We start from the raw sequence: 72,089 nt of genomic DNA, 5'->3' as shown, positions 1-72,089 counted from the left end.
GTCGTGGTTAGATCAGTAAACTATAACTCAACATTTTAAGTGTTTTTTTAGTTAACTGACATTTTAACAAATTTCTTTGTTAGTTGATCTTTATTAAGCTTTTAACTGGTAAAGAAAGACATTCTTTTAGGCATTTCCTTTGTCCAGTGTATCACATTAGTATTCTAATATTAATACGTTGAGGGAAGCAAGCTAGCAACCCTGTTGTCTAATTCCTTGGCAAAACACACAAGATGATGGACGGAATGTTGCACATTGGCAAAACATTCACCCCCAGTCACAGATCTGGGTTTAATCCATCCTTATTTTGCTCTCGCCACCCCAGTCCGGACAAGGCCATCTGCAAATCAGTCTTGACCCTGTGCCTCATAGGAACAGTCCAGCCCGAATTGCCAAGCCATGTCTTCCCTGGACCGGAATCAAGCATCCTAGGACCGGTTTATGGCTATCAGCCGTCATCAGCCGGGATACCTTGACTCCAGTGGCATAGTGAGCACGGGACCCACGTCTGGGCATATCCTTCTCACATAGGGCGAACAGCAAAACACACAAGATGATGGAAGGGATGTTGAACAATGGCAAAACATTCACCCCCAGTCACAGATCTGGGTTTAATCCATCGTTATTTTGCTCACCGGGTCTTCTCCACTGAAACTGGCCTACAGAGCAAACTGTATAGAAAACTTATGGCACGGAATTCTCTACTAATCTATAGTAGTCACGATCCCAAATCACTTCGTGATAACCTGCCATACGGTCAATTTCTGCATGTCAGACGGAATTGTTCCACCAAAGAAAAGTTCACTGAACATTCAGAATTACTATCTGGACAGCTAAGGGAACGGAAATATCCCAAAAAATGTGTATGTCAGTCTTTGAAACGTGTCTCCAATAATAATCGGGAGGCACTCTTGGAAATTTGAACACCCAAGCCCTGTCAGATTACAAGCACTCTTACCTGTAGGATGCTTGTAGGTTGATTTCGCAGAGACGTTATGGACCAACTTCCCTGAGTTCTAGGCAACACCCCTGTGATTTTATATTACACAAAAGGTAATTAAATAGAATTTAGGGAGGAGGGCTGGATCGGGGACGCTACTTGTTCCTTGGTTGTCGACCTGCGAAGCAACAAGAAAACTTCTGTAATTGCAACTCTTTTAAAGTCCTGTTAACTATCTAAGCCTACAGTAATTCTCTCTTGTGGATATCGAAGAGAGCCTACCTGCGACTTTAGAAGCTATGCGTCGCGTCCGTGTTGTTGTTGTGAAGAGTCTTGTATTTGGCGTTGGTTGTTTTCAAGAAGTTAGAGTGCCTTCTGTAGTAATTGTGCTCCTAAGTAAATAATTAAATGAAAGAATATAAGTTACTGATTTTTTCCTATGTCAAGTTGCACCACGTGAAACAGCCAATCAGATCTTTTGTATCTCTTACTCTGTATTCCTTCTTGATTCTTTGGGTTCTTCACAACCTGTGTAAAATATGTTTAACAAGAAATACAAGAAACTAAAAATAACATCAAAATGTACATTTCCCAAGATTTTCTTTGATAAAGTCTCAAAGTCTTTTTGTTTTTCTTTTAGGAAAATTAAATGTCACCAAATGTCTTTGCCTGGATTCTACAAATGTGCCTTCGAAAATTGTCAGGTAAGTCCTTGTTTTCTCTGTAAATTGCTGCTTGCTTGCGTTGGGCGTCTTTTGACAAAAGGAAAAAATAAAGGTTCACTTAACTGTGGGATTTCTTTTCTTCCTTTGCAGCACGAAAAATCCGGATGCTTCAGAGGCGTTGCCAGATCGTCGGATTCTCTGGAGGTTGAGCAGGTGAGTCTTCTTCACGGGCGGAGGAAGGCAAAGCGTCTGGAAGCGTCGGGTGTGGCTATTTATACTCGAGCCACACCCGAACGGCAGATGACGCACCGCGCACCTTTTCTGTGCGTGCGTGTTTGTTTCTCGAATGTTCCTCTCAGCCGGTCTGCCTGCAATAGAGCTTTACCACTGTACCGATCCTCAATTCAAAGACCAAGTCGCAAACTTACATTATCCCACAGATTCTCATACTGAAATACAGTGATAAATAGTTCTTTCATCGATACGAACAACAGAAAGGTTACACAAATATTACTTATGAAAAAGCCACATAAATCATCTTACATTTATACAATGGCGTGCTGGGTGCACGGGACAGGGGTGGGTTTCTTGATGGGCCTAATCTCCTCTTTTCAGTGGGATTGGTGTCATTTTCAGGGGGATTGGTGTCACGGAGTTATGACAGTACTCCCCTCTTAAAAGCCCTCCCAATACTTGAGGAACTGGTTTTGGTTTCTCTGGATACTGTAGATGAAACTGCCTTACCAATCGCGGAGCATTCTGTACGTTAGCAAGAGGTTCCCAGGATTGCTCTTCTGGGCCATAACCCTTCCAATGAATCAGATAAAACAATTTCCCATGGATTCTTTTTGAATCCACAATTTTCTGAACTTCAAATTCTGGAACTCCATCAATTTGTGTAGCTGCGGGAGGTTTCCTAATTCTGGTCATAGGATTAAATGGTTTAACCAATGACACATGAAATACTGGGTGGAATCGATATTTGAGCGGTAAAGTTAACTTTACGCTGACAGGATTTATTACTTTTTCTATTTCATATGGCCCGATAAATCGAGGACAGAATTCTTTACAAGTCTTTATCTTTAAATTCTTTGTGGATAACCACACCATGTCTCCAATGGAGTATTTGGGTTGTGGTCTTCTGTGTGCATCCGAGATACTTTTTTGTCTTTCCTTTGCTTGAGCCAAATGATACTGGGCCTGATTTTGAATGTGAACTAGTTGTTTAATGTGTTCATCTAAAGATGGGATTATAAAAGGAAACCTTACTGAACCTGGGATATTTTTAGGATGAAAACCATAGGTACTAAAGAACGGAGATAAGTTAATAGAGGAATTGTCCAAGTTATTGTAAGCAAATTCCAATATCCATAGTATATCCGACCATTCTTGTTCTTCCTCTACTAATGCACATTGTAAAAATTGTTCTATGGTCTGATTGGTTCGTTCAGTAAGGCCATCAGTTTGAGGATGATAACCAGAAGATGTGCGGACATCCATGTCTAAAGTTTTTCCTAAGTTTTGCCAAAAGTGAGAAATAAATTGAGGGCCTCTGTCTGAAATTATTACTGAGGGAATGCCATGTAAACGAATTATTTCTTTAGAGAATATTTGTGTTAACTCCCTAGCTGATGGGATCTTTTTTAATGGGATGAAGTTGGCCATCCGAGAAAAATGATCTACCACGGTTAAAATGGTGTTAAAACCACTCTTAGTTTTTGGAAGATCGACTATATAATCAAGGGATACAGTATGCCAGGGTTGAGGTGGTATTGGAAGTGGAAGGAGAAGACCACTAGGTGCTTGATGTTGTGTTTTATTTTGAGTGCATACAACACAGGTTTCAATATAACTCTGAACGTCCGCTAACATAGAGGGCCACCAAAATCTTCTTTTAATTAAATGACTAGTCTTTGTTACTCCTGGATGTGCAGACATCAAAGTATCATGATGTAATTGTATCACTTTATTTTGAAGTTTTTGAGTGGGTACTAAAATTTGTTCATTCATGTACAATAAATCATCTTTTATTTGTAATAAAGGATACTAGTCTTGCCACTCTTGCGTAGTTTTTCCTTGTATTTCTTTTTTGATTTCCTCTACTACATCAAAATACGTAACTCCAATCTTAAAACAATTATCTGACAATACTGGTTGGATTTTATCAGGTAAACAATCTTTTTCTTCTGGGATTCCAATACGAGATAAAGCATCAGCTTTTTGATTCTCCTTTCCTGGATGAAAAGTGATTATAAAATTGTAATCATTAAAGAATAGGGTCCAACGTAACTGCCTTGCGGTGAGAGCTTTTACAGAACGCAAGCTTTGCAAATTTCTATGATCAGTATAGATTGTTACTGGATGTCTAGCACCTAACAAATAATGGCGCCATTCTTCAAAAACTGCTTTGATGGCTAACAATTCTTTGTCAGCAATAGCATAGTTTTGTTCAGTAGGGGTGAGTTTTCTTGAATAATATGCTATGGGATGCATCTGACCAGTCTCCTTATGCCTTTGAGATAGAATGCCCCAATGGCAAATTGTGAAGCATCTGCTTCGACTATGAAGGGATTAGATGGATCTGGATGCATTAAAATAGGCTCAGAAGTAAACTGTTGTTAGATTTTGAAAAGCTTTTTCTGCATCACTCGTCCATTCAAATTTTACATGTTTTCGTAATAACCTAGTTATTGGGGTTATTATTTGAGAAAAATTACAAATGAATCGCCTGTAAAAGTTTGCGAATCCTAGAAAACTCTGAATTTGTTTTACTGTGGAAGGGCTGGTCCAATCAAGAACTGCCTGAATTTTCTTTGGATCCATCTCAATTCCTTTTGGACTTAAAACATACCCAAGGAATTCTACTCTTGTAGTATGAAAAGTACTTTTTTCTAATTTTATGAATAAAGAATTGTCAAGGAGTTTTTGAAGAATAGCTCTTACTTGTTTTACATGTTCTCTGGTGTTCTTAGAATAGATAAGAATATCATCAATGTAAACTATGCAACAAATATCCCAAAAATCTCTGAGAACTTCATTTATAAAAAATTGAAAAGCTGCTGGAGCTTTACAGAGTCCGAATGGCATGACTTGGTACTCATATAAGCCAAATTTGGTACGGAATGTGGTCTTCCATTCGTCTCCACTTCGGACTCTCACCAAATGGTAGGCTCCTCGCAAGTCCAATTTAGTATAAATTGTAGCATCCTTCAACTGATCTAATAAAGTTGGAATTAGTGGAAGTGGATATCTATTCTTAATTGTCACATTATTGAGGGCGCGGTAGTCGATACACGGACGCAATTCACCTCCTTTTTTAGGGATAAAAAATAGAGGTGAAGAAACTGGTGACTTAGAATGTCGAATGAAACCGTTGGCAAGGTATTCATCTAGATATTCTCTCAGGTGTTCATTTTCTTTTTCTGTGAGAGAATATATCCGACTACATGGCAAGGTAGCCCCAGGCATTAAATCAATCCGACAATCAAAATCCCTATGTGGTGGTAGAGTATTGGCCTTCTTTTTATCTAATACATCGTGAAGATCCGAGTATTCTTTTGGAACTCCTTTCAAAAGCAATACACTTTTTGAGTCCATGGGAAAATCATAACCTTGTACTAATAGTTCTGAAATATGGGGTTGAAAACAAGAAGAATGACAGAATTCTGAACTAAATAATACAGTCTTCTTCACCCAATCAATTTTGGGGTTATGTTTCACTAGCCATGGAATTCCTAAAATTAAGCGAAATTGAGGGGCATCTATGATGTCAAAGGTAATGTTTTCTTTATGCATGGATAAACACGTCATTTGAAGGGTTTCAGTGTGATACTGTATGAGTCCAGACGATAATTCCTTACCGTCGACTGCTCTAACTACTTCTGGGTGAATTTTAGATTCTGATTTAAGTTCTAATTCCTTCAAAAAGTGTGTATCAATAAAATTGCCTGTCGCGCCTGAGTCAATTTAGGCGTCAACAGACCAAACTTTTTCTTTTCTTGAATGAGACTGTAAAGAGATTTTGATACTGAGGTGTTGAAAAGTTATATCTGGAGTCGTGGAGGCCAAGCTAGATAATGTACTTGACAAACTTACCTCTTGTTTTGTCGAGCATGTTAGTGTTCCGACTGCTGAACTAAACCTGCATCTGTGTTTTTTCCTTTAGGCTTATTTGGGCGTATTGGACATTCTTTTACGAAGTGTCCAGATTTGCCGCAATAAAGACATTGATTTAACTTTCTCCTTTTGTCTTTCTCCTCTTTTGTCAAAGGTCCTTTTATGGTGCCTATCTGCATTGGTTCTCCTAGATCTAGTTTAGTCGTAGGCTCAGTTTTGAAACTAACTCTGTCTTTGAAAGAAAACAGCTTTTGTTCAGTTTTCCCTTTTTCCCCTCTGCGTTCAGATAAACGGTGATTTAATTTAACTACCAGATCTATGAACTCTTCTATATCATCAGGTGGATCTAAAATTTGTGTAATCATATCTTTTAACTCATCTTTTAGGCCCTTATAAAAAAGTGAAACCCTCTTACCTTCCTGCCAACTAGCTTCTATTACTAATCTGTTGAACTGAGATATATAATGTAGTAAGTCTGACGAACCTTGCTTCAAATGAAGTAGGTCATGGTCAGCAGACTGAACAAATAAATGCTTAGCAAACAATTTTTTCATTGTGTTCTTAAATCGTCTAAGGTCATAGAGAATAGGGTCATCGCGTTCTACAATTGGCACAGACCAAAGGGCAGCATCTCCTCCTAAATAGGATAATATGAATGCAATTTTAGAAGAATCATCAGGAAAAGCTGTGGGTTTGGCTATGAAATGTAGATGACATTGATTTAAAAAGACTGTGAACTTGTTACTGTCCCCATAAAACCTTTCAGGTTGTGCTAAGGGAACTGGTACCAGAGTAACTACCTGGATCTGAGTTGGTGAAGATGGGGAACTAGAATGTAAGGTCTGAAGGCCTGGTTGAAATGTTGGTGGTTTTAGCACCGATCTCTGAGTTGGAGAAAAACTCCAGGTACTAGGACCAGAAACATTTGCTCCTTGAATACTATTTTGTAAAACTGTTATATCCCTTCGAAGGGCGGAGTTTTCAGATTGTATGTCAGTTAAAATATTTGCTATGTCTTGCAAAGAAACCGAGGCTGTTGGATCCATAACATCTGGGCAAAATAATTTTCGTGGGCTTTGCCTTCTGTCAGATTACAAGCACTCTTAACTGTAGGATGCTTGTAGGTTGATTTCGCAGAGACGTTATGGACCAACTTCCCTGAGTTCTAGGCAACACCCCTGTGATTTTATATTACACAAAAGGTAATTAAATAGAATTTAGGGAGGAGGGCTGGATCGGTGACGCTACTTGTTCCTTGGTTGTCGACCTGCGAAGCAACAAGAAAACTTCTGTAATTGCAACTCTTTTAAAGTCCTGTTAACTATCTAAGCCTACAGTAATTCTCTCTTGTGGATATCGAAGAGAGCCTACCTGCGACTTTAGAAGCTAGGCGTCGCGTCCGTGTTGTCGTTGTGAAGAGTCTTGTATTTGGCGTTGGTTGTTTTCAAGAAGTTAGAGTGCCTTCTGTAGTAATTGTGCTCCTAAGTAAATAATTAAATGAAAGAATATAAGTTACTGATTTTTTCCTATGTCAAGTTGCACCACGTGAAATAGCCAATCAGATCTTTTGTATCTCTTACTCTGTATTCCTTCTTGATTCTTTAGGTTCTTCACAACCTGTGTAATATATGTTTAACAAGAAATACAAGGAACTAAAAATAACATCAAAATATACATTTCCCAAGATTTTCTTTGATAAAGTCTCAAAGTCTTTTTGTTTTTCTTTTAGGAAAATTAAATGTCACCAAATGTCTTTGCCTGGATTCTACAAATGTGCCTTCGAAAATTGTCAGGTAAGTCCTTGTTTTCTCTGTAAATTGCTGCTTGCTTGCGTTGGGCGCCTTTTGACAAAAGGAAAAAAATAAAGGTTCACTTAACTGTGGGGTTTCTTTTCTTCCTTTGCAGCACGAAAAATCCGGATGCTTCAGAGGCGTTGCCAGATCGTCGGATTCTCTGGAGGTTGAGCAGGTGAGTCTTCTTCACGGGCGGAGGAAGGCAAAGCATCTGGAAGCGTCGGGTGTGGCTATTTATACTCGAGCCACACCCGAACGGCAGATGACGCACCGCGCACCTTTTCTGTACGTGCGTGTTTGTTTCTCGAATGTTCCTCTCAGCCGGTCTGCCCGCAATAGAGCTTTACCACTGTACCGATCCTCAATTCAAAGACCAAGTCGCAAACTTACATTATCCCACAGATTCTCATACTGAAATACAGTGATAAATAGTTCTTTCATCGATACGAACAACAGAAAGGTTACACAATTATTACTTATGAAAAAGTCACATAAATCATCTTACATTTATACAATGGCGTGCTGGGTGCACGGGACAGGGGTGGGTTTCTTGATGGGCCTAATGTCCTCTTTTCAGGGGGATTGGTGTCATTTTTAGGGGGATTGGTGTCACGGAGTTATGACAAGGCCACCACACGTAGACTGACCTGTGTCTTAGGGCGCCGAGTAACATTTTAGAACCTTAGAGAATTTAGTTTGTTGCTTTGTTAAGGGGTAGCACCAACAATCTACAAGGCAAGCCTATTGGCCTATGAAGTCTAGCCTATTGGCTTTGTCAAGAGGTCACAACATCAGTATATGAAGGCATGCCAATTGGCTTCGTCAAAGGGTGACCATGTCAATATACAAGGCATTGTCAATTGGTTAACACATCAATATATGAGGACTAGCCTATTGGCTTTGTCAAGGGATGACCACTTCATTATACAAGACAAACCTACTGGCTTTGTCAACATATCACCACATTAATATATAAAGGGAAAATTAAATACTTTTTCAACAACACAGTGTTACTATCTTTCAATTGCACTTCTCAAGGGACATAATCAAACTAATCGACCAACCACAAACAGTCTCTTCAATCCTCTTCTAAAGAGCAAATGTTCCAGCTCTGGAATGCTTAAAAAACCAACAGTCTCTCCTAGGATCATGTTTTACACATCCCAGGAAACATAGGGTTACTTTTACAAATAATTTCTGCAGAGCTGCTGCACTCCCTGCAGACCCTCACAACATTTTTGTAACATGATGGTGGTTCTCCAGGCCAGATTGGGACACCACAAACCAAAAACAAATATGTGTTATCCCACTTGTTCCAACTGAAGCATGATGTACACGTCCCTGAATCCTTGGTCCTCATAATTAGTCAATTTGCCCAATGTACAGACAGCTCCGCTGAAGGTATGATTAGACAATAAGCAGCAATATGTATAATAACCAGTTTACATCAACAGTCATCCAGTAATTTAAGACACTCACACGTAAGGGTTAATTGCCTGTCTCCTAAATAGTAATTGCCGTTACTTGCCGAAGGAAGACTTACCAGTTACCAACCTTGATTCCGGAGGAGGAATAGGTGAGTCTACAAGAAAGCAAAGGCAGAGCAGGGAACCAGTCAAGCACAGCACAAACCCTAAAGAGGAGTCATGTGGGGGACCAAACAGGATACACACATCAGATCCTGTTTGTTTTTAACCCCTTCCACGTGGGGCTAATTCCCCCGTGGTACGGGGGGAGGGGCCGCACGCAGCGCTGCGGTGCTCGTGACAAGCCCAGCTCGTCATGCTGCACAGTGGAGCTGTGCTCGTGACGAGCTGAGCTCGTGACGACTCCGCCCACTCCAATGGAACGCCTGAACAGGCGAAGAATTAGCCCGGCGTGGGCCGTCTACGGCCGTTATGACGAGCTCAACACGTCATGAGCACAGCTCCACTGTGCCACTGTGCCTCATGACGAGCTGAGCTCTTCATAAGCACGCAAGGGGTTAATAACATTTAATATAGCCTCATTATTGACACTGTTCCTTGCACTCACCGGTGATAATAATGATGCAATGCCACAAGTGAGCCGGACCAATTAAATGTAGGATCAGAGGAGGTTAGAAGGTATTGCGCAAACCAGATTGCCTCCTTTTGTAAAGCCTGTAATCTTTCCTAGAACCAAAGTTGTATCTTGTACACGAGTAGTCTTGGCAGTTCTAAGTTTTATCTTATCTTCACTTTCAGGGTCTAGTAAGACTTTGAACCTTCAAACAGAATCACTGCTTGTCTCAAGAGTATTTTTAAAAGTAACTCGTAAAGTGAAGTTGCATTGCTATTAATAATGGTATAATTTAATGACATGTCAACTGATGCGGAAGATCTTGATCTGACTCCAATGGCACTGACATGAAGGGCCAAATTTAGACCCTGGTACACAGAGTACTGTCTGTCAGGGTAACCGAGGATTTAACATCTATTCTATTTAGAGATGACTTCACTTTGAAAGGAACTGCAATCATTATGGCTTTCTTCAAGGTACAAAATGTTTAGTTGATGTCTGGCACCGTTTTAATGGCCATCCAACAAACATTTTGTTTTTCAGAAACAAACTCCTAAAGCAGAAGCTTGTTATTGAAAGAAAACTAATGACACCCGCATCCAGGGAGTTCTTTCCATAGATGTTGGAGTCATTGTTTGTTTTCTGTCCATCACCACCAGGGAAACCATTGGGTGGTGTAATGACGTTGCTTCAACAGCCCCCACTCTGTCGGGCTATTGTAGGAAACCTTCCTTCAAGAGAGCCAACAGGGTCGATCTGCCCGATTCTAAAAGGGGCGTGCTTTCTGAGGGTTTGGCAAGACAGGATACCCTTTCACATTCACAATTAAGTACTCTGTGCACCAAACTCTAAATCATCCCAAAGTGAAGAGACAGAAAGTGAGCCAACTGCACCCTGCAGATCATGTAGTCCCTTGTAACAACATCAAAAGCTCATTGAAGAAATGTGAATAGGGCCAAAAACCTTGATGCAGAACGAACATTTATGAAAGTTGTCTTTAAAGTTGGGGTCCATGTAAGATTTCCTTAAAGTGAGATGGGGTGTCAGCAAGTATCGCAAAGACAGGAGGACCGTGCAGGCTGCCCAGAGACTGACCTCTTGGACAGTTACTCTTTTCTCAAGGAGTTAACAGAAAGAGAAAGGTGTCCACGACTAGGAGGGAAATCTAGAGCTAGGTAATCTAGGATTTGGACAACAAAGTATAGCTTGATACTCAGAACATTGTTTGTGTACTTTATTCTTATTGTGTTCTGAGCGTGATCCAGGGAACTGCACCTGGTCTGACTGAAGCACCTTGGCGCCAACTCACAAAAGGAAATTTACATGTGAGTTAATTTACACATGTACATTTATTCTTATACTTTGAGGTAACTTTGCTACCTTCTGGTTATTCATCATATCACAGTATAATGTTACTGCAAAATATAACCTCAACATCTCCCCACCCTCTCAGTTTAGGAAGCAGAGTCTAAACAAAAATCAAATATGACAGTAACGTTACTATTAGTAACTTAGAACCATATTTTATGTTCCGTACACTTGATGGAGACCTCTGCAACTGGGGTGGAGATCTCCCTATTGTAAAGTATAGGGATATTTATAAAAGATTATTAAAACTAAAAAATATATCTATGTATATTATAGTAGTGTAAATGAATTTGATATATTTGATACCGCCCTTAAGAACACTCTGTGTGTCCTGGAGGAAATCAACTATGCACGCTTCAGTATGAAGAGGCGATTTCCAAGAGGAAAAATTGCATCAGACAAGCTCCAGGGGAGAAGTTAAGAGATGCTAGTAGTAGGAATGATGCTTCCCTATTCTGGAAGACTGTAAACGCATCTTATTATTGGGATAGCCACAATGCGATTACTGATGTCTCTAATCCTGTTGAGGAATGGATAAGTCACTCTTCTAATATCTATGCATGCCCTGTTATAGATGAGGACACTGGTCTGATGTCTGCTGTAGGTACATGAGATATTAATGGCAAATTAACTTTTGACCTGGCAGAAGTTACCACAGCCGTTTTATGCAGTCCACTGAGCAAGATGCTAGGCCCTGAAGGGGTCCCATAGACATCTTCTCTTCAGGGAAAACAGATATATGGGCCCCTCTGCTAATTAATGTTATGAGGAGTGCACATGAAAGAGGGCCTCCATAATCTTGCAAACACAATTATTGTCCCTATTTTCAAAAGGGAGACAGGCCAGACCTAGGATGTTACCACCCATATCCTTGATCAACTCTACAGCAAAGGTTCTAAGTAGAATCCTCATAGAGCGTTTGAAGTTATGGACCAAGAACAACTCTATCCTCTCTAAAGTCAAGTATGCGTTCTGTGAGGGGCTTAGCCCCATTGACCGGTGTTTGAATCTATACCTAATAAACAACAAACACGCAAGCATAGCAATAGTCTCTGTCCATCTCACCTCCATGGGCCTAGCCTTTACCTTTGTGAGTCGCTCTAGGCTTTGGGAGCAGATGACATCATTGGGAAAGAAGAACCTCTAGTGGATCTCCTTAGATAATTAAACAATAATCTCACCACCTGTATTAGATTTGGTTTAGATGGCAGTGCTCCAGCCCAATTAGGATTGGAACAGGAGTCAGTAAAGGGGGTGTCCTGGATATTTTCTTTTTCACCTTTTACATCAATCACTTGGAGTGCAAACTGACCAATATAGGAGCTAAGACCCCGTAGGAGCGAAAGAGACCAACCCTTATATTACTTTATGCTGATGATTGTCTCTTAAGGGAAGAACTGCTTTAGTCCTGCAAAAGCTTCTGAACTCTTTTACTCTGTTTATGAACACGCTTGATCTGACCACCAAACTCTCCAAATCATTCAGCATGGTCTGTGGTCCAAAGAATGTAAAGACTAAAACCCATTTGATTAAAGGGGTTAGGCTTATGTGTGTACCAACTTTCGCGTATTTCGGGGTCCCCTTTGATGCAAAGTGCAACTAGCAGCACTTTTTCAAGATAAGAAGGTCCCAGGTTGACCAATCCACGCTGCTATTTTCTGTTTCTTGGTCAAGTTAAGGGCCTAAACCATTAGATACCATGATCAACATCTGCCAAGCTAACTCTGCCTCTGTGGCTACATTTCACAAAAAGATATCTGCTAAGATAGGCAGACCCGATTTATTCAGCAATCCAAAGTGTCTAGCTACATCCATGATGAAACCCATACAAAAAAGAAATTCTAAGCACTCTTGTAGCTGAGCAAGAATGTACTGAATTGATCAAAAGGTTGGTGGCAAGATGCTCCGTGGAGTGAACGCTGCGCTATATAAAAACTCATTTAATTCATTCATTCATTCATTCATTCAAGATGCTGTTGCCTTTCAACCACCAAAGCTATGGATCCCTATTTGGTCTTCATTCACAACGTCCGACATAGGTTCTACTTGATTTGCTTTCTTTTTGATTCGGCTCACTATCTGGTATCCTATCCTAGTGGTACCTGCATGGCAGTGGAGCTTGATCTGTGCCCATGTGACTTGAAATCAACTCACTCTATGTTACACTTATTTTACATTTACATATATGATAAACCGAGGAAGATGTTCCTAGTACCTCTACTGAAGGTCGTTAATATAAGACAATGTAAAGCAGTGTTACTTCATTTCAACTACTCCACTCTGAATTTGTGTGCTTGATGGTTTATGAATTTTTACGGGGCGCTATAAGGATAAAAATGGTCGAGAAATTATCTGTTGGTAGTAGTACTGCTATTATTTAATGGGGGCTTTTAAAACATGCATGTTTTAAATGTATTTGCATTTTATTTATGTGTTTGTCTTTTATTGCTCTAACCAAATAAAGAATTTTCTGAGCTGATCTGAATTTGAAATATTTATTTTAAACGTTGAACACATTTAAAAAAGACGCTACAGCTTCATTAACTTATTTTTTATATAATTATTTAATTAATTTAAATATATTAAAACATTGGAGGTCATTAGGATAGAGGGCGGTGGCGATCCGCCCGCTAAACTCCTCCCCCCGCATGACTTTTCCCCCGCCACATTACGATGGCGGGGGGACCCCGGCGAATGGGAAGACAGTCCGCCGGTTTTCTGCCGGTAAGCAATCCGCCCAGGAATATAGTGGCGGTGCCTTGCAGGCACCGCTATCCATATTATCATCGTGGCGGTACACTGCCTTTCCATGGCGGAGACTCCGCCATGGAAAGGCATGCGGTTTTGGCTTTGGGGGCCTGTTGCGGGCCCCCAGGGTGTTTGGGGGGTGGAGGGTGCACAGGGGGGGTACCTATGGTACCCCCCTGCAGTTTCATGCACAACATGGCAGGCACCGTGCGGTGCCTACCAAGTTGTGCATGAAAATACACAACATGCCTTTTTGGCATTGCGGCGGGCGGGCTGAGAGCACCGCCCGCCGCAATGTCAAGAATGCAGGATGCGCCCGCCAGTGTGGCGGGCGCATCCTAATAAGCCCCATGGGACCGCCGCACTAATGGCGGCCGGTCCCTTCCTATGACGCCCGCCATCTAAATGATGCCCATTGTTTTTATATATTTTATGTACTTTAAGTAAGATGTTTATAGTTATTTCATCTGTAGTGAAAATTACTAAAAGTTATAAAGGGAATTAATTTAAATTATTATTTTAATCAAGCACATTTATTTATACATTAAAAGGATATTACAATAGCTTATGATAAAAATAATATTTATTTATATTTAATTTATTTAACATTTAAATACATATAGATATATATTTAGAAGTCAAAATATATTAATTTATGATCATTTTGGGCCATATGTATCATCAAACTATTTTGCATTTCCTAAATAGCGAATTTTAAGGAATCGCTATTTAGGAAATGGAAAATGGTATGTATGAAAAAAATCGCTTTTTATTTGCGATTCCTTAAGCTTCCTTATTTGCGAATTCGCATTTTGCGAATTCACAATTAAGGAATAATTTCCAATGCATTCCTATGGGCCAGGAGGCCCATAGGAATGAATGCAAAATAATTCTCAAATTGCGAAATCGCTATTTACTAATTGCAATTTGAGAATTATTGCAAGGGTGCAGGGGTGTCTCAAAGACACCCTGCTGCACCCCTGAAAAGAACATGTGTGTGCATATGGCGCACATACACGCCCTATGGGCATGTGTGTGCATCACATGCCACCTTTAAAAATGCCAAATTGTGCATTTTTGGAAGAATTCTCAAGTTACCATCAACTACAAGTTGGTGGTAATTTGCGAATTCCTAACCAAAATTCGCAAGCCAAAAATGCTACATACATAGCATTTAAGGAATCGCAAAATTGCGATTCCCTAAATGCTATGGAAAAATAACGAATCGCACAAGTTTGCAATTCCTTATTTTGGGAATGTTTCATACATCCCAAAACATGCAAAAAGGCCGTTTGCGATTCTCAAAGGCCGAAATTCTGCGAATTTTGGCCTTTGCGAATCACAAAAGGCTTGATACATATGGCCCCTAATTTCCTACAGGGTATTTTTTTCAAGTCCCCGGCTCCATTATTTTCTATGGCAGGGTATTGCTGTATCAGTGGTTGGCCATTTGTGGTGCTGGACTTATGCCAGGTTGGAGCTGAAGTACATTTACTCCTGTTTTGGCTCTTTTTGTTGTAGATACTATAAAAGTGCAGTTTATATATAGCTATTGACTCACTCTTGTGGGTAGGTGCATATCCTTCCCTAAACCTCTCCCAAGCCCTCCATCAACTACTCCTCACTCCCTCCTGAAACCACTTCCACTAAGTAGCTGGAATTTCCAATTTTCCAGCTTGTCCCCTGTCCCTTCCACATTTACTACTGAAACATAGGTGCACGTTTTTGGAGAGCTCTGCAGTTGGGGTGGAGAGCTTTCTATAGAGAAGATAGGAGCAGCGGAGGCGTAAACCTCCGCATATAGGTTTGGGAATAGCATTTGGTAGTACGCTGGTAGTACTATTATAGCAATTCTAAACATAATGAAGTTTGTGGATATGCGCCATTGTGTTTACAAGTGTTATATATTAAGTCAACAGAGCTGGGAGTGCTATAGCCTATCTCTCTCCAATACTCCCATGCAGGAAGGCGCAGGAATGCCCAGCTTACACTAAAGAATCCAGTAAGGAGTTGTTCTACAACATCTGCTCTAGCAATGACTTTGCAAAGACAGATGCAGATCCTATGGCAAGACAATACTGTGCATTCTGGCCCTATGCAGCCCCTGACAGTAACTTCAGTACCCAGGTCTGCATCATGCCTTTAACACGCCGCATTTAAAGAAAGATCCTGCGCCCTTGCCATATGGTTATAACGTATTATGCCATGAGAAGCACTGGCAAGCCTCGCTCTATCAGCAGCAACTATTTTCGAGTTACTTCTGGGCCCCGCCCACAAGCAGTTTTTGTCAAACCATACCCCCCCGGCTTTGATCCTCATGAGCCAAAAGTGTTGGATACGAACAGACATCCTGGCACTTTAGTGAAATTGTACTCTGTATGCCTTAAGGCCAGGGCCAAGGCATGCCAGGAGAGACTAAGCTTGCCTAAACCACCAGAGTCTACTTATTCAAAAAAGCTTCCAAAAGTGGTCTGTGTTTCCGTATCACCAGCAGGCAGGGACTCAGCTTTTTTAGGGGGGATGTTACACCCCCCCCTCCCTAAATGTATTTTCTGATAAATTGTTGGGTACATGTGCTTTCAGCTGTGTATATTGAGGTGTCTTTCAGATATCACCAGAATGTTTACACACACACAGACAGAAACACACACCTCACTCCCTCTATCTGTTTTTAAAGTCCTCACATACGTTAATCATTTTACAAAATATTGGGGCCGATTCACAGAACTAATCTTAGATAAAATTCTAAACTTACTATTTTTGGTATTCACAGAAGGCATTTTGTAGTAGTAAAGTTAGGACTCCTAACTTTACTACTACTAAACTGAGACAAAATCCTAACTCCACGACTTTCAGTATTCACAAAAGGCATTTAGTAGTAGTAAAGTTAGGAATCATAACTTTAGTAATACTAAATGCCTTTTGTGAATACCAAAAGTAGTGAATTTAGGATTTCATCCCAGATTAGTTCTGTGAATCGGCCCCATTGTGTTTTCAATGTGTTAGTACTACTACCAATCCGTGTCCATCTCCCTTTCCACTGCCACTTAAGCCCCTCTCATGCCCCCCTTCTCGTATGTATTTTAACATTATATGACAGATGATTGTTGGAAAATGTGAAGCTCACCTGTCACACATATAAAGACAATACAAGAACCCTGCTTCTATCAAGTGTAGGGATTACTAGGACCGCCATCTGCTGGTTCCTACAAACAGATTCATATAAGTGAAAAGGAGGCAATTTACCCTAAAACCAACAATTCTCAATTACAGAATTTTATAGGAAGACTTAAAGTGAGAATTATAGTGATATTATTTTCTTCCTGACACAACTGTGAAATAATGGAACATATTGCTGATGTCAACTACAATTCCCTAGCAGAAGGTTTTTATAGACCCATTAAATTGGCAACAAAATGTCAAGAGTCTGAAGTAATCCTTTGCTAGCACACCAAATTCACAAGTAGGATGATTTGCAGCACAATTTAGAATCAATCATTTTTATTATGCGGAGAGGACATCTCAGAACACAGCCCAGCTGCCCACATCAACTTGCCGGTAGGGCGGATACACACAGCAAAGACACAGCGTCTGGGTCTACACTCTGAGCCCTTCCCATCTAAACCCAAGGAGAGGCGCTTCATAGCAAGGGTATGCCACAACCGTTGGATCCAATCTCGGGAATCAGGTATTGCCGGGGAACCCCACTGAGCCAAAAGAACCTGTCGCGCAGCCAGCAAAGCCAATGCAATTTGTCTGCCCCTAAGTGAGCGCAAAGGGAAAGATTTAGGATGGGGTAGCCCCAGCAGCATGTGTTCAGGCAGCCGAGGAAGTGTAATCTGAAAAGCAGCATCTAGCTCGTCAAGGACTGTGGCCCAATAGTGTTCCAGTTTCGGGCAGCGCCAGAGCAAGTGGATCAAGGTCCCAGACAACCCACAACCCCTCCAGCAGAGGCCTGACTTCGCTTTGTCCCACATCTTGATGCGCGCAGGGGTGTAGTACCAATAGGTCGCTGTTTTGTAGGCTGATTCAGTCCCTGCAGTGTTAGATGTCGTGTGGTGCGCTCTATAGAACACATGCTCCCATTCTTTGGTTGACAGAGGAGACCCTAACTCCGCTTCCCAGCGGACTTGCGCTTTTGTACGTTGCTTCCGCCAGCAGCGCAGAATCATCGCGTAAAGCTCCAAAATGAGACTTTGCAGCACAATTTAGACGCTGCAGATTGCGTATCTAGGGCTAGATATACAATAATACTGGTTGAAAAAGGGTTTTCAAATTGCGATTAGTCTTTAAATTAATAGGTCAGTTCTCAATATACCAAGTTGTAGTGGTCGCAGTTAGACCTGCATAATGAATATTAATTAGGAAGTGTTGCAATTTACAGCCCATCACAAGAATGGTGGCCTACAAGGGTCAGCAGAATACCTTCCCTGTGACTTATTTTCAAAATTGAAACGGTATGCTTTTTAAAGTAGCCTGATTTACCTAAATGTTTAAAAAAGACACACATTTAAAAACAACTTCATTGAGCATTGGCAGCGCTCCTGTGGACTGCTGCCCACTCCCACTCCCCTGAAGCTGCTAATTCACAAAGTAGGAGTGTCCCAAAACGGACACCCTCACTTCTGCCACAGAGTTACCACTCCAACTTATCAATGGTTCAAAAGCAGTGATTCATAGGGATCCAAATTGCAGTTTTGAAGTGATGACCACAATATGGCCCTTCTAACTTGCAAATCAGGATCACTTTGTGAATACATTTTCAAATTTAGAAAAAAGTTATCGATGCTTGAAATAGATTTAATGCAATCAAATGGTCCAAAACACTCAAGGCCTGATTTAGTACTTGGCACACGGGTTACTCCATCACAACTGTGATGGATATCCTGTCCACTAAAATATAAATATCATAGGAAATAATGTGATTTATATTTCATTGGACAGGATATCTGTCACCGTTGTGACGGAGTAACCCATCCTCTGAGTTCTTAAATCATGCCCTCAGTTTTTACAAATTCTAGTGTTTATACCCACTAAAATGTTTAGTACATATGGCCTTTACTTTCTGCATAAAACCCAGGCAGATCCTTCCCCTCAAAGGCACGAGGTACTGTACAAGCATTGGTAAATCCAATAGGTGTGGCTGTTAGATCTGGCTTAGAGACGGCTTTAGCTGCCTTGTCAGCCTATTGTTACTCAAACATTAGTACGCCATATTCTTAATAATACTACATAAATAAAGGGGTTTGGGTCAGTCTCCTTCAGACACTGCTCCAGTGGAATGCCATTCACACTTTTGTTAAGCCTACAGACAACATACATAAAGTGGGAGTCTTCAATCATTGGCTTGAATTAATTGTAAGTCACAGCTTATATCAAGCCCAGACAAAGGAATTCACTGTTGGTGAGCCAGACATTGTGAGTGACAATTTTCCCTACATACTGTCTACTTTTGCATCTGGAAGGAACAGCCACTGCAGACAAAAGAGGTCAGGTCAGACTGTGACCTGGCCTACCCCACTCCTTCATGAGCGCTTTTCCCCTGTTCACACTGCTCTTGGATCCTGTTATTCTCTGGCTTCCTTCACAGAAGCCCCAGCTACTGGTTTGCTGTGGATGTTTCTACCAGCTTCAATGACATGCTTGCCAGGCTGTTACCACCACCATTACCATAACCACAACCAATAATGTCACTAACACATCACCAGTACCAACATCACTACCACCAGCACTCACATGACTACCATATTTGCCACCACCAACACCAGTACCACATCACCTAACTGCTATTACCATCACTGCTAACATCATTACTACAATTACCACTAGCATCATGAAGTTACCATCACCACTACTAATACCTCAACCACTGGCACAACCAACCCTATCACCAACATCACCATAACTATTATATCACCTCTGTTACCACCTTCAAGACCACCATCATCACCATGACTATGACCAGTATCACCCCATCACCATCATCACCACTATCGCCATTATAACCAGCAGTACTAGTACTGCCGGCATTCTCACCAATATCACCAGCATTACCGCTACAGCCACTACCGCTACCATCAGCACTATCCCCACCAATACCAGTAGTACTATAGCACCATCCACCACAGTCACCATTATCACTTCAAATGTGCTAGAGGAATGGTGATGTGTGTATGAGTGTGAATGACAATGTGTATTTGTTAATGGTTTAAAAATGGCCAGAATTATTGCCTTTGCAATGCCTAGTTTGCAATTGAAGTGCTTCTTAATTAGCTGTTTATGGAGGGCGAACATGCTAATGAGTAAGAATGAGTCAGGATTGTAATAAGTTATGTGGCCTAAAGGGAGCTTTCAATATATCTTTTGCAATTTTTTGTAATCCGGCTAGGGACCTATTGGGCTAGTTTGAGCACATAATTGGGGCCAAATACCCTAGCACCTAGTACTAATTGTAAAGGATAATAAACCCCCTACTACACCCGTGCCAGGAGTGGTCAAGCGAGGACTTGAGGACTGTAGAACAGTACTACCTTCTGTAGCATTCCAGAACAATAGACAAGACAGGCGGGTATTCTCAGATGTATTCATTATAGCTGGGCACACTTTCAAAGTATTACCTTAAGTAATAATTCTGCATACAGCCTAGTATAGTAGCCAATGCCCTTTACTCTATTCCATCATTAAATCAGGCTTTCCTTCCAAGTGTCAACTCAACAAACTCCTCTCGATTATTGACAGTCCAGTTTGTGAAACGGGCTTCAGATTTTTTTGTTTTATTAACAATAGTCCCTTTTTGCGAAAGCGCAAAGCTCCTTTTCATCAGCAAAGTGTGTTTCACTGTTCTTTCTTCCATGAATGGTCCCCAAAAGTCGTAGGATAAGTACTGATTGTACACTCTCATCTTCTAGGTTCTTCCTTTTGATATTCCACTCCTCTCCTTCCCCCACCGTTTTTTAGGCCTCGCCTACGCAGCGCGCATGCGCTGCATAGGAAAAAAGACCTTTTGTTATCGATTCACTTTTCGCCCTCAAAACGTCCAAGCGTTGCATTGCTTTCAATGGCAACGCATGCACGTTTGGCGATTCCCTTGCGGGAGCGAGAATTGACACCATATGTTTGTAATTAACTTGCAAACATATGGTGCTCCTGCTCACTCCCGCAAGGGAGGAAACCGGAGCAGGCCTCCTCCTCTCTCCTATCCCCCAGCTGCCTCCTTTCAGCTCGAGGCGCGTGCGCATGTCATGAAGTGCTTGCTATGGGACGTCCAACAGAAATGTGTCAACATGTGCAGAGTTTATTTTGGAAAGTTCCTCACAGATTGGTGGACATCTTACCTCAAATTCAACAATGACTGTTCTGGTGACTGGTTGAAGTTTGACACCCATGGTGAACAATCGATAAAGTACTGCAGAGAAAACAAAGAGATGCCCTCGTCATGTCACATACTTTGATGTCTCATCATCACACCATTTAAAATGTACAGAATAGTGCAGGGTAGTCGGACAAATAGAATGGAAATAGATGTCTGTTAAAGCATGCAAAATCGACGAACTCCATCGAATACAATGACACAGCAACAGGGTTTCACCACTGTCCCTGGCCTGAACATTCAAATTTGCATTAGGGGCAGGTTTGAGAGAATGGCAGCCAGGAACAGTGAAGCTCAGTTTCAGCACCTCCGGCAAATAGCATTTTGTGGCTGGGAATTTGTGTCATCTGAGAGAGCAGCCATCTCTATGTTCTTGCGTGCGACCCTCGCCACAGGTAGCTGAGGCACCTCCTCCTCCTCCGTGCCACTGAGAGCTCTCTCGCGCCACTGGGAGACCCTTCTCCCCACTCGCCATCGGGTGCTGAAGCTCTCCAGCTGCGGGAAATCTTTCCTCTACCCTTTTCACTGGAAGCAGAAGGGAAGCTCTCTCCTCGCTTCTCCATGTTGTCACTCCCCACACCTTGCCCCATGGAGGTATTTTTCAGATATAAGCTTTCCTTTTTTTTATTTTACCTTACATATAGTTTATATTTTTTTCTGTGCATGTAAAGTGCAACTGCCTTTTCTTACGCCTCATGAATGTCAGGGTGAGCTTGTGAAGGACTGTGGATTATGCAAGTATCATGTACTGTGGCATCCTGTATGATATCTTCATGGTCAGAGATAGTGTTACTAGCAACCCTGGATACCTTTCTGCAGCTTTCAGTACAGTCAAAAGGCTGCCCCTCTTGCTTAATAGTCTAGCGGGTGTGCGCAACCTTGGAGAGGTTTAGGTTATTTTTTTTTTAGGACATAGTTAAGCGGTAGCATTCCCTTCTTAGATCTACGGAAATGCACTTGGCCTGTGGAATCCCACGAGGATTGGTAATATCCCCTAATAGGATGTTTGTCATCCAGGCACTTTCATTTGCTGATGACACGCAGCTGCCATGGAAATTTGACCATCTTTCCTCAGATAGCATCAGGCTTCTTAGAGACTGCTTAATACTTTGATAGCTCAACAAGAGAGAAATCTTGGTGTTTGGTTGATACCTTTAAATTTTGTAAGACAGGATAAGGCCTCTGTTGCCAGATCACCTTGTCCTTGTGGCTACAGTTAAACAAGCATGGCATAGCCAATAGGTCTTGCCTTTGGGACCTTATAAGTGTTTAGCCATGCAACACTTGATGTTATTGTACCAAGGATATTGTGCTGGATAACTAAACACTTATAAGGTCCCAAAGGCGAGAACTATTGGCTATGCCAATGCTTGTTCCGACTTGCCTAAAAGGAGTCAGATCTCCCAGCTAATTGCTCCCTTTAAATAGATGAATCCACCTTCATCCTTAGCATTCTACCACATGTGGCAGTCTGCGATCTCCTTCACCGAGGCTCTTACTATCACCTCTACTGGCATGAAACCCATGCCCACTAGGTTTTCCTGGCCCATCTCGTACGGGCTCCACAGCCAGGCAAGTATCAAGTGAGTGGGGAATGCATGGATTTAGTTATCTCTTTTGTTATCTTGACCTGTCCTGATGCACTATTATAGACAGAAGTATGAAAGGGAAAGTGACCTCCGACCTCACCTCCCATCTGCCACAGAGGTCACCTGTCAACGAGGGAATACAACTGACTGGGAGAGCGTGGGAGACACTTATTCCATTATGGATTCCACAAAAAAGGACTTATTTGAGGCTAGAACTCCCAAGAAGAGTGCTTTCACAGATGAAGCATCCAGATCAAATATTGATGTTAAATCTAACAATATATTAGGACTACAAATTGATGGGAAAAGAAGGAGACTGTTTAATATTTTTAAAGTGGATAATCTATATAATTCTGATATTGATCTTCCTGGCAACTCAATTAAAGATAGAGCTCCTAGAACAAACAGGTTAACTGAAAACCCACATAGCATTGTAATGCTGATAAACCCATTTTAGGTGGAGACTTAATAGCCTTGGGGTTACAAAGGTAAGTGGGTAATGATCATGATGAAACCGGTCCAATGAAGTGGTTATATAATTTATCAAAATATTTTCTTTCAGGATTAAGAACATAAAGTCTCTTTGCCCAGACATGGGTCCCTTACTCACTTTGCCACTGGATTCAAGCTAGCCTGGCTGATGACGGCTGATTAGCCAGAAACCGGTGCCAGGATGCTTGTTTCCGGTCTAGGGGAGACATGGCTTGGAAGTTCGGGCTGGACTGTTTCCATGAGGCACAGGGTCAGACTGATTTTCATATGGCCATGTCTGAACCTGGGAGGCGAAGTGACTAAAGAATGATGATGGATTAAACCCAGATCAGTTGACTGGGGGTGAGTGCTTGCAATGTTCAACACTCCGTCCATCATCCACTTTGGTTTTGCTTTGTTCGACCTAAGTTGGCAGGGTACGCCCAGACGTGGGTCCCTTACTCATTTTGCCACTGGATTCAAGCTAGCCTGGCTGATGACGGCTGATTAGCCAGAAACCCGTCCCAGGATGCTTGTTTCCGGTCCAGGGAAGACATGGCTTGGCAGTTCGGGCTGGACTGTTCCCATGAGGCACAGGGCCAGACTGATTTGTATATGGCCATGTCTGAACTGGGGTGGCGGAGTGAGCTAAAGAATGATGATGGATTAAACCCAGATCAGTTGACTTGGGGTGAGTGCTTGCAATGTTCAACACTCCATCCATCATCCCCTTTGGTTTTGCTTTGTTCGCCCTAAGTTGGCAGGGTATGCCCAGACATGGGTCCCTTACTCACTTTGCCACTGGATTCAAGCTAGCCTGGCTGATGACGGCTGATTAGCCAGAAACCAGTCCCAGGATGCTTGTTTCCGGTCCAGGGAAGACATGGCTTGGCAGTTCGGGCTGGACTGTTCCCATGAGGCACAGGGTCAGATTGATTTGCATATGGCCATGTCTGAACCGGGGTGGCAGAGTGAGCTAAAGAATGATGATGGATTAAACCCAGATCAGTTGACTGGGGGTGAGTGCTTGCAATGTTCAACACTCCGTCCATCATCCCCTTAGGTTTTACTTTCCTAGACAAATGTGGCATTGCTTCTCATGCTCCTTTATAGTGAATTATAATCCTCATGTTTGCGGCGTCTTACTTTATACTCGCTGACCTCTATCTCATTATTTTTCTCTACAGCAGGTACTGAACATGCGGCTTGTATTTAATGTTTTTCCCCTCATACTCTTTTAGTTGCTGTTTTCAAATATAGACAAATATGGTACTGCTTCTTTCACGTCTTTATAGCTTTCATATGCCTCTGGTTTGCGTCACGCTAAATTACACAAGCCTCTTTCCCATCACCCTTCTTTAGGGTTACTATTCAGAAGACAGTGTTCCCACTTCAACTGATCTCTTTCCCATCACTTTCTTAAACCAGATGTTTGCACTGTATTTCCCGTTTTCACAAACTTATTAAAACATTGTGTGCCTGAATTTAGCACTTCATGACATACCTTATCTTTTAACTTCAGTTCTTATTTTTCAAGTCGTCGTAGATTAGCTATCCATTTTTACCAACTTATCTTTCTTTTTTTTCAAAATGGGTTCGATTTTAATTTCAGTCGCATCTGAACTCAGCTAAGCAGGATCTTTGTAAACAAGAGAAGTAAGATCTTTGAGATACCCATTGCTAGCATTCTGATTGTGGTTAGATTGGATGTTTTTTTTTTATAAAACCTTTATTGTGTCAATGCGTTCTCATACAGGTATTACAACATATAGATAATCAATCAATTATTACATTTGTAACATAAAGCATAATAATCTGAGTACAGTGTACAGGTACAAGACGTGATTATTTAGTGGTCACTTCAATTATCCTTACAATAAAGGCTAGTCCGAGATATCATTAACAACATCATTTGTACATATGTATCAGTGTCGTGCCCTGCCATTGTATGCCAAGCCCTGTCGTTTACACGTGTAGTTAGGGACTAACCTCTGGGGAGGGGATCTGCATTGGATGGTCACATATGTTTCCGCGGAATTCGTTCCATTCACCCCATATTCTAGTCCATTTCTTGGGACAGCCCCTGTGCATGTAGACCACCCTCTCAGCCACCATCGCCATATCCATGTCTCGTTCCCACTGTGGACGTGTAGGTGTTAGCACGGAGCCCCAGTTTTTTGCGATGTTTCGCTTAGCGATTTTCATCCCCAACGTGGCCCAGTTCTGTAAGGCTAGGTTTAAATCGGTGGGTTGCCAGATATTGAGAAGGCAACACCTGGGCTCACAAGGAACTTCTGCCCCTCCCACCTCTGAAATTATAGCCAGGACTCTGGACCAATATCGATTTACTATAGGGCATTCCCATATTATATGGTAAAATGTTCCAACATCTCCACATCCTCTAAGGCAAAGGTGATTTGGTGTGTGTCCCAGCTTAAATATCGTAGTGCGAGGATAATACATTCGGTGCAATACTTTCAGTTGAACGAGTTTAAGTCGGGATGGACCAACTTATCTTTCAACTCTCCTGTATTCATTGTAAGTCTATTTGCAGTGCTTAACTGTGACTAATTATTCTGTTTCAGCAATATCATTTAATCCTTTTTTCGTATTGCACTTCATGTCTAAGTTAATAACTACCCATTTTTTGTCCTTACGTGTAAGCACACATTTCTGCAGTTTTAGTTAACTAGCTCAGTGGAATCTCCAATATTATCTTCTTTCAAAACAATTTCAATGATAACCAATCTGATCATGTAGCTCTTCATTTCTGCATGGGGTTTAATATCCACCTTTGTTCGGTGATAATTATGTTCCTCCCTGTATTTTCTTCCTTCAGGTTTCATATTACTTCATTCCTAAGTTCAAAAAGTAAGTTTATTAAGGGAGAGCAAAATAATAATACAAAAGATATTATAACAATGAGAAATTGCATACAGTAGTAAAGCAATCTAAAATTGAGAAACAAAGAAAATAAATATGTAAGTCAGTTTAACATAGCATACGAAGGAGAATAACAGTGATATACAAGTAGTCGGTAAACAAAGTATAGTTACATTTCATGTTGATGTGGTAGTATAAAATGAAATATGACTTTACAATATAATATTAATATGAGGAAAGTCAGGGAGGTTTAGACACTTCTTGTTGTAAGGGGTTCAACGACAGAGAACGTCGGTCACTAGCATCAATAAACAATGTAACAGGTAGCCATAAATATGAATGTTCAATGCCATATGTATCGGATATACAAAAGTTGTGTCCAGTCTATGGTTGTAACAGACATGCTTGATAAGACAATTTAGTGCAGTCCTTCCCATTCTTGGTTATTTTCTGGAAGACAACTGCTAATAACAAGTCTATTATCTTTACATTAGATTCACAGTCCACCCAGATAGGGGATAAACTTCCTAAGAAGACATGAGAAGTGGAGAAAGGGTAACAGGAGTCAAAGATCATGTTCATTTGAGACCATACCTTTTCCCAAAAACTATAAACAGGTGCGCATGTAAAAAGTAAGTCATATAGATCAGCATGTGGCGAGGAGCAAGTCCAACAAACGTCTGAGAGGTCAGCATGTCTCGTGTTTAAAGTAAATGGGGAGAGTAAGAATCTATTATATATAACAAAGAGTGTCTATATGTTGTTTGCTGCTCTAGAGGACTTCCTGATTTTGAACCAAATCCTGTTCCATAATTCTATGGACCAGCAGACGTCTAAATCTTTTTCCCAAGAGAGCTCTACTTTAGTCTTTTCTCTTGGGGTGGGTGAACTGTGTAAATAGTTATAAATGATGGAGGCCCTAGCGTTAGTAATTTGAAGAGCATGTAGTTTATTAAAAGGGGGAACCACAGAGTCAGTGGAAGGGTGTGAGATTGTATAATGGGTACGGGCATTTTTTTTAATGGCTTGCGTCAGGAGGGAATATTTAGAATGGAAAGACGCAGGCAAGTCAAAAGAACTACTGGTGTGCAAGAAAGACATAATCTTGTTCTGGACATAAAATTGATGTACCCAAATTAGACCTTGTTGCCTCCCGGGATTTGCAATATAAAGGTTTATTTCGTATTAATATGCAAGTATCATGCCATATGGTGGAATTGAGAAAAGAGTTCCAATTCATGGGATCTGAACTAGAGACAGGTGGTATGATTTTGGAAGTATGTTTAATTCTCTATAAGAGTGGATAAAGATTGGGGCTTATGTGTGAAGGATAAGTATTCTTGAAATGAGAAGGGGGAGATGAAAGACTGTTCATGTTTGGTCCAAAGAGGACAATCCACAAGAGACTCGGAGAGCCATCTCGAAGCTTGGCGAAGTAAAAAAGATTTATGATAAGTAGGAAAGTCAGGGCAATTAACCCCACCCTCCGATTTTGGATGAATCAATTTTGATATGGACATACGTGATTTTTTATTTCTCCATAAAAAAGAGGATAAGATAGAATTAATTTTCCTAAAAAATTCGAAAGAAATAGAGTGGAATATTGGAAATTGTATAAAGAAATATAAGGGATAGCATCATCTTTATAGTGTCTAGGCGACCCAGCCCAAGATGGGTATAGAGGATGCCATTTCGTGGTTAGAGAGGACAATCTCTGTGTACAATTTTCCATACATCGTGATATTGTTCCTGAAATAGAGGGAGTAAATTGTAAGCCTAAATATTTAATATGTTTTAGGCTCCATGCGAAACCTGAGGTGGTGAAGTCAGCTTCGAAGGTATATTTTGGTAAAGGTAAAATTTCACATTTGTCTCAATTTAAAACCAGAGATGGATGCAAAAGAATCAACCTCTTACAAAAAATGCGAGAAGAGAAGATTGAGGTTGTGAGAGAAATAATAGAACATCATCAGCATAAGCTGCCATTTTGATTTGAGTTTCCTTGAAGTCAAAACCATGGATAGTATTATTTTGATAAATTCTTAACAAAAAAGGTTCTAAAGCTAGATCGAAAAGAAACTGAGAAAGTGTACATTCCTGTCGGACACCCCTACCTAACTGGAAAAAAGAAGACATACCACCATTTTCACACACTGCCCCTTGTGGATTAGAGTACAAAATAGACATTAGAGAAATAATTGTTGGGCCAAATCCAAACCACTTAAGTGTGTGAAAAGGATAGGGCCATTCCACTCTATCAAATGCTTTTTCTGCATCTAAAGCTATTGCTGCTAAGGAGTGTGGGACATTTGTGAAGCTTTGGAAAGGATGTCAAAAAATGAACGAGTGTTATCTGTGATAAGGCGTCCTTTAACAAAACCAGATTGTTCCTTTCCTAAAAGGTTAGGCAAGTGGGATTCCAAACATAAAGCTAGGGCCTTTGAAACATTTTTATAGTCAATACTGACCAAAGAGATGGGTTGGAAGTATTTATGAGAGTATGCAATTTGGGGAGTAGTAAATGTACAAAATGGGTGAAAAACTCAACAGCAAAACCGTCTGGACCAGGAGCTTTATCTTTCTTGAGTGTTTGTAAGGCATTGAGAAGCTCCTGTTGTGTTAAGTCAGATTCTAAGAGTGAGAGATCTGGTTGTGTAACAGAAGAGTGTTGTATTTTGGATAGAAATTCAGAAATAGAATGGTCGGAGAGAGGGATTTCTGACGTGTACAATGTTTTATAAAATTGGAGAAATTCACTTAAAATATCCTCATCCTTAAATTTCAGTGTGTGATGTTCGTCCAGAATAGATTCTATATTGAGTTTGTTATGTTTAACCTTCAAATAGTTAGCTAATACTTTCCCAGCTTTATTCTGGCCACCATAAAATGTTGTGCTAGACTTTCATAGATAAGTAGAAGCATTATTAATTGTTTAAGTATTAAACTGAAATTTAGCATCTATAAGTTCTGACAAACAAACTTTCGACTTGGAAGAATAATACGAATGCTCCAATCTCTTTATCTTAGCCAAAAGGGTTTTGGTGAGTTCCTGTGCCTTTTTACGTGTTTTGGAAAAAATATCTGATAACAAAATCACTAGCGGTTGCTTTAAAAGCATCCCAAACCCCATGAAAAGGCAAAGTATCAGATTGATTCAGGAGAAAATATTTGTGGAAAAAAGAAACAAAGGAGGACGTAAATGTTGAGTCTAAAAGCAGAGCGTTATTAAAACGCCATTTCCGAGTTGAACTGGGTTTCTGTAAAATGTTCAACTGGATAGTAATGGGAGCGTGATCAGATATTAGAATAGATCTAATATCTGCTGCCAACAACGATTGAGATATTTTATGTGATATAAACAAATAATCTAGTCGTGACTGGGTGTGATGTGCGGAGAATAATAAGTATATTCTTTTAATGTGGGATTACAGAGTCTCCAAGCATCTATAAGCTTGTATAGCTTAATAGTTTGTTTGAAAAGTTTATGAGTTTTGTGAGGAACAAAGGAGATTGCTGAATTGCGATCTAAAAAAGGATCGAAGATTTGATTGCAGTCATCTGTGAGAATAAAGTTATCATCAAAACAATGTGTAATGTGTTGGGTCAAGGATGTCCAAAAGGAGGAATCCCCAGCGGTGGGTGCGTAAATATTAAGTAAAGAGATCGGAGCATTACCCACCATCAATTTAACAAACAGCCATCTACCAGCTTTATCGGCACATTACGATAACATTTTAACAGGAAGTGATTTTCGGCAAAGAGTGAGAGTTCTGTTTCGTTAACCATATCCTGGAGAGAAAAAGACCTCCCCCACCCAACCTCTCTTTAACCTCTTCGATGTGTCGGATGGCCCCCGGCCGTCTGACGTCACAGTGGGCATGTGCTGAGGACATCCGGGGGCAGTCCGAACCGCGCATGCATAATTTTTTTCAGCACCCGCCACAGCAAAGAGGTTAATTTAAGAGACTCTGCAGCCATCAAATGAGATTCTTTTAAACAAGCTGTCTGTCTTTAATGGGCGAATGTAAACCTCTGACATTCCACGAAACAAGTTTTAAGACATAGGACGAAAATGTAGATAAATAATGGACACCAATCAAGGTAAATCATTGAACAACATAGAATATACCAAGTAACAAACCGACTATATGTAAATTGAAACAAGTGAAGTGAAAGGGAAAAGAAAGAAGAATGATCTAAGTGAGTGCACAACATTTGAGATACAAAGAAACAACAAAAAAGAACGAGTGTTTGAGTGAGAAAATAGCAAAATAAAGCTATAAGAAAGGAGAAGAGATGGGAGAGAATGGGAGCAATGCAAGATTGAAAAAAGAGGAACAAATCTAGAGACTTACAAGTAATCCAAGACATATGAAAGGTGGGGGGAGGTGAGGCCACACAGAACAATGACGTGTCCAGACCCCATGAGGGAAGGCGGGAAGGAGAGCAGATCCTACGGGTAGTAAAACATAGGGGAAGTGTAACACGGAGACATAACCTGTAAGGAAGAAAAAGGAGATTAATTCTAAAATCAAAAAAATACTGATGAGAACAAACATTGTTATCAATTATTAGCACGCAAATAAAGTTATTAACAAATTAAAGCATGTAACAGAGATGAATGCATTTCGAAGTCCAAGACGTTTATCTCATGTGTGATGAAGACGTATCCCTGAAATCAGTGTGGTAAGAATTAAGGAAGCTTTTCAGTTTCCTAGGGTCATCATATGTGGTAGTCTCATTGTTGATGGTCAGCTTAAACAGACAAGGGTGAAAGAGGCCATACCATGCACCTATTGAACGAAGTTGCAGTCTTATTGCTAAGAATTCCATATGACTATCCGCAGTTGGTTTGAAGTCATCTTGACAGAAGAATAAGGAGTTACCTGACTAAGTAATGCGATTGATTGTCCTGGCAGCTGATAAAATCTTGATCAAATCAGTATATTCCAAAAAATATAGAATCACTCCTCTCTGCTTTCTCCCTGTGGAAGGAGACATTGAAGGTGCCAGACCCAACCGATGAGCTCTATGAATATTGAGAAGAGTATCATCTGGTAATTTAAGGATTTTTGGAATGAAGGATTTACAGAAAGTAATTGGGTCTGTACCCTCCACTCCCTCGGACAAACTATAAATACGGAGATTGTTTCTTCTATTTCTGTTTTCCACATTTTCAACTTGCTTGTGTAGCGCTGACACTTGAGAGGATAAGGATTCTATTTTGGTGGTAGAGGAGTTCAAAGAGTCAATTATCTGTTCCATTGTGGTGACTCTGTCTTCCAAGCTAGACCATCTATCAGTGAGGAGTTGTAGCTTAGAATTAGTTTCCTCAACAAAGGGACACAAACCCCTGATTTTTTCCAACAATAAGTCCATCGAGACTGAGGAAGGGAGTTTAGGGGGAAAAGAAGGATCCTTCTTCCAACGTTTGCTCGCCACTTTGTTAACACCAGAGCATATAATGGTGACAGATGTTGAGGCGCCCTTAGGGGAAGCATCCGTGTGTCATCCATGGAGAGACAACTAAAATGAGAATTGAAGCAAAATTTAAACTTGCGTGTCAAGGACTTTGATTGAGAGGACTCCTTGGTTAATTTGCCCATGCACCTGCGCAAAGTTGTATTTAGAAGGCTAGTAGCACCAGCGTGTGTAAAGCCCAAAAATTATATATATTAATTATTCCTCCTCAATGCCCAAATAAATATCCTGCAAATATGTCCTACTGCAGTTTCCCTTGTATAACACAAGTATGTACTTTTCGATACCATTATGCTTCCACACCTTTAATGAACATCGGACCATATTCAACATGGACGATACGCTCTACATTTAACAAAGTCCTATTTTCATGTTTGATAACTCACACGAGATTCCTCAGATACGTCCTACTAATGGCGGCGCGTTTTTCAGCTTCGACTAGGAAGCGAACACTCGATTGCACCTCCGATTAACTCAGGCTATTCAAATCATCAAGTAAGTCTTTATTTAATCAATTCTAACTAAAGCACCCCGTTATACGATAATTTCTTAAGAATTCACTGACCAGCATGTCACCGTCACCGCTTTACCTAGACTTCGTCGTTCAGTCACAAAATAACTTCCAAATAACTTGTGACATTGTTTTTGGTATGTTTCGCTGACGCCGTAAAAATATCCTCAAGCATGCTTTTACTGGTGTTATGATACCATTAGAGCCTTCCACCCTCACCCGACGTACAGGATCACGTCACCTTTATCAAAACAACTTTATTTAAACAACATCATCCACGCTTTTTTCATAAATCATCGTATCTTTTACATCTTGCTTTAACTTAGTTCCGATTACCGGTCTTTCAAGCATGATTGTACTGATATAATTTTGACATCTTCACATGCTCAACTGGCTTTTAAATCACTACCTCACTAACCATGGATTCACCAGATAATTATTACGAGAGTTGATCACGTGTTCTTTTAATTACATAGTTTTCCACACCACGTCCTGCTATGTGCTCAGTACATGTATCAGACCGCGAATAACAACGTATGTTATGATAACCAGTTATTTTTAAATGGTAGCATGGTTTCTTCGCTACATCATGGCATTTTTGTTTAACTCAAGAGTGATCCCGGACGAAGGACACCCCGCCCAAAATGCATTGGATTTCGGAAAATTAAAAGGATTATGATGAAGGCCTTTGAAAATTATACATTAATGGATTGAATTGAAGTTCATTACATACATTTCATTGGACTACAAACATTGACTACTGTTTTCTTCAGCAGATCATACAAACTTTAAACCCTCTATAACATAGAGGACAAGATTGTGCACAGGGGGATTCAACCCAATGCTCAGGGTTGAACCATAAAATAAATATCCCCTCAGCACCATATATATGAATATATGTGTAGAGAAAGAGAAAGAGCAGTACTACAAATGTGTCAAGGGAGGTTGAGTAAGGTTCACACCATGACAAGTAATTTTCAATTGGTGTATTTTCTTACAGACATAACAAGGCAGTGAAGCATAGAGTTACAAATTCCGCTGATGCATTTGGGGAAAGCTGGTGTAGACTGTATGAGGCAGCTTTGTCACTCAAAGGGAAACAGGTGAGAATATGACCTGTGAATAATGTGCTTTTCTGGTAAATCACCACATGCAGGAAAAATTCTTTTTAAAGTTGCCAGGCAGAACGCTGCTTTTTTCAGATAAGGAAAGCGCCAGCATTACAATACAGCCCATGCTATGGAGAAGGTAAGGGGTGCGTGACACTTCAACCGGTGAAATGAAGTACTTCTCGTCAGACGGGAAACAACAAAATAGCGGCCGCTGAACTAGCGTAGCTGCTCCGCAGTGCAAAGAGAGAATAATGTAGCTTACAGGGCACCGCAAGGATGATGGAACGTTGCACACGGTGTGTCAGGGTTTCCGACGCTCAGTCCTGCATTCGAGCATCCGTGTGCGCATTAAATGCCGTTTCAGAACTGCTGCCTTCACTGCTGTCCCACGAGAGTCAGGGACCGGCCGCCATCTTCTTTGGGTGGTAGCCATGCCCCATCACTTGATTCTTGATAAGAATGAATTCTAGAAATAGTTTAAACGTGGCAGCGATATTCTTTTTTGTGTGTATATTGCTGATCTACATTTCATTATTCTACAATCAACACATGAAGATTCATGTTCTAATTTAAGCATGTCATTTTTTGAGAAATGTGTTTAATCAAGATCGATTCAAAAGAAAATAGTCCTGGACATCATTAAAAGGTGTTGAAAAATATTTCAAGTGGTCTTTACCAATTTTGAATATTGATGAAAGGCAACTCTAATTTACAGATGAGCCCAGTGATTATGTCTATGTTCTCTAAACAAAAAACTCTTTTTTAAACATATTTCTTTATTCAGGAAATAAGATTATGTAACTGCTAATTAGTAAATGATAACTTTAAAAAACAGGCTTTTCATTTTGGGGAAATGTTGTTTGCTCTTGTTGATTTCTTTTTCTGGAGGGGTGTTTTTTTCTATTTTGGCAACATTGATTTGGATAAAAAAGTGCTGCGATAACAAACATGATGGGCTTCAACCAATGCATTGGATGATGCAAGCAGATCATAGACCCATTTGTCTATGTCAAAGAAAGAACAGTATCAAAGAAGTATCAGGATGTAACCTGTCACCTTTAGATATGAGCAACTCCAGATAGGTGCAATCACTGGTTCAGCAAAGCCTTATCACTCAGTTCACAGGTTGTCTACCACCTGTTTAGGTAGGTGAAGTTCAGGTGCATCTGCTAACGAGTACCCTGAAGAAGGAAGCATCAAGTTACAGAACTTCCTCCCTAATTACAAGTTGCCCAGTAATTGGTGTAATATTTATTGCAACTGATAAAAAGAGACTGCTGAATCAGAATTCACTGGGTATGATAAATAATTTCCAAAGCTTCATGTTCTAGTAAATACCACACATTGTTCCCACTTGTAATGAGTGCTGTGGGGTTCTGTGGCAACCACTGGTTAAGCAGTATCTTTATTGGATTTTTGAAAGAGCAGCACACAGACAAGAACCTTGCCTGTTTGTGACACATTATGATGTCATATATAAATAGGTATTAAATATTTGTCAATATCATAGTCAAAATAACCCCAACATTGCCTTCTCCCTCAGGCATGTGTTCCATAAAGTCCATGTTCCAATGCATTTAATGATAAAATTATTCAGCCAATCTGTTCTCTAAACCTACCATTGACCACAGTCTGGGACTTCCCCACATCTCAACCAAAGGTTATCTGTCTAAGGGACCACCTACTAATAAAGCTAAAGAGCCAACAATCAAGGGGAATACAAGATACTTGGAACACCTTGTGGACTTGTTATTTTGTAGTGAATTGCATATTTCATCAAATATCAGATATGGTGTGAGCTTTGATTAGAAAACCTTAGTCTCCTACCCCCTTTATCAAAGATGGGGGTCTTTCCTCATTCTACAGAAATGCTATGCCTTGTTCCACCACTCCAAGACACTGCCAACCTATGTATTAATCTCAGATGGCTTGGAATCCTAAAGTCCCAAAAGTATCACCCCCCTGATCAAACGATAGAGGTTAATCCTGTATCTCCTTGCTAGAAGGGGACTACTCTTACACACTCCCATCAAATGTACGTCATAGGACCTGTCTGCCCAAAACACCTCAATCAAACTGGACAGGTTTTCAGACACACACAATGTATCAGGCATTTCTGTGGTTATGATGAACCTCTTGATGCCATATGCATATCACATTTTTGTGTATGTCTTTCCTGAGCCTGTGTCATTGCTTAAATGTAATGGCAGTGTGCAAATGTTCCAGCCAACCATTCATATGTGAGCATACGGGCCTAAGTCTGGATTCTAATAATATGGTATATAATTTAGAGATTAAGCCATTAGAGTCGCTAATCGTGGAGAACTACTACTCAACAACCATTTTAACCTAAGTCTGGTGTGTCCCGCATAGGGTTGCTAACCCCTTTGAACCACACCAAATAATGATTGGAGCACATGAAATACTTAGAATGAATTCCTCCAAGTAAGTTCACATGTAGCTTGCCAAATCACTGTAGTTGAAGGTTTTTCTTTTTTTTAGAGTTTTATATAGCGCAAACTAGACCTGCGACATCGGGTATCAGAGCATTTTACATGAGCACCAGTTCCGTTACAGACAGACACATTCAATTTTGTTACACACAGGGAGATTAAGTGATATGCCTAGAATCCGAGGATGTTGAGTGTTGTTGTCGAGACTCAAAACCCGGTTCCCCAGCTTCGATGTCGACCGCTCTAGCCGTAAGGCTACATCCTGTCCCCAAAGTTGAGCTTTCTCCTTAAGAGGTCCAGGTAGCAGTTCATCATTACTTGTGTTGCTTGGTAAGGCTAGGGAGGTAAATCCTCAAAGTGCTACATCATGCTCCTGTTCCACATAACGTGCACCAGATTGAGTTAGACAGCAAGGAAAAATGCACAACTTGGGACTTTATTTAAACCTGTGAATATGTTTGACTCTGTGAAGGAATTAAATACTTCAGATTTCACTCTGTAAGGCATGCTGTATTGGAGTATGCACTGGGAGCCTCGCCCACTCTCCGCCCATATTTGTCATTGGCTTGTATCATTGTCCTTCGTAAATGCGGCTTCTGATTCGTAAATAGGCTTGGTAGTCCCTCCTTGGTACCATCTTGTCTGCAGTTGCTACCTCCCACTGGACCTTTTACTTGGCTTGTTACACGGTCTGCATTATCAGTCAGTGAGCACTATTTTGTTTATTGACACTGATAGGGACAATGGTGGGTGCTTTTCCTATAGCATGCTATGCCGCTCTAACTTGCAGGCTGAGCGCGACGCTCGCTCTAGGGACACCATGCTCAGTTTCAACTTGTTTTAAAAACTTGCATGCTCAGAACAGCGCCCGCTTTAAGGACAACCCGCCCAGTTTCAAATTTAAAAAAAAACTTTAATGTTGAGCAGCGCCCGCTTCAGGGACACTATGCTCTGTTTCATTTTTTTTATTTTTTTACTTTAAAACTGAGCGTGGCATCAACTTCATTTTTTACTGTAATGGTGAGAGCGGCACCCATTGCAAGGACACCACGCTATGCAATACAATAGGTATTTCTTTTGCAAAAGTATGAACTATTGGTACTGTAAATGACAATGCCTTTTAATATTATAAAAGGCATTCAATAGCTCAAAATCTTGCCATTGCGAGACCTGATGCATTGTAAATGCTTGTTTCCGTTTACCACCTGATGAGCTTTTTTGCGCACGACTGAGAGAAGTTAGCCTAACAACCTCTCAATTTTCTCCAAGAAATCTATCAAACACTTAATTTGTACTTCTTATCCTCCTCAAAACTTGGAAAGAGCCATCCAGTTTTTTTTCAAGAAAGAAAAGGCACAATCATAATTTCTTAACCATGACGGTGTCCATGTCTCTACACCACTCCGCCAATGCAGGGGCGGTTGCCCCACCCCAATAACTGGAAATATCCCTCTTGGCTATCATGATACCCAGAGTAGCCCAGGTCTGTAGCGTTGAATTTAAATCTGTTGCATCCCAAATGTTAGGTAAACATCATTTGGGCTCTGTGGGGACTAGGTTTCCACATACCCTCATGATGAGGGACATAACTGACTCCCAGAACGACACCACAGCAGGGCATGTCCAAATAGTGTGAAAAAACGTGCCAACCTCCCCACATTGTCGCAGACAGAGCGGGTTGTCTACTTTTCCAATCTTACAGGGGGTAGTCCTAGTGTTGTAAATTCTAAGAAGAATTTTGAGTTGTACTAGACGTAGTTTGGATGTGATTGCTACCTCTCTGGGGGATACCAGCGCCTCCTGCCAATCTGTGTCTTCCAAGTCACCCATGTCTGCCTGTCATTTGTCTTTAAGCTTCTCCATTGGATCCGACATGTTATTGACAATTTTCCTATATGTAAGGGAGATTGCTTTTTTGTCCATATAGTCCGTCAGTAGCCTCAGACAGGGTGGTATCAGGGGGAAGTCCGCTTCAAGAGCGTGTTCAATCTGTTGGTAACGGAAGTATTCCGTTGATGACATTTTGTATTGCGCCTGGAGTTGCGTGAAAGTAATCATTTTTCCCTGTACCCAGAGGTCACCCACCTTTGATATCCAGATAAGGTCTTAGTTGTGAAAGCCTTTACTTTTTTCCAGTCTTCCTAACCTGTCTGTAACCCATAGGGGTGTCACTCGTGTGAATGTGGCATGCCATCCTAACTTTTTTTGCACTGCTTTCCAGATCTGAAGTGTGTGGTTCGTCGGGCCCATCATAGAACAGGTCTTGGCATAGAGTGCGCGGTGCAGCCCCGCCACCCCAAGCTGTAACCTGTCAAGGGCATAGGCTGGCTCTGTGTGGAGGACATGAATCCATTGATTCACCACTATTAGCTGAGCAGCCCAATAGTAATATTGTATGTTAGGAAGTGCGATGCCCCCATCATACCAGGTGCGATATAATTTCACCATAGCAATGCGGGCCGGTTTATTGTCCCATAGGAGTTTAGTGACTTCTGCCGGGATGGCACAGAAGTATGTCTGGGGGAATGGAAAAGATGTGTTTTGGAGGGCGTTGAGAAACCGAAGGAGTGCCATCATTTTGAAAAGGGCTGCTTTCCCCAGGAGCGACAAAGGCAGCGATTGCCAGTGCTTGGTATTTTTTTGCAGTCGTTTCATAGGGGCTTGGAGATTTAAGGTCATAAACACTTCCGGGTCTTGGGTGATGTGAATCCCTAAATACTTAGAGGTGTCTTCCACTATCATTACTTCGCAGCCGGCCGAGAGGAGTAAGGGCGGACCAATCAGAACGTAGAGCACCGATTTCTTCCAATTAATCGTATATCCCGAATGTCATCCATGGGACTTACAGATATCTAACGGACAGGACAATGAGCGTCTAGGAGAGGCCATATATAAAAGGATATTGTCCACATATAAGGAAATGCGGTCCTTGTAATCCTCAGTCCATCTAAGTCATCAGATGACCGGATCCTGTCGCACCCAGGCCGCCAGAGGCTCCAGCACTAAGGCAAAATGAAGGGGCGACAACGGGCAGCCTTGTCTTGTGTTGCGATGTAGTGAAATATGCCTCGATCTATGCCCATTGGCCAAGACATGGGCTACGAGAGCAGTGTAGAGTAATCGGACCCAGGAGCAAAATTTCCGTTCGAATCCTAGTTTTTGGAGAACAGCAAAGAGGAAGGGCCACTCGACCGTGTCAAAGGCCATGCATGCATCTAGTGACAGCACAATAGCTTCTTCTTGAACAGTATGACTACGGCCCAGCACGCTGTGGAGGCACCGGAGATTTAGAGCCGTATTTCTCCCGGGCATAAACCAGGATTGGTCCAAGTGTATCAATGTTGCTAGGTGTGACGTTAGTATGCAGGGTCTTCGCGAATATCTTAGCCTCAGCGTTAATCAGTGATATTGGCCTGTAGGAGGAACATTCCTGTGCCGGTTTGCCGGGTTTGTGGATGGCACAATTGTGCCCATCCTCTGGTCACGTGGCAGTTCTCGCCTTTCCAAGCTGGCTTTATACATCGCTGTCATATATGGTGTACATGTTGTTGCGTTACGCTTATACCACTCAATGGGGATACCGTTTGGTCCCAACGCTTTACCCAACTGTAATTTGCCGATGGCCATCACAATTTCTTCTGCTGAGAGCTCTGTCTCTAAGGATGGGGACTCGATTTCCTCCAGTTTGGGGAGCTTAATATCTTGAAGGAACTCGTCTGCATCTGCTTGCCTGACCGTGAGTGTGGAGGTATAGATCTGTTCAAAGTGCTGCGCTAATAAGTCTACTATACGTTGAAGATCCCGATTGGTATCGCCTGTGGGGAGTTAAACTTCTGTGACCCACCTATCAGCATTTTCTCTTTTGTAAAGCCATGCCAGAAGCTTGCTGGCTTTGTCGCTACTTTCGTAGATGGTATGTTGGGTCTTGGAGAGTCATGTTTTTGCTGCCTCCCACAGGAATTCCCTATACTCCTGCTTCTTAAGCTGCAATAGGTGAGCGTTTGCGTCAGAGGGGTCCTGACTGTGGGTTCTTTCCAGGTCCTCCACCTCCTATTCTAGTGTCTCTACAGTTCTGACTTTCTCTCTTTTATGTTGGGTGATTAGTGAGATTGCCTGACCATGAAGCACTGTTTTGTACTCCTCCCAGAGGACAATTGGGGAGGAGACAGAGGGTGCGTTTTCAGTGAAGTAATATTTGGTAGCGTCGGTGAGTCCCTTCCCTACCTCAGGGGCCTTTAAATATCCAGGATATACGGGGAATATGTGGTTCTGTACTGTGGAGTGCCAAGTGTAGAGAGTGCTCACCGGGGAATGGTCAGAGATGCCTCTCAGCAAATGTGCTACTGTTAGAAAATTTCCCAGTCCAGCTGCAGGCGCCAGTATGTAGTCAATTCGGGAAAGGCTATTGTGTGCCCCAGAGTAGTATGTGTATTGCTGTGTCTGGGGAACATGGGAGCGCCAAATGTCCACCATACCTATTGCGTCCAGGAAGTCAGTTAGGGCAGTATGTGGTCGGTGTTGTTGTCGAGGGGGGTATACGATCTAAAGTTTTGGGCTGTACACAGACACTACGTTAACTATACGCCCTTCCCACTGGCACGAGAGCGCCGCAAAGCGGCCTTGTTCGTCTGTATACCTATGCTTAACGACAATCGGGTATTGTTTCTTCAGGAGAATTCCCACCCCCCATGAGCCAGATGTAAACTCCGAGTGGACCGCCAGACTAAAACCCCATCTATCTAGGGCTCTGCAGACTGTGTCCGTTAAGTGGGTCTCTTGCAATAGGGTAATTGCTGGCGCCTTACGCTTCAAATACTGTAGAACTAGCCCTCTTTTTAGCTTATCTTGAAGACCATTGACAATCCAGGATATGACTTGCAGGTGCCTTCTGGAGGGTGTCAGAGGTATTAAGGGCTCATGTGACCGCGGCATGGGGCCAGTGTGTCGCTTGCACAGTGCAAATCAGATTGCTGTGAGGCACCACAGTAATGATATGAGTGGACAGATAGTGTGGCAAATACCAAATAGGAACAAATGCAATGAAAAAATATGAACTTACCCAGAGAATCACAAATCCCTCCCCCCCCTCCCTGCCTCCCTGCAAGATGGTTGTTGAACTTCCTGCCACCCCAACTTTGCAGAGTGCCTAATACCCATTACCCAGTACCTGTGTGGGGGGGGGATAGAGCTCTCGCTGTGCCCATTGGGGGCCCAATCAGGGAAATAATTACCCTTCCAACTATTATGAAAATAAATTCGGTGAGATGCCATGGACCTCTTGCCCACACAAAGTCTTACAAAGGATCAGCAGTAACTAGCCCATCTATAGTTTCCCGTCTCTTCGGGCCGATCGGTGCCCCGGTGTCATGCATCTTTGTTTGCTGTCGCCATTCCGGTTTTATAGAGTAGTTGGCCGCGTAAAGCATCTCATATACAGAGTGTCCAGCATGTCTGGTTCAGTCCTCCTCAGGTTGAGTCTCTGCTTCCGACGAGTCCGCCGTCCTATTCAGGGATTGCTGTTTTGATGTATCTCGCACGGTGTTCCGACTAGGTTTTCCATGATGTTGGACCTGACGCCACCCCTCCAGCCAGTCCTGTGCATCCTCTGGATTAGTGAAGAACCACGCTTTTTCATCTGCCTCTACCCCTAATTTTGCTGGAAATAGTATAGAATACTTGAGATCAAGTTTTCTGAGTTCTTCCTTCGCCGCAAGGAAGCTCCGCCGCTGTTTGGCCACCACCGTGTAGTCGGGGAAAAGGGATATTGTACTTTGTTTTCACCGGATTGGCATGGCAGCCCTCGCCATCTGGAGGATAAGGGCACGGTCACGAAAATTAAAAATTTGTGCCAATATCGGTCGTGGGGGCGTCCCTGGCCGGGGTGTGCTCCCGGGGACTCGATGGGCTTGTTCGACCGAAAAATAATTAGAGAGACCTCTGGGCTGCAAGTGAGTCTTGACCAGATCTTCCACAAAGAGATCCAGGGCAAGGCCTCCCGTGTCCTCCGGCACTCCCACTATGCGCACATTATTGCGGCGGGAGGGGCCTTTGCGATCATCCAGCTTAGCTGCCATGGTTTTGTTGTCTAGATCCAGCCATTGCACTTGCTTCTTCAAAGAAGCCGTGTCCACATTCACGGTGGCCATTATTGATTCGACCTCTATCACACGGGAGCTCAAATTCCTGAAATTGGCACGTATAAGTGAGAGCTCAGTGGTCACAGTGTCTATGTGGGATTCTAGAGAAGTATGTACCTTATTTAGGGTGGTCATGATATCCTGTAGTGTGATCTCCTTCCCTAGAGTAGTCTCTTTAGCAGAGGCCGCTTCAGTCTCAGTACAGTCGTTCAGATCTTTGTCCACTTCGAATATGCATACTTTTCCAGTTTATTCTGTTGGGTCACTCGTTGGGCCCGGCCCCCCATCGTGCCCCACCCCCACGTCTACCTCCCACAGGCACTGACTGCCCAAATGCAGTATTCGCTGCCGCCTGCCCGTGCTACGTAGTAGCGCACGCGGCCTGTCGGGTTTCCTGCAATCTGGTGAGTCTCACTGTAGGTTATGGAGTGCGACTGGAGTGTGGGATGGGAGTCGGGACAGGTGCGGAGCGCGAATCGCAGTGTTCCTGTGTTGAGCCGTGGCCCAGGCACACCAGGGGTCTGGAGCAGGTTGATTATGGGCCGCGGTGGGCGAGGATGATGTCCCCAAAGCCTAAAGATAATTACTTGTCCAAGTCCCTGTAGAGTCAAGCCGCGGCGTGGGCCCCTAGTCCGCTCCCATTAACCTCACCGCAGTTCAAGGGCCCCATGATAACTTCATGCAGGAGCGATCCCCGGCGGGGTCATACACCAGGAGTGACCCACAGACACACAGCAGTGGTTACAGCCCCGGCCCAGCGCACAGAAGGAACAACGCAGCACACCACAGTTCATGGGCCGGTGGCGCACCAAGGTCAGAGCGTGCTAATCACATTAAGGGTCGCTGCAGTTACAAGATGCCGCCCAATTACCATATAACCTCGGTAGGGGCATGGAGGACAGCTACTCCTTTCTGCCTCGAGATGCAGTAGTCCGGCGGGACCCCTCTTCTCGCAGCTCTGAGGGGGTCCTGTTGCAGGTTGCAGCTGTAGTTACAGGTCGAGAGGTCCCGGGAGGCAGATTTACATGCCAGCGCAGAAGTCCAGTGCGCACTTCCTTGCTAAGCGCCACCGGCCCGCTCCTGCAAATGTCGGCGCCGGACGCTCCACCTACACCAGTCCCCGGCGTGTTCAGAAGCCGCAGACGGGATATCGCCATCACAAGTACCAGGGAAGAAGCCACAGGTGGGGCAAATCGCTCATCAAGTGCAGGCAGAGTCCCGGCACTCCTGCAGGTAAGTTTCAGTGGGCGGGTCACAGATCAATTCACCGGATTTTAGTTTATACCCCCGGAGGTCCGGAGCTCTACAAGGCGGCGGCCATTTCCCTCGGCTGCCTGCCACGCCCGAGCCATCCAGTATTTTTGATTAATATTCATGTGGCCTGGCGGTGGTTTTCTATGTGTATTGTAAGACAGTGAACAGGTTATTCTTTACCTTCTTTGACAATGCTACTACTAACTATTTCACCACTGTCTTCTGGAGACAAGGGCATTCCCTCATTTCCTTCCACAATGTAGAACCAGCCAAAAATACCTGTAATGGCCTTTCCGATCAGACGCATTTCTTGAGGAGCCACACTCTTCACAGTAATGATAAAATTGTTGTGACCTAACCTACAGAACCATGACAGTCAGGTATTCTATATGATGCCATGAGCCTGCCATGGATATAGCAGTACAAACTGTGTGGAGCTGGAGACTGGCTGTTGAAGTTATAACTGGGCAATGCGCAACATGTTGTGGAGAAGGGTGTCCACTTGAGGGTGGTGCCCCAGAAGAAACTCTGGGCGCATTGGAACACTCCTATCTGATCACCAAGGAAACTACTTTTTTGTGTTTGATGGGTAGGTTGGCGGTTAGTAAGTTCAACCCTTCTCGGTTGGATTTCAGGAAACAGGCAAAGAAAATCAATCCTGAGGTTGTCAAACTTCACCAGCAGAAGTAATTTGATGACAAGAAACAATCAGAATTAGGGAGGAGGATTACGTGTCTAGTCGGTTCCCCAAGAATTATACGAAATCAAAGTAGACTAGGACACTTGTAACTACGTTATGCCAAGTAGTATAGAAAACCCTCATAAACGTTATGTTTGTTCGTAAGAGTGCGGTGTATTTTGTTCTCCGCCCCACATAAATGTTTGTGGCATATATCATCGGGTGTTCTATAGTGTGTTATGCCAGCCTCAAGCCCGAGGACTACTCCGGAACAACGTGGCAGTGTCCAGAGAAGAGGTATAAATGTTACCACACTGAAGGTTAATTGCTAAAAAACAGACCTCACCTAAGTTTATTTTTATTCTGGAAAGGTGCGATTTGTTATTAAAAAACCAATTGGGTATACTCTTTGATCACGTAACTTGATCGCAGTATATCACTTTAGAACATACAGACAGTCAACATGTTTCAGCCCCCTATGGCCCAGCCGGGTCTGTGGGGCTTTCGTCAGGACAGAACAACTTAAAATATGCTCACACCTCTTGTGTAGTATTTAGTAGCGGTATTGCTTAGTCACCACTTTGTTAGTTTGAGGTTTAAATTACCGGCAAGAAATCACATATTAGTACTCAAAAATATACCTCGGCATTTGTATTCAGTCAATATCGCATTATTTTGCATCATAAACATACCCAAACAATTTTTTGGTTACGCAACAAGAGGTAAACAGTGGAAGGCGAATTACTCTTTGAAATCAATTCAGTGTGTGAGATGGGGCAAAAACAGCTTTATATTATTTACGGTATCATTTTGCAATTCTCCTTTGTAATCGATGTTTATCACATGGGATAGTCAGAGAAGTAACAGCAGCTTTACAAACATACCGCTAGTTAATGGTAACAAGATCTTCGTATTTACCTCGGTCTACAACGGAATGTTGCCGCTTCGGGGGTGGAAAGACTACTAGTCTCAGGCTAGTATGGGAAGGGGAAACAAATGAATTCAAATTATTTTAAGTGTCTAAAAAACATACGAGGACTCAAGATGTTTTTTTACGAGCAAGCAATCAGGGTTTCAGGATGCTCGTAACGGATTCTTACCCGCTAGGATACACGTGTTCCGCGTCTGGTGCTGGCGCTGCCCCCGGACGCGGAAACACATTCGAATCCCATTTTTTGTATTCTCCGTGCACTTCCTGACTAAAAATCAATAACGGACTAAGAGATTGACCAACAGACTTCGTAATAGCGGATAGATACACACTTGTTTGGATAATAGAATGTCTTCTTAATTTAATACCCAGTAATCTCCTGAAGTGTGCTTTTTTAACAATATATCTCCACAGTTCTTCTTGTTTTATCTCCATTAAAATCAACAATAGAAATCAACAATAGAAATGAAAAACAGACTATAGAGGGAGAGTTAAGCTATTGTCTCATTGGATAATGATTTTCGATATTTCTAAGTTTCTAAAAATATATCTTACTGGTTATTGTTCTATTATAGGATGGTGTTATGGGTGCTGATATGTTATTCAATTCTCAGGGTAACACATTGCAATTATGTACACAGCCATTACCTGAGAGTTACAAACTCCTTGGTTAGAACATCAAGCAAACTGATGCCACGGGACAACATCATTCAGCCCGGTAATGTGGGTTTTCAAACGGTCGACCCACCTCTGTTCTCGTTCATATAGAACATGCTCCGCATTACCAGTCTTGTCCATCAACATTTCTAAAACAGTCCATTTAAGTTCTTCTGCCGTATGGCCTGTTTCCACAAAATGAGTACACAGTTTAGTGTTATTCTTCTTCAGTCGTATGTTACTTTTGTGTTCGCCAATTCTTACTTTTATTTTTCTACAAGTCATTCCAATGTATCTACTTCCACATGGACATGTGATCATATAGATCACATGTGATGAGTTGCAATTTGTATGCTGCCTCTGGGTCCATAGTAATGTCTCAGTTAATTGTAAAGTTCTCGTCATAGTTGTGGAGTTACATACCCGACAGGTGCCACAAGGATAATGTCCTCTGATAGCCGTCATGTTGATGTTTCTTTCTATCCTGCCTGGTTGTTGTTTCTTTGGACGTGTATGGACTAATAAATCCTTCAGATTTCGTGTCCTGCGGTTGGCGAATCTTGGCTTGGGCCATTCCAAATTCCCTGAGTTTAATATACGCCAATTCTTGTTAACTATTTTCTGGACCAAGTAGGTAGCTGGGCAGTATGTAGTTACACAGGTTACTAGATTAGGGACAGGTACTTTTTGGTTGGTTTCAAGTAGGGAGAGCCTTGGTTGGTTTTTGGCTCTCTTTTGCCATTTTGAGACCGTCGATTTCGTGTAATCCCGGTATAGGAGTTTTTGGCTCAGTTCACGAGCTTGTGTATTATAGTCAGTTTTTTGGCTACAATTTCTTTTGATTCTTAGAAACTGGCTATACGGCAGGTTGTCTCTAAGGGGCTTTGGGTGGAAACTCTTGTAAGACAGCACGCTGTTTTTTGCTGTTGGTTTTGTGAAAGTCTTTGTTTCCAACTGTCCATTCTTCACAAAAATTGTGAGATCTAAGAAATCTATGCTAGTTTCATCAGCTGTAAATGTAAACTTCAGACAATCATCTTTTGTGTTCAACCATTCTACAAAGAGATTGAGATCATTTCCCTTGTTCCAAATCATTAGGACATCATCGATATATCGTTTCCAGTAAAGGATACTGGAAACGAAAGGATTGGTGTCCACAAAGATCTTTTCTGTTTCTAGTTGGCTGACATACAGGCCTGCCACCGATGGAGCAAATGCACTGCCCATAGATGTTCCATGTTTTTGTAGGTATATACTCCAATCGAATTCAAAATAGTTCTCTGTAAGGGCCAGCCTGCAACATTCAAGCACAAAGTGGCGAGGTGTTTGGTAATTCCATTCCTGCATGAATAGAGTGTCTTCAAGCATTTGTAAAGTCTCTTTCTGTGGTAAGCTAGTATATAATGATTCAACGTCTAGTCCCACTAGTAACATCGTGGTCTCATCAAATGGCATGTCTAAAATCTGATTCAGAAGATCCCTCGTGTCTTTGAGGTACGTGGGAGTACCTTGAACAATCGGTTTCAGAAAGTGATCTGCAAATTGAGACAAAGGCTCGAGCACTGAGCCTATTCCCGATACTATCGGTCGTCCAGGGGGTGGTGACTTATTTTTGTGCGTTTTAGGTAGTGAGTAGAAAAACGGGGTTTTTGGTTCTTTTACAATCAAATAGTCTGCTTCCTTCTTTGAAATCCACATATGTGATTCTGCTTCATAAACCATCATGGCGATCATATTTTGAAGCCTAGGTGTGGGGTCGATAACTATTTTGGTGTAGAACCTTTCATCTGCTAGAAGGCTCACACATTGTTGTTTATAGCCTTCTATTCCCAAGACGACGATTCCTCCACCCTTATCAGCGGGTTTGATGACAATCTTGTCATTCCTTCGTAATGATTCCAACGCTCTCTGTTCATTCCTTATGAGATTTTGGAAAACATTTCTTGCATCCAAATTCATTTCCTCTATGCCCTTCATGATAGCCTGTTCAAATGCTTGGATCTCACAAGGAATGAACAGAGAGGCTATAAACAACAATGTCTGAGCCTTCTAGCAGATGAAAGGTTCTACACCAAAATAGTTATCGACCCCACACCTAGGCTTCAAAATATGATCGCCATGATGGTTTATGAAGCAGAATCACATATGTGGATTTCAAAGAAGGAAGCAGACTATTTGATTGTAAAAGAACCAAAAACCCCGTTTTTCTACTCACTACCTAAAACGCACTAAAATAAGTCACCACCCCCTGGACGCCCGATAGTATCGGGAATAGGCTCCGTGCTCGAGCCTTTGTCTCAATTTGCAGATCACTTTCTGAAACCGATTGTTCAAGGTACTCCCACGTACCTCAAAGACACGAGGGATCTTCTGAATCAGATTTTAGACATGCCATTTGATGAGACCACGATGTTACTAATGGGACTAGACGTTGAATCATTATATACTAGCTTACCACAGAAAGAGACTTTACAAATGCTTGAAGACACTCTATTCATGCAGGAATGGAATTACCAAACACCTCGCCACTTTGTGCTTGAATATTGCAGGCTGGCCCTTACAGAGAACTATTTTGAATTCGATGGGAGTATATACCTACAAAAACATGGAACATCTATGGGCAGTGCATTTGCTCCATCGGTGGCAGGCCTGTATGTCAGCCAACTAGAAACAGAAAGGATCTTTGTGGACACCAATCCTTTCGTTTCCAGTATCCTTTACTGGAAACGATATATCGATGATGTCCTAATGATTTGGAACAAGGGAAATGATCTCAATCTCTTTGTAGAATGGTTGAACACAAAAGATGATTGTCTGAAGTTTACATTTACAGCTGATGAAACTAGCATAGATTTCTTAGATCTCACAATTTTTGTGAAGAATGGACAGTTGGAAACAAAGACTTTCACAAAACCAACAGCAAAAAACAGCGTGCTGTCTTACAAGAGTTTCCACCCAAAGCCCCTTAGAGACAACCTGCCGTATAGCCAGTTTCTAAGAATCAAAAGAAATTGTAGCCAAAAAACTGACTATAATACACAAGCTCATGAACTGAGCCAAAAACTCCTATACCGGGATTACACGAAATCGACGGTCTCAAAATGTCAAAAGAGAGCCAAAAACCAACCAAGGCTCTCCCTACTTGAAACCAACCAAAAAGTACCTGTCCCTAATCTAGTAACCTGTGTAACTACATACTGCCCAGCTACCTACTTGGTCCAGAAAATAGTTAACAAGAATTGGCGTATATTAAACTCAGGGAATTTGGAATGGCCCAAGCCAAGATTCGCCAACCGCGGGACACGAAATCTGAAGGATTTATAAGTCCATACACGTCCAAAGAAACAACAACCAAGCAGGATAGAAAGAAACATCAACATGATGGCTTTCAGAGGACATTATCCTTGTGGCACCTGTCGGGTATGTAACTCCACAACTATGACGAGAACTTTACAATTAACTGAGACATTACTATGGACCCAGAGGCAGCATACAAATTGCAACTCATCACATGTGATCTATATGATCACATGTCCATGTGGAAGTAGATACATTGGAATGACTTGTAGAAAAATAAAAGTAAGAATTGGCGAACACAAAAGTAACATACGACTGAAGAAGAATAACACTAAACTGTGTACTCATTTTGTGGAAACAGGCCATACGGCAGAAGAACTTAAATGGACTGTTTTAGAAATGTTGATGGACAAGACTGGCAATGCGGAGCATGTTCTATATGAACGAGAACAGAGGTGGGTCGACCGTTTGAAAACCCACATTACCGGGCTGAATTATGTTGTCCGTGGCATCAGTTTGTTTGATGTTCTAACCAAGAAGTTTGTAACTCTCAGGTAATGGCTGTGTACATAATTGCAATGTGTTACCCTGAGAATTGAATAACATATCAGCACCCATAACACCATCCTATAATAGAACAATAACCAGTAAGATATATTTTTAGAAACTTAGAAATATCGAAAATCATTATCCAATGAGACAATAGCTTAACTCTCCCTCTATAGTCTGTTTTTCATTTCTATTGTTGATTTCTATTGTTGATTTTAATGGAGATAAAACAAGAAGAACTGTGGAGATATATTGTTAAAAAAGCACACTTCAGGAGATTACTGGGTATTAAATTAAGAAGACATTCTATTATCCAAACAAGTGTGTATCTATCCGCTATTACGAAGTCTGTTGGTCAATCTCTTAGTCCGTTATTGATTTTTAGTCAGGAAGTGCACGGAGAATACAAAAAATGGGATTCGAATGTGTTTCCGCGTCCGGGGGCAGCGCCAGCACCAGACGCGGAACACGTGTATCCTAGCGGGTAAGAATCCGTTACGAGCATCCTGAAACCCTGATTGCTTGCTCGTAAAAAAACATCTTGAGTCCTCGTATGTTTTTTAGACACTTAAAATAATTTGAATTCATTTGTTTCCCCTTCCCATACTAGCCTGAGACTAGTAGTCTTTCCACCCCCGAAGCGGCAACATTCCGTTGTAGACCGAGGTAAATACGAAGATCTTGTTACCATTAACTAGCGGTATGTTTGTAAAGCTGCTGTTACTTCTCTGACTATCCCATGTGATAAACATCGATTACAAAGGAGAATTGCAAAATGATACCGTAAATAATATAAAGCTGTTTTTGCCCCATCTCACACACTGAATTGATTTCAAAGAGTAATTCGCCTTCCACTGTTTACCTCTTGTTGCGTAACCAAAAAATTGTTTGGGTATGTTTATGATGCAAAATAATGCGATATTGACTGAATACAAATGCCGAGGTATATTTTTGAGTACTAATATGTGATTTCTTGCAGGTAATTTAAACCTCAAACTAACAAAGTGGTGACTAAGCAATACCGCTACTAAATACTACACAAGAGGTGTGAGTATATTATAAGTTGTTCTGTCCTGACGAAAGCCCCACAGACCCGGCTGGGCCATAGGGGGCTGAAACATGTTGACTGTCTGTATGTTCTAAAGTGATATACTGCGATCAAGTTACGTGATCAAAGAGTATACCCAATTGGTTTTTTAATAACAAATCGCACCTTTCCAGAATAAAAATAAACTTAGGTGAGGTCTGTTTTTTAGCAATTAACCTTCAGTGTGGTAACATTTATACCTCTTCTCTGGACACTGCCACGTTGTTCCGGAGTAGTCCTCAGGCTTGAGGCTGGCATAACACACTATAGAACACCCGATGATATATGCCACAAACGTTTATGTGGGGCGGAGAACAAAATACACCGCACTCTTACGAACAAACATAACGTTTATGAGGGTTTTCTATACTACTTGGCATAACGTAGTTACAAGTGTCCTAGTCTACTTTGATTTCGTGTAATTTGATGACAGCCACAGGGTGCATGTTCGCTACTGGAAAGTGGGGGATCTTGTTTTCATAAAGAAACCAGTTTGGTCTCCCAAAGGAAAATCTAATTTCCTGGATCCGAAACGCATAATTCAAGTGAAGAGGACTGTTGTGGGGGTGGATGGTGGTGGGGTATGGAGCATGCCCCTTTTAGCCAGGAATGCCAGGAATGATGGTAATGACTATGAAGGGAGAGTTGCAAGTGAATGTGAAATGAGGTTCAAGGGAGTGGGCAGTGAACCATTTTAAGGTGGTATTCGCTGCAGTTACCGCTCCAACAAAAAACCTGATCATCTAGATGACTATGTATAGCTCGGTATTTGACCGTTATGGTTGTACATGGTTTATGGTGCCCTGTGTTTATGTGTATTTTGATTACTTTATATTTCTCCTCACTCTTAACCACTTTTTATTCTGTACTTAAAATGTATGCTCTTGATTTGAAATGTATTTTATTACCTTCTATTTCTCATACATTTGAAGTACGAGGAGTTAACTGCGCAGTGCGCAATATGCTGGTGGAAAAAAAAAGACTCAAACCTACTACTGTGTCCAGAATACGTCTTAACAGCAATGCATGTGCCCAAGTGTCAGCCTGTCCTTATCTACAGAAGAAGAACCATTACCAGAACCTGTTATATGGATAGACTTACTGCATTGTCATACACCACCAAAGACAGCAAAGGTGAATAATAACACTTGACCCAATCCCCAAAGTGCATTTTGTAGTACTATTCACATACTACAAAATGCTATCCATAAACCTACCCGAGACCTCCTTCTCCACGTCTCCTACCATTTCTTTGACACACAGTAAGGACTCCGTTTTTGTAGTAAATGTAGGAGGGATGAAGGGAAGTGGCAATGTGAGAAGTATTGAAAAATGTAATACAAACACACACCCAACCATTGCTATTCACAAACAACTCTTCTAAAGATACTGCAGCCCTAAAGGTGTCAACATCGCTTCATATGTATTCTAGCCTTGGAGTAACTCAGGTGCCACACATGGTGACTCAAAGGTAATGCAAAACACTCCCATATAAAGCAACTGGGGCGGGGATACATATTTAGTTACACTTTAAACTTTTGTTAAAAAGGCAAAATAATTTAAATTAATTCAGCACTTGTAACTACATTTACTATACAATAAATACAATTCAAAATGCTAATAAGGGTTATGTGTTTTTAAATTATTGTTTACAAATTATATAAATTAAATTAATATATTTAAGTTAAATATTTTATAACAGAGTTTATTTAATGAGTTAATGTGCTGTAATGTTTTATTTGATTAATTCTTGGTTAATGATGACTATTTTAAATTAGTGTACATTTATGTTATGCATTAAAATATTTTTTAAAGAAAAATAAACTTTAATACTCCCCATACTTTACATAGGGAGATCTTACCCACTATGATGGAGATCTCCACCTGTAGTGTGGGCTGGGCCTTGTTGCGCACATTGTTAAGTTAGCATAGGCTTATTGTAAGTTTAAACGCTATTTTACCTTTTTGCTGCTTTTGCACACAACACTGCATATAATTGTTGTTGTAAGTTAGGCTGAGTGAAATGCTTCACATGAGAAGGGCTTGTTTTCAGCATCCCTAGACTTACATTGTGACTCTAGTCTGTACACTGAGTTCTAAAGCCTGCAAGGTCATCATAACAAAGTAACTGTTGTTCAAGCTGATCGGCTCACGTTCTAGCCATAACATATATGCAGCTGCTAGCCAACGTGATTCTGGCGCCTCTAATATCACACTGTAAGCATGATTTCAAACACTTGGAAGAAGCCTGTTTTTCCAGACAGACAGAGAGCTTTTGCAGATCCTGATGTGATTCACACCTGCTGATCTTGGAGGTATGGGGTCCCCTTAACAAGCCTAAGAGACTTTCTATAATTTATAAAACATAGTTCCTAGCTAGGGAGGGTGATGCACTAGGCGCTATAGGACCTATTTTCACCATCATTGTAATATGATTTCTCCCTTTTTGTTTTATGGAATTGTAACAATGCTTATCATATTATTTCAAATCATATGCCTGCTTATGTTAGCAAAGATACTGCATCTTAGAGCATGTCGTTAAAATAAATATTTTAACCTTACTCGTGTCTCTTTTTTACTCCTGTGGTGGACTGGTATGAAAGTATAACGAAAGAGTGTTCTTACTTCCCACCATTTCTGAGTATAACCTAAGTCGCATGTTCTGGGTTGTCTAATCATTGGTTCCTTTGCTAGAGGACGAAGAGCTAATGTGACACTGATGCTAGCTGGTTAGGGTTTTTAGGCACTGAGGTGAGTTTGTACACCACAATGCACTGAGGTCCTGGGTCTCTGTGCACAGTTCTGTTTAGGAATAGAATCCCTGCGACACGCCTAAGTCTGAAAACGTATTAGTATTAACTCTGCACTCATAAATCCTGATATGAGAGGCTCCATCTTCTTATTTGAGGAGGTGCAGACACGAAAGCCTACACCTAGGTGTAAATCTACACTTGGAAATAGTGAATAGCAAAGAAGGTTAGTTACACCTGGATCCAGTAGTAAATGTACACATGAATAAAAATACATATATATATTTACCTTTGTCACTAGTCCTCACAGAACTACTTGATTCAGATATAGAGGGTGAGCCTTTGGACCTAGCAAAGAGATTTCAGACCATAATGGCCAAGACCATGAGACCTTAGATCACCCTGCTCGTTGTAAGCTCACTACTTCTGATTTTTTTTTACATGTCAATACTTTTACACTTGTGAAGCCTTTATTGGGTGTGGAATCTTCTCTGCCTAATTGCACAGGATTTTCTCTTCCTGAGCTTTGTTTTTTCCAATACATCGGTCTCCAGCTATAGTATATTGTTGCCATTTATGCCTAAAGGCAATATCTGTGGTCAGACTGTTATCACTGTAGCTCTAAGGGAATGAAAGGGGCCCTTTTCTTATTGTTATATTTTAAATAAATTGGCGACAGTATGAAAGTGTGAAAATCTCAGTTATGAACAACTTACCTGGTGCCAACATGTCCTAGCGGGGAGACGATCATGCCACCCAAAGTTGGACACTTCCATTCTTGAACCTAGACACTGGGATCTTGCTTTCTTTAAATTGGCCTGCTTAAGATCCAAATGCCTTTTGATCATTCTATATTGGACTTCCCCATTGGACGTTCAATTTTAATAACATCAATAGCGTTTGTTGTTACAGAAAAGGTTTAATCAGAATGCCTCTCAATTTTTATTTAATAAAACTTTTTATTAACCTTTGTATTGTAATCAATAAACCAGCAGTTGTGTTAATCAAATAAAGAGGAAATACCTGACATCATCTCATTACATCAGTCCATATGGAAATCATACCACTAGGACAGACGTTTGGTTTGCCTTGTTTCACCCTCTTGTCCTTCTTTGGTACAGCTTGAGTTAGATTCCGCCAGCATTTGGTTAAGTCTCAGCATATTCTGCTGAATTTATGTGGGCACCCTCATGCAATGTAGAAGGGACATCCTAGACTGAGGCAGCAGTTGGCGCCTTGCGCTCCTTCAGGCCTTAGTTATATCTCACTTGGTTATAACCAAGCCAAGTTATAATAGGGCTCATTTGTATCTATCAATATGTATGCCCTTTGTAATGTGAAGTGAAGTGTTTTTGAGGTCTCTAGGGATCCCCCAACCCAAACCCCCCAAACATGTAAACGATGCCTCCCAGAAGAGATTACATTTTTCAGAACTCCAGCCTGTCTGCATGAAGTCTCCTTTTTCTGTGGTACATTGTAGGGAAAGCCCAAGATTTAAAAGCCCAGGCACAGCCTTTCTCTAGTGAGGTATACCCGGTGCAAGTACTTTAGCTGTATAATATGATACTGAGCTGCAATAGCTGGCTCTTTGGGAGATGCCAAGGCTTCCTTCCAGTCAGGGGGGGGTGCTAGGTGGCGCACGAGCAGAATGGCCGCCACTCTGTGAGGCTCCCGCAGACCGGCTTAATAATCCGACATTAATCCTGCTCATAAGTTAACAAAGATCCTAAAATCGCTTTAGATATGCAACCATAGAACTTAGGCATGCAGCAGTACTGGTTTTGAGACGTTTGAGATATCTGGCGACAAAAACTGCAAGGGGGAAGTGCTAAGCGAGAGGGACGACTGGCGATCCTGGAGCCGCCGCGCGGCAGGGGGAAGTACGCGAGGACCGTGGTCCCCACGAGGCGGGAAGGCCTGAATGTGATAGCGGCGGAGAGAATTGTATATTAACCGCCCCTCACGCCAAGACGTCCGTCGCTGACTGCCACCGGTTGGCTCTGCATAATACAAGTAACACAGACGAGCAAAGTAACGCTCGGGATCCAAGCGGCGGGGGAGGAGGCAAGTGCTGGTGCACACTGCGGGGACGTCTTCTACATGGCAGTTCGGAGTGTGCGGGGACCGGGGTTCCGTGCGGCCGCAGGGCCCGATTGAGACTGCGACGAAAGAGATTGCTTATGGACTGGCCCCTGTGTCGAGGCGCCCGACACTAATTACCCCACTGGGCTCTACAGAAATTAAGCAAGCGAGGCTGGCACAGAGACGCCTGAGCTGCGAGCAGCAGGAGAGTCCATACAAGCTGAACAGAGCTATGGGGATCAGAAGGGAAAGCGAAAAGGCCCCTACAAAAAAGGACATATAAAGACTGGCCCCATTTGCCCATATGTCAAGGGCACTGGGAAACGCGCTATAAATAACCTGCACATTCACTAGTAGGGGTATCAATGAGACGCGATAGCGACCTGCGCAACCAACACAACGTGAGATTACTGTGAGACGTCATGCCTCTTGAACCCTAGCGTGCCAGAACTACACCAAAAGTGCGCACATCAGAAGGCGTCATCTGTGGTCAGCGCCAGAACTGAGACCATATTGTGCAACTATTCCCTCCCCCCCTCTGCAAGCTTCTATATTCAAGTCATTCAACCTAGGGTCAGTACCTCTGCAAGAACCCTCAGAACATAGCCGCAGAACCACGATACACAGTCCCACAACTTGTCAGAGTGGACAAGAAGCCGTGACGCAGAATATAACGCGACCGCCTCGTAACGCATGAATCAGGCGCAGACAGATACAGATTGCCGCCAATAGTGTCGGAGTCACACTGGAGAAACCAGATGCACTCCAACCGTGATTGACATTCGATGGCAAAAAGGCCACGAGGCAGTAGCAGGTGGAAGTGGACAGCAGAGCAGAAACCTCGCAACAGGAGCACCAACCATCACCAGGAGAAGATGTCCATTACTACTGGAGGTGCGGCAAGGAGTTGCAACCATCACCGACAAAATGGACACGATGACACGAATTGACGCGATAGCGCGCAAGATTGAAGGACACGAAACGCGCATAAAAGAAGCAGAACAGCTCATCTCAGATGTTGAAGACACTGCAACCCAAGAACAAAAAGTGATGACGCAAATAGATAAGTTGCTCAAGATAATAGCAGTCAAGAATGAGGACATAGAAGCGTGAAGCAGGAGAAACAACATACGTGTTTTGGGCATATCGGAGAGTACGAATACGGGCAAGATGGAAGAATATATCAAGAAGCTACTGGTAGCAATGGTGGGAGCTGCCCAACTCTACCCTCACTTCATAGTGGAAAGGGCTCATCGATCCCTGGGACCACGACCACCCCTTGGAAGCACTCCCAGACCTATTATCGCCCATCTGCTAAATTATCAGGACAGGGATGCTGCCCTACGGGTGGCCAGGGAGAAAAAACAGCTAAGCTACTATAGGCTAACCTTAACCATATATCCTGACTTTACGATACATGTACAAGAGGAACGTCGTACGTTTCTAGCAGTAAAACAGAAGCTAAGACAGGCCCATATTGACTATGCCTTATTGTACCCAGCCTGCCTCCGCATTACTCACCAAGGAACTCAGACTTTTTTCACAAAGCCTCAACAAGTGGAAGAATTTTTGAAGCAAGTTAAGAAACAGAAGAGACGGACACTGACACCTGAAGGCTGCTGAAAACTACCACCAGACGATGACAAGACATATCTCACAACCAGTTGGCATGGTCACGTTCAACAGATATTTTTGAATACCCATGGTATAAGACACTGTGCGCAAGAGGAATGAGACCTTAGTGCCGAAGCGCACACAGTAGGGAGTGAACAGCCTCTCTGCAGCTGGACACCCTTGAAATCTATCAGGGACTAAGGACACGATGTGCTACACCTGGACTGATGAGAGGTATTCGTGGGCCACCCAGCTGCATTACCCCAACTGGGAGAACCCCACTATTGTTCTTATATTGTTTCTGCTTCTTCCAATACTCTTCTCAAGTTCCGAATGGGAAGGCATGGACCTAGTTGTTATGATGAAGAAGCTATTGGGTGTTGCGGAGGGGGGTGGGTTACTTTCAACTGACATGTTTGGGATGTTTCAGTGGGAGGGGAAGCACGGAGATGGGAATTCAACAATAACAGTGAAACAACTGCATGGAGTACTTTTGGTATATATGTCTCTTTGTATGCACAAATGCCAATATTTGTATATTCACAATCTATTAATCGGATGGTAACAAGTTGGTACAATGACACAGGAGGATAGGAACACATTGAGGGTGGTATCTTGGAATGTCAGGGGCCTTGGAGACCAGAGGAAACAAAGACAAGTCCTGGCCTACTTAGATAGACAGCAGATACAAGTGGCTTTATTACAAGAATCCCATCTTAATCCAAAGGCCTTGAACACCTTTGCCAGCAAATGGGCAAGTTGTTGACTTGTTTCATCCTATTCATTTTACGCCCGTGGCACTGCAATTCTGTTTAAAAGACAAACCCCTTTTGAATTAGCGGACATGATAGAGGACCCGCAGGGTAGATATGTCATTGTGTGGGGATGATTAGGCAGGGACTCGGTGACAATCGCGAACTGCTATGGACCCAACACCGACAGCCCCGATTTTTTCACTAATTTTGTGGGGCAAAATAATTAACATTGGTTCCACTCACATTATTTGGAGAGGAGACTTTAATGTCGCACTGAACCCACTCCATGACAGGTCTAATGCGGCTGCGCACGACTACACCAACGCACAGGAAGCGCTGCGGGGTATAATTAAGAAGGTGGCCTAATACATAGCTGGAGGTATACTCACCCACAGGTACGGGAGGGCACACACTTTATGTCCCATAGGGGAACAGGGGGACAGGGGCACAGATAGACTATTGCCTTCTCCCCAAGGGATTAGGGCAGCCATACGCAATGTGGTGCACTTAGCTAGGACTTTCTCAGACCACTGTTCAGTAAAGGTGTCGCTCACCCCATCAGGCTATGACAGACCTAGGCCGTGCTGGAGACTGCAACCCACGGCCCTGTTAGATATAGTATTTCAGGCAGAACTAGGTGAGGAAATCAAGGATTTTTTAGCAGAAACAAGGGGTCTGTGGATAGTGTTGAATTAATATGGGAGGCTTTTAAGGTGACGATCAGGGGCTTCTGCATCTCGAAGGGCTTTGGGGTACTAAAAGACATACAGAACGCACTATATAAACTGGAGCGAGAACTACGAGCACTGGAGAGACAAATGGGGCAAGGAGAAGCAGGGCAAGCACACAAGGATTTTCGGGAGAAATTATCTAAATATGAAGACACAGCACAGAGACAATTGAAATTTAAAGGACGATACTGGGTGGCCTGCAAATTTGGAGAGGGAGAGAGGCCGGGTAAGGCGCTAGCTGAGGTGACACAATGCCCCCGCTTTAATGCTTACATACTAGAGATACAGGGTAACGAGGTATTTCCGCAGCGTGACTCGCTAACCATTTTAGACACTTTTATCACACATTATAAGACGTTATTGTCACGGCTGCTGCTCCTCGGGGTCGGAACGATGCTCAAATGGGGTCCACCTTCAGACGTCCCTGCACTCTGACTATCAGTTACATCCAGAGCACAAAGGCAGTCAGGAGAGGGAAAGGTAAGGGTAGGAGCAGCAGGGATAGGGACCTGTAACAAAAGAGGGCATACGTTAGTCCACAACTCACTTCCTCCCTGTTCTATCCCTATAATGTTTCTTTGACCCTCACCTGATGATGCTCAGGAGGCGACCCCTTCCCTCTGTTGAAATCCTTCTCTTGCTGAGGAAATGAAAAAACAATTAGTGCCCTTCTACGTACTCTGTAAGACATGTACTTCATTCACCTTCCTCACAACCCAAAAACACTCACCAGGTGCCAAGAGAAGGCTATAGAAGAGAGTACTTTCTCACAGTCTCTGTAGATTGATTTCTCTCCTATTCCCCATGTAGTTAAGAAGGACAGTACTTCACTGTTCCAAACGAATAATATTAGAACCAAAACAAATGTAGCCTACCGGCTCTTCCTGGGAAATGAGGGAATGTATTTCAAAAACAAATACGAGTTCCAGGAGGGTGCAATCCAAGCGGCTCCTGACTCGGAAATACTTTGATGCCCTCAGCCGAGAGTAACTCGTAGAGTTTTTTCCCCTCCTCGGTGAACGTTGAGGGTGCAATCCAGCGTCTCCACACAACTCCCTAAAAGAGGAACTGAAATGTTTGAGATCGCGGAGGGTGCACTCCGGCGTCTCACGCGTCTCACGAGGACCCCCCTGAAAACAGCACCAGCTGGTGACTGTTATAACAGTTTGGATAACACTTTCCGAGAGAGGCGCTGTGGAAAAGTAAATTTTGCCATGTTGTATGTGCCTACGTGTTCCCCATCCTATGTTATATGTGCATGATCGATATGCATGTATTCCCCTCTGATCGATTAAAGATGCAATTACAGTTGTGTCCATCTCTAGTATGCCAGTTTCCAGTCTTCGTGAAAACAACGAATATTAGGCCTATGTAAACCTACGTTGCCACATTTTACAATGTACACGTTAATTCATTGAATTGTCCCCGTTTCTAGGCCTCAAAAGGGCCCGGACTCAGATTCAGCTCCTGTCTCCTGAACCCTCTCCGAGGAGCGATACAGCCCCCACCTGTATCCCTGACCCTTCGCTTACTTCATGCCTCGCAGTGCCCGGCCCGGCCTGGCTCTGCCTCTCAGTCTGCCAAAAGTATGTTATGCTTCTAGTTATCAGTCCAGCCCTCCTTCTCTGCATTCCTAAGCTACTGAATCGCATCAATAGTTTCCGTCATGGTCTAGCCTTTATGTCTCCAAGAAAGAGAAATACTGTATTAATATTCATAGAATATTCCTCGCACACACAATACATGTAGAATTATGCATGCACCAGTCTTAGTATCAAGTAGCCTTTGCCCTGATAACTTTTGGATTCTATCAACATGTACTCTAAACACCAGATACCAGATAGGCCCTGGGTACATGTCGCTCTGACATTCCAGACTTTAGTCTCCTCTTCTAGCGCAGAAGTCATAGCTCCCAGTTCTCCCTGGTAACACGTCATTGCCCGTTTGCGCGCACCACTAGGTTAGAGGTCCCAGCTGCTCAGGTAGCCCCCTCCATGTTTCCGCCCCATTTATGACATATTCTGTTACGTTTACATCACATGTCTATGTATACGCCCTGTACACGCCTTCTTGTTACATCATTTTGCCCTTATCTTTCGCGACTGCTACGAAACACGCCTACTGCTACGCCTACTGTATTGAATGTCATGTATTTGTTTTGGTATATATACTAATGTATTGTTACTGAAAGTTATCCCTTATGCTCCCAGATCCTGTCCCCGGCAGCTGCCATCCTATTCCCATGCAGGCTGTCCTGTTCCTGTCCTTTATGTCTGATTAAAGCCTGTGACTCAAGATACCTCGAATCCTGACTCTTATTTATTGAGCTATCTGTTTATAGAGTATCCTGAAAAATAGAACCGGTAATTAATTATTTATTTACCACATAATGGCGCCCGAATAGGGAGTTGCCCTTTCCCCACGCGCCGGAGAAGCCACGCAGGCCCCCTGATCCTCTGCAGCCGTGACGGAACCATACCGTGCACGTGCAGATATTTCTGCTTCAAGTATCCCTCAGGCCCACGGAGGAGACGGAGGTTGCGGTCTAGCATCCAGACGAGGCGGTGGAGGAACGCGGCGAGTCCCGACCAGAGCCCAAGCCGAGAGTCCAAGGTCCGAGGTATCCGGAGGCCCACCTGTAACTGAAGTCCGAAGTTCGTAGTCTGTCGTCGTAGCAGTCCAGTCCAGTCTGAGGCCTTCCGTTCTTGCTGCCCGGTGAGTACCGTTGCTGGGGTAGTATCTAGACAGGGTCAATTAATTTGTCTCTGGTCCGTGGGTTTGGGTACACAGATCCAACACGAAGTGTCCACCTAGGTGGATGCGGGTCCTGACGTGTCTCTTTATGAGACCGGTAAGTTTCGTACTGTTTTAGCAGTGCATCTAGTCATTCCAGTAAGTTCTGTTCTCGAGAAATTCATGTGTTCTGTTTTCAGTATTCCAGGTAATATTCTGTCCGAACTGTTATTTTAAATGTTATTTCATGTGTTTTCAATGTCGTGGTATGAGTGATTTGTTTTTTCAGTTATTATTGTGTTTATCGTGTATTGTATTTGTGTCCAGATTCCAGTCTAAGTCATGCCTCTATTCTCGAAATTACGTCAGTTAAAAACTAGAAAAGGTCTGCTCGAGGAAGCAGTCCCTGTCCCCCCTAGGGACAGTCCAGGACATTTTATGTATCACAAGCATGGCTTAAGTGCCATATTATATCTAGACTTATGGTCTGATTATACCAGACATCTCGAAGAGAAATATAGATGGCCTGTATCAGGCACATGGGATGCCGAGTGCATCATGCGAGTAGAAGAAGTATTATGGAAAAAGAAAGCCAGACAGTCCCAGAAAGATGCCATCGAGTTATGGCGCAAAGAATCTCATAAAAGAACCGAAAAGGAAATCAGAAAAACAGAATTAAGTAGGGAATCCTCAGAAAGAGCCCAAGAAAGGGAATTGATCGAAGTAGGTGAACGAGTTAAAGCCGAACAGTCAGACAGACAGAGAAATGCCCTCATTAAGGGTATGTATCCTCTTCTTGCCGAGGGCTTGCCAAAAGCAACCCCGGAAGCACCATGTAATTTTCCGCCGCCATTAGTTCCGATTAAGCTACGTCACAAACCGACCGCAGCTGATATTTTTCTCTCGTCCTATTTGGACGACACAGTCCCAGAATATGCAAATCCTGCTCCGCCAGCTCCCGTAAATAATGTAATTCCTGTTCCTCCAGCCACCGGGGCACCCGTTACAGCACCTGTTACGGTACCCCCGGTCCAGCCCACAGTACATGTACCCGCTACATCAGTTACTCTCCCAGCCCGTACAATACCCGTCGACGATTCTAGTCAAGGGGCCTCGGGGGGAAGTCCTCCTGGAACCCCGCCTCAGCACAGACGTGTGACATTAATCGAGCTACATGAACGAGCGTTACAGCGTTCGCCCAAACATCAGTCAGTTGCCGATATCAAGCGAGCCCTTACCGAATGCCGTTATGATCCAGTCCCAGGCGATGATAATATGGTTATATATTCATTGCGTGTAAGACGGGTGACCGAATACTTGGACACCCTGCCCAATATGAAAGAATATCTAGACAGAATATATCGTTTCATCCGTACAGGAGTAGATCCAGGAAGTATTGGCGATGCCATGACTCAAAGAAAAGTCGAGATTCAGCTCATGCTTCTAAAGTTTCTAATTAATTGTTTAATAAGAGAACAAGATTATCCAGATAAAGATCCAGAAGAAATGAAAGTCCTGACCTGGTGGAGTGACCATATAGCCGAGGGAAGACACAAGACACAGAACTGTATAGAGAGTATGTACAAGAAAATCCGTAGAGAAATAATAAAGATACACGAGAAACGAGAAGCAGCACGAGTAACCGAGAAGGAAAATGACTCTTCTACTGAAGAGGTAGACGACGAGAATCCCTCCAGAATAGCGTATGTAGGTAAAACTAGACTTCCCGACCGACATTCACGCCTAGAACACAAGAAAGTTTTCCCTCCTCCAGCACCAGAACAAGGTTCTCTCGAGCAAGTATTTCAAGCTACCGATCACATTCTGAAATCACGAATCGGTTATAGTGAACTTAGTACCATGCATGAACAAGAACTAGCCCGATCAGCGGTCCGATGGACTACTGATTCTACCACTTTTCCAGACGAAATAGTGGCACAAATGTTTCTGAAACTGCCCCCAGCCGAACAACGACTGGTGGGTATGTATATGATCCAGCACCTCATTACACTGTATGAGGGACAACATTCTGATCCAGGTCCGTTACATGATGTTCTGAACGAGTTACTCCAGTATAGATGGAGAGGTCTAGGTACCGATTTAATTAGCGTCATTCTAGAACAGCGCCACAAATATAGAACGTTTCTGAACCCGCACTTTGTTCATGTCTCACCTCCAGAAAGTAAATCATTCTACATAGATAGACAGCATCCGTTACGAGAAGTACACCCAGTTAGGACAGCGGGTGGTGATCTAGAACGAGTATTTGTTTACACCCCTATCACAAAGATGGAACTCTTAGAGATTAAAAATGTAATCCCCTGTCACGATAAAGATCCAGCAGGGTTCCATCGAGAATTAAAAGACATGCTCCGTATGGGAGAATACACGTATCCTGATATCATTAAAATGTTAAAGGTCCTGTTGCCCGCAGGGGTATATGAAAAACTCAAGGAAAAAGAATGGGAGGTGGGAGAGAAAAAGATAGATTGGACAGCTCTAGAAGCTGAAGATACTTCACGAGTACCAGGTACCGGTCTAGGGGGTAAAGTTAAAGAATTGCCCGAGTTATTGATACAAGTTTTGCCAAGGTTACTAGCCACGAAAAAGGAAGATTGGGATGCAATCTCAGCTTGTAAACAGAAACAGGATGAAGACACTAGTGATTTTTATTCTAGATTTGAAAAATGTTTCATTATTAACAGTGGTTTGAAGACGAGTAGCGAATCGTACCCTCATCTTTTTGTTACCAAACTAGTCGAGAATTCAAGTCCACAAGTTAAAAATCGAGTTTTGAAAGTCGAAAGTAGTTGGCAAGCTAATACTCCGTCCCAAATGTTACAGATGCTCCAGTATCACCAGAACAGAATCAGGGAAGAACAAGATCACGAAAGGAGACGTATGAAAGACACGAAAATGAAAGTATTAGTTGCACAATCCGTTCCGCAAAGACAGTCAGAAGAGGGGTCCGAATCAAGCCAGTCATCTTGCAGCTCCCGTTAAAGGGACTTGCAATTACTGTAAACAGCCAGGTCATTTTATAAACGAGTGTGCAGTTCTGAAACACAACATAGCTACTGGTAAAACTAAAGAAAGACCACGTCCGCCTAGACAAGAACAAGTTTCACAGACTTCTCAGTCACCCCAGAATGCACAACAGACAGTTCCAGCACCGCAGCCTATCGCTGCAACACAGCATGTTACACAGCAGATGTACCAGTATGCCCAGTCAGAGTATCCAGAGTATCAACAGTATTCATGAAACAGCCTAGAGAGGGAGGTAGGCTTGCCTCTCATCGAGATACCTGTAGATCAAGAGGGTCCCTATGTACACAGTCAAGTATTAGGGAAAGACAGAAAGTTTCTGATTGATACAGGGGCAAGTAGGACTACTATCAGTCATGACGAGGTTCCAGGGGCTCCGCTCTCAGGCTCTAAAAATGTTTCCCTTGGATTTTCAGGAAAGCCGATTGTTTATGAATTTTCAAAACCAGTTACTCTAGAAGTTGGTCCATTGTCCCGAACTACTGATTTGTTACTCACGAAAGCATGTCCCGAAAATTTGTTAGGCATCAAGACGTTAAAAGAATTAGGAGCAGTTATATGCTGTTCCCCAGAAGGAGTCCGATTGTTTTTACGCGACTTTAAAGGTCACTATGTATTACGTGATTTTGATCCAAGATTATTGAATGTACCACAGCATCTATGGGCGCAAGGTCCAACTGATGTTGGTTATATGCAAATCACACCCCATCGTGTGACTCTCAAGCAAGGTATAGTTTTGCCACGAATCAGACAGTACAGATTGCCACCTGAGGCTGTAGCAGCCTTATCCAAAATTATTGACGAGCTTATTGCTCAAGGAGTGGTTGTAGAAACTGACTCCAATGTATGTTGTATGTAATTCTCCTATCATTCCAGTCCTGAAACGTACTGATCCAAATGCACCTCCAGTATATCGATTAGTGATTGACCTTCGAGAACTTAATAAATGTATCATACCTCAGTATCCAGTAGTCCCAGATATTTCATCCCTATTAACAGCCATTGATTCTGAAGCTACGTTTTTCACTGTTATCGATCTCAAGAACGCATTTTTCAGTGTCCCCATTCATCCAGACAGCCAGTACCTTTTCGGTTTTTGTTTAAATGGAAGGAGCTATAAATTTACGCGAGCTCCTCAAGGTTTCACAGAAAGTCCTAGTATTTACAGTCAAGCACTTAAGAGACAACTAGACAATATTCACATGCCAGCTGACACTGCCCTGCTCCAGTATGTCGATGATCTACTGATCACAGCCCGTTCTGAACGTGACTGCGAGCGAGCGTCACTTATAGTCCTGTATTTTCTGGCCGAGCAGGGGCACAAGGTGTCCCCTTCCAAATTACAATTCTGTGTCCAGCAAGTGATCTACTTAGGCCACTTACTGTCCAAGTGGGGTAGGCAGTTGACACCAGACCGTATCCAGTTAATAGCGAGTCTTCCACAGCCCAAGACACAGAAGGAGGTACGAGCTTTTATTGGCCTCACTTCTTACTGCAGACAATGGATTCCTCAGTATGCATTTCTAGCCAAGCCACTGATACAATTAACGACACAGGAGGCAGCCGTATCGACTGTCCTCCCTTGGACCCAGGAACATACACTTGTTTTTAATGAATTAAAGAAAGCCTTATGCCAAGCACCTGTTCTAGCAACACCGAACTACAGTAAGCCTTTTACACTTTTTGTCACAGAACGTGATGGTACTGCATTATCTGTTCTCACACAAGATCAAGCAGGACAGTACAAGCCTTGTGCTTATTTTTCTAGCACATTAGATCCAGTAGCCCAGGCTTTGCCTGCATGCCTCAAGTCAGTTGCAGCCACAGCTCTAGCTATCAGACAAAGTGATTCCATAGTGTTAGGACACTCCCTGACAGTACAAGTTCCACACTCCGTGGAAGTTCTTCTAAACCGAACACAGACTCAGCACTTGACAATTGCACGTTTAACAGGTTATGAACTGACACTGTTCCAGCCACACATAGAAATTAGACGCTGCAACATTCTAAATCCTGCTACACTGTTACCGTCAGTTACTTCAAATCCTGCCACACATGACTGTGTGGAAGTTGTTAACACTATGACAAAGCCAAGACAAGACCTGACAGACATTGCATTACCTAATCCCGACCTGACACTTTATGTGGACGGTTCATGTATGAGAACAAGTACAGGAGAACTAGTGGCCGCGTATGCAGTGACTACTGAAACCGAAGTTATAGAAACACATCGTATTGACACCCTGTCTGCTCAAGCAGCAGAGCTAGTCGCTCTGACCCAAGCCTGCATACGTGCCAAGAACCTGAAAGTAAACATATATACAGATTCACGTTATGCATTCGGAGTCGTACACGACTTTGGAGTGCTCTGGCAGGAGAGAGGTTTCATGACTTCTCATGGAACCAAGATTCAGCATGGTCTCCTCATTCAAGCTCTGTTAGATGCAATACATTTACCGACAGCTATCGCTATCATGAAGTGCAAGGCACATACGAAAATTACTGACATTATTTCTCAAGGTAACGATCTAGCAGATCGAACAGCCAAGCTTACAGCTCAGACCCCAGACATTCCAGTTAACATGACACAGACACTCACTCCAGATCCGACTACTTGTATGACAGTTAAGGACCCTACACAAGATGTCATAGACATACAGTTACATGCTACTCCCGAAGAAATCAAGAAATGGTCCGAACAAGGAGGGGTCCAGACAGATCAAGGATGGTTGACGAAGGGAAAGGCCACATGGTTTCTCCCCGACTCTATGGTTCAAGTCATTATTAATACCGCACATAGTCCTGCACATCTAGGAGAAAAAGCTATGTTAGACAGTATTCAGAACCTTTGGTTCAACAAGCACTTACGAGCTGCAGCCAAGCAGAAAGTCCGTACCTGTATGATATGTTGTCAGTTCAATCCAGGTAAAAGTGTCCCGGTGGAACAAGGTGGATTCCAACCTCCTGACCACCCTTTTGAAGTCCTCCAGATGGATTATATTCAGATGGAGCGATGTCGAGGTTTCAAGTAGGTCCTCGTAGTTGTATGCGCTTTGTCCAGGTGGACAGAAGCATATCCAGTCCCAGATTACACAGCCGCGACCACTGCCAGGCAGTTGGTTCGTGAATTCTTTCCCCGCTATGGACTCCCTAGGGTCGTGTATTCTGATAACGGCCAGCCATTCTCATCCGAGCTTATGAAACATGTTTCCCTTCTGTTAGGGTACCAGTGGAAGTTCCATTGTGTGCGCCATCCTGAAGCAGCCGGTCTCGTAGAGAGACATAATCAAACCCTGAAAATCCGCCTTGCAAAAATATGTAAAGAGAAAGGTGTAGACTGGCTAGTTGCCCTGCCAGTTGCTCTGTTCTACATGAGGATGGTTGCACATTCCAGATCAGGTCTGTCCCCGTATGAGGTCGTATTCGGCCGCCCCCCAAACATGTGGGGTACACCTAGACCCCGCAGTATTACAGATGTTTCCAGTAATATGCTGACAGATTACCTAGCTTCCTTGATGTCTGCCCTACACTCTTGTCGTTCACAGGTTGCCGCCGCATTTCCAGACAACACCGAGGTGAAACCGCATGAAGTCATTCCAGGAAGCCTCGTGTTGGTACGGAATTTTGATCGTTCAAGTCCGCTGGAGCCCCGCTGGAAGGAGCCCCGCCTGGTATTATTAACAACAAGGACCGCGGCCAAACTAGAGGGCAGGAAGGGATGGGTCCACCTGTCCCACATCAAGAAGTTCCATGGACTACCAGAAAAGACATTTACTAAGGAAAAGACTTTTTCTAAAGACTGCCTAAAAACAGACTCTGAACTCAAGCCTCCCCTGTTAGAGGAAACTCCGCAACAGGAGTATAAAAAGAAACTTCGGTCTAGTAAAATAAGTCAGCCAGTTTAATTGTCTAAGTCCCTATCGGGTGAAACGGTTAGACAGGTTCTTGACATGTATGAGATAGACCCCCATAGTGAGAGAGTTAGTCAAAACTCTATACGATGTATCATTGTTCTAAGTTTTTTATTATATGTGAGTCTTATGGTTACCTGCACAAGTTATGCTTTACATTTATGTTTTCCAGTTTCACATATAAACAAGTTTTCTAATGCTGCAGTAGAGCACACATTTAGTGATCTGCCTCCTCACGAGCTATCCTATCGTCTTGCTATGCGAAATAATACATTCATCAGAATGTTACACTATTCACACCAGACCAGCAATGCCACAAATTGTTGGGTGTGTGGTCGACTCCCCCCTTTCCAGACGCCAAAGGGAGTTCTGCCACTCTTTCCTTATCCATTTTCACATAATGGTTCGTGTGGAGCATGGTCCACGTTAACGTCATCCTCCAATGATATGTCCCTTCTGAATAGAACATGTTTCTCAGACAAGCAAGGTCTCTCCCATAGAACAGGGTTAGATCTAGAAAATGAAGTATATGATTTAGGTAATTATTCTTCGAATTTCATGGTCCTGAATGTTCAGTCCGATACTACTCCAGATTTGCCTGCTATTTCAGTACTACCAGTCAAAGGCGAATTATGTGTCAGAAAGAATGGTTCCGCACATGTAGGACATAGTGATTGTACTACTACTGTCGAGTATAGTGACAGTGGGAAATCTATTTTCAAAGCCTCACGTCATTCTTATTTTGTTTGTGGTCAGACCGCATATGTTCGTCTGCCCCTCGATTGGGATGGAACATGTTACATTGCCTTCCTACTGCCACCAGTTTTTCTAGCCCCATCTGATTATCACAGAAACACGCATCTAGTACACGTCAGACATAGAAGAGAGATCGAGTCCCCAATTATCGATCAAACTGAAACTACTCTAGAACAATATCAAGACTTCAATAAAGGTTTCTTCTTCTTTATAGGACCTGTCCAGAATAGTAAGCTAATCCGTAGGTTAACCAGAACCCTTGAAGCAGTAGTGAATGAGACTACTTCTGCTCTAGGTAACTTAACTGAAGAGCAATCTGCTATGAGATTTGTCGTGCTCCAAAATCGTCTCGTTCTTGACGTCATACTGGCCGATAGAGGAGGAGCATGTAGAGTCATCGGATCTAGTTGCTGCATTTTCATTCCTAATAACGCGCCGTCTGTTTATTCAGCTATAACCAGACTTCATAAAATTGCCCATCAGTTACACCAGAATCCAGGCACCTGGACATGGTCCGGTTGGCTCTGGAGTATCATATCTGCCTGGGGATGGAAAGTATTGTCATTCCTAGGTATTGCAGTAATGATCATATTCAGTTGCTGCCTCTGTATACAATGTGGCCCTGCGATTTGCGGCATTTGTGCTACCTCTTGTATTCCTAGTCCTAAATCCCGTTCCAAGACAATTCGAGACGAGCAAATGATGCTATATGAAATGATAGATGGTATCATGAATATTGATGTTTCCTGATGGAAACGTAGGGCACAAGGAGGGAATGTGGAAAAGTAAATTTTGCCATGTTGTATGTGCCTACGTGTTCCCCATCCTATGTTATATGTGCATGATCGATATGCATGTATTCCCCTCTGATCGATTAAAGATGCAATTACAGTTGTGTCCATCTCTAGTATGCCAGTTTCCAGTCTTCGTGAAAACAACGAATATTAGGCCTATGTAAACCTACGTTGCCACATTTTACAATGTACACGTTAATTCATTGAATTGTCCCCGTTTCTAGGCCTCAAAAGGGCCCGGACTCAGATTCAGCTCCTGTCTCCTGAACCCTCTCCGAGGAGCGATACAGCCCCCACCTGTATCCCTGACCCTTCGCTTACTTCATGCCTCGCAGTGCCCGGCCCAGCCTGGCTCTGCCTCTCAGTCTGCCAAAAGTATGTTATGCTTCTAGTTATCAGTCCAGCCCTCCTTCTCTGCATTCCTAAGCTACTGAATCGCATCAATAGTTTCCGTCATGGTCTAGCCTTTATGTCTCCAAGTAAGAGAAATACTGTATTAATATTCATAGAATATTCCTCGCACACACAATACATGTAGAATTATGCATGCACCAGTCTTAGTATCAAGTAGCCTTTGCCCTGATAACTTTTGGATTCTATCAACATGTACTCTAAACACCAGATACCAGATAGGCCCTGGGTACATGTCGCTCTGACATTCCAGACTTTAGTCTCCTCTTCTAGCGCAGAAGTCATAGCCCCCAGTTCTCCCTGGTAACACGTCATTGCCCGTTTGCGCGCACCACTAGGTTAGAGGTCCCAGCTGCTCAGGTAGCCCCCTCCATGTTTCCGCCCCATTTATGACATATTCTGTTACGTTTACATCACATGTCTATGTATACGCCCTGTACACGCCTTCTTGTTACATCATTTTGCCCTTATCTTTCGCGACTGCTACGAAACACGCCTACTGCTACGCCTACTGTATTGAATGTAATGTATTTGTTTTGGTATATATACTAATGTATTGTTACTGAAAGTTATCCCTTATGCTCCCAGATCCTGTCCCCGGCAGCTGCCATCCTATTCCCATGCAGGCTGTCCTGTTCCTGTCCTTTATGTCTGATTAAAGCCTGTGACTCAAGATACCTCGAATCCTGACTCTTATTTATTGAGCTATCTGTTTATAGAGTATCCTGAAAAATAGAACCGGTAATTAATTATTTATTTACCACAGCGCAGAGGGGGCAATCCAGGCGTCTCCGGCGACTCACCTCAGAAGATATCCATCTATCGCAAGAACGCAGAGGGGGCAATCCAGGCGTCTCACGCGTCTCACAGGAAAAACAATTGACAGCACCAGCCGGTAACTGCCTTGTAACGTTGGTTCCAACGACCAACACGCAACCTACTCCGCAGCCACGGAGCAGACGAACCACACTTCCCCAGCAACTCCGCGGGGACAAGGCGTCCGCAAACATCAGACACTCAAAGGACAAATCACGTGCGCTGATCGCTGTCACCCATAGGTCTTTATGCCTTTCGTAATCCGTCCCAGTCCACGCTAGGCATTCTGGGAGATGTAGTCAATCTTCTGGGCAGGCACCTTGGTCAGACCCCGACAGTTATATACTTCCCAGAGACACGGAACACTAGAGTTAGCCGATTTTATGGGGGAAATAGCGCTTGGATGGCTTAGTGATGTACAAAGAGAATTCCTAAGTCTCCCATTTGAGATCGATGAAATCAGAGAAATCTGAGAAGCCATCATGCAACTAAAGAACGGGAAGGTGCCACGCTCCGATGGCCTACCAGCAGAATTTTATAAAAGCTACATTGACATCATGGCGCCAATGTTAAAAGAGGTATACGAGGAATCCCTAGAGGTAGGCATCCTCCCCCCCTCGATGAGGGAAGCAGCAGTAACGTCACTGTTGAAGCCCGGAAAACCCCCTGAGTCCTGCGACTCATCCGTCCATTATCTTTAATAAATTGTGGCACGAAAATCTTGGCAAACATATTGGCCAATCGCCTAACTCTCCTAATGGACAAACTAATACTTCCCGACCAATCAGGATTTGTACAAGGCAGGAACACGTTCCACAACCTCAGAACTCTGTTCTCCTTGATTCAAACAGTAGCACCCGAATCCCCACTCGCGGCAGTATTCCTAGATGCCACCAAGGCATTTGATTCAATGGAGTGGGATTACCTATTTGGTGTATTACAGAGAATGGGTTTCCTGTTTCTTTATTTGTTCTGGATTAAATTATTATACCATCAACCCATTGCTAAGATATTGAATAATGGCCACCTGTCCCAGCCGATAACCATCTCTAGAGGCACTCGGCAGGGGTGTCCAATAAATAACCGTTGGCTTCCAGATTACGACAGGTCCACAAAGACAAGGCATTCCGTTGTTGCTTACGCCAAATATTAATATCACTATATGCAGACGACATGACGCTATACATCAGAGACCCCCAACAAAACATAAACCCTATACTGCGAGAATTCATAAGGTTTGGCAAGTTGTCAAGTATTAACATCAACTTGGAAAAATCGCAAGTCTTTCCCCTCACACCGGCAGTAACTAAATTCCAACTTGACTTCCCACTGGAATGGTGCGACACAGACCTACGATATCTTGGCATACAGATCACCAGAGATAAGGAAGAAACGATCAGAGCAAACTATTGCACGGCTATAACACGACTTAATACCAACATTACACAGTGGATCTCATTACCACTCTCATTAGCGGGATGGGCGTCCCTTATAAAGATGATCATACTCCCGCAATTTCTCTATCTCTTCCTGAATATCCCCTACCATCCCGGACGTCATT

The sequence above is a fragment of the Lissotriton helveticus genome, chromosome 9, assembly GCF_964261635.1.
Source record: "Lissotriton helveticus chromosome 9, aLisHel1.1, whole genome shotgun sequence".
NCBI classification, from domain to species: domain Eukaryota; kingdom Metazoa; phylum Chordata; class Amphibia; order Caudata; family Salamandridae; genus Lissotriton; species Lissotriton helveticus.
Note: the sequence above shows the minus strand (reverse complement) of the source record.